The 60,948-nt window shown below is 41.4% G+C and overlaps 2 protein-coding genes across 2 annotated transcripts; one reads left to right on the top strand and one right to left on the bottom strand.

The window, feature by feature from the left end:
* Positions 1 to 4,386: 4,386 nt before the first annotated feature.
* On the top strand, positions 4,387 to 38,821 carry npc1 (Niemann-Pick disease, type C1). Its single transcript, XM_083781870.1, has 25 exons — positions 4,387 to 4,506; positions 7,910 to 8,035; positions 8,161 to 8,267; positions 8,893 to 9,062; positions 10,505 to 10,672; positions 11,737 to 11,986; positions 12,323 to 12,405; positions 13,490 to 13,854; positions 15,686 to 15,912; positions 20,711 to 20,811; positions 21,292 to 21,394; positions 22,200 to 22,389; positions 24,168 to 24,350; positions 25,342 to 25,456; positions 26,473 to 26,600; positions 27,610 to 27,744; positions 28,404 to 28,493; positions 29,295 to 29,485; positions 30,587 to 30,702; positions 31,313 to 31,442; positions 32,435 to 32,620; positions 35,174 to 35,405; positions 36,017 to 36,130; positions 36,722 to 36,884; positions 37,631 to 38,821. The coding sequence occupies exons 1-25, from the start codon at positions 4,429 to 4,431 to the stop codon at positions 37,711 to 37,713; spliced, it is 3,834 nt and encodes a 1,277-aa protein (XP_083637996.1). The 5' UTR covers positions 4,387 to 4,428; the 3' UTR covers positions 37,714 to 38,821.
* A 9,710-nt stretch (positions 38,822 to 48,531) lies between these two features.
* LOC310871263 (uncharacterized protein) lies at positions 48,532 to 51,170 on the bottom strand (the record flags this gene model as incomplete). The annotated part of the gene is made up of 4 exons (XM_083782751.1): positions 48,532 to 48,806; positions 49,679 to 49,704; positions 50,475 to 50,579; positions 50,783 to 51,170. 4 exons carry the CDS (start codon positions 51,168 to 51,170, stop codon positions 48,669 to 48,671), a joined length of 657 nt encoding a protein of 218 aa, XP_083638877.1. The 3' UTR covers positions 48,532 to 48,668.
* Positions 51,171 to 60,948: the final 9,778 nt, after the last annotated feature.

Here is a 60,948-nt window from a genome sequence, read left to right as displayed (position 1 = left end):
TGACACGGCAGTGTTACGGTGAAATTGGTGACCTGACGAAATATGTGATCACTGATCATCTTGTGGACTTCTTGTCTTTGACACATGGCCTAAATACCGCTAGGTTAGACTGCTATAAGTGCTAATAAACAAACAGCAAAGATTTACGTATGGAATGGACACTGACGTTATATGATGTGTTATATGACCTATTTCAGCAGGTCACCAATTTCACGGTAACATCGCCATGCTGGAATGACCGATTTTGGGTATTGTAATACAGCGTTTACATGACATCACGGTGTCAGATCACGTTCAAGACATTTAGCAACCGTTCTGTAACTTCTGTAGCTACTGTCATGTCGGCCACTGTTACTGTGATTTACATAATGAACCGAATACCCCATTAGTTATGTAAATGTCGCCCACATGACAGCACTCTATTGATAGTAAACTCATCTGTTCAATACACAGTAACACCCCCTGTTGTTGTGTATTGAATAGATTGAATAGAGTAGTTAACCTTTCGACTTTTGTGTCGAAGACTAAAGTTCAAAGCCTTCTGTCTTGAACTTGACCATAGGAAACCTGAGGTGGTTCAGGGGAGTCCCTGCTAATGTGTTTAGCCAGTAGACCACACTACGGTTTTGTATGGGAGCCTGTGGCCGTGGAGTGCAGTACTTTCATCCGACGCAGCATTGGTCCGAACGACAATTCCTACCTCCTCCCTCACCCTAACCCTAACCTTCCCCGGGGCAGACACCTAAACCTAACCGCAACCCTCTCCCGACCCGCAGCGCACCTCTGTCGGATGATACTATGCCTCCCGTGGCTGTGCTCCAACAACGGGCGTTTAAAAATGGAAGCCGGTTACTTTAGCTCTAAAGTGGACTTCTAACTTCCAACGGGCTCTGCCCTTTGTTATTTATTGTATTGTGGTTCTTATTTTGATGTTATCATTTGAACTTGTGTTAACGGCAGAGTAAATGTAGCTAGCTAAATTGTTTTGATTTTAAATTAGATCCGGTAACCCGGACTGTCTATCCATGTACAGTGTTACTACTACATATGCACGTTTGGATTTGAAAATAGACTGGACGTTAAACGTATTACGGGTCTGTAACGTGGAGAGTGACTTGTACAAATGTAACCAAATGGCTTGACCATTGGCTCCTTTCTGGCTAACACTTTTTTGTGTCCAGGACGACATCGTCCTCTCAGAGTTAAATTGACTGTAAAGTGACTTTACAGTGAGATTGTACTGTAGTATAAAATGGTGGTCCTTGGCTTGGCCTAATGACTGTAGGCTATATTAAAACCAACATGGTCTTCCAGAGGGACACCTGTTAGGTTGAAACGTGTCCATTGCTCTGTCCAGCTAAATGCAATATATGTGAAAAGGACATTAACTGCGGCCTGCTTTCTCTCTCTCTCTCTCTCTCTCTCTCTCTCTCTCTCTGTCTGTGTGTGTGTGTGTGTGTGTGTGTGTGTGTGTGTGTGTGTGTGTGTGTGTGTTAAATCAGATTAATCTTGGAGAACTAAATAAATAACAATATTCTCATCTGTTTAATTTCCAGGTTGATCTGAAGATGATTGGTGCCATCCTGCCACTCCCAGCTGCAGGACCCACACTGGAGGTAAGTGTTTCATGATTATATGAGGAATGAATGTCATTTCCTCATACATGTGTTTTACTATAATGTTAAATGGACATGCTACACACAAATGACATGCTATTGTTATTGTGCCTTTTTGTTTTAATAGAAAAAGTTCTATTGTAACAGTGTTATATAATTACACAAAATATGATACAAATAAGTGCTTCTACCTGACTTAATCCTCCATGGTTCATGTGTATAAGATGCATTAGAGGTCACAGCTGGTCACAGTCCTTGCATTAAGAACTAACGTGGAGACGTGTCTGTGATTATTCCTTGTCAGGTATGTTACGTAGTATTATGTGTTGTGTTACTGTAGCTCTTGCTTATGTATTTCCGCATGGAACGAGAGAGGAGTCCTTGCATTAAGAATTAACATGGAGACGTGTCTGTGACTATTCCATGTCAGAATAAAACGTGGTTTCCAAAGAGAGTTCTGGGTCCGTCTGTCCATTCAACACAACGCAGAGAGAGACAGACTACACCGGTTACACTATATTCTGATAAGCATCGCTTAGAGTGTTTGTTCAGTAACGTTAACCACGGTTGTATAAATAAATTGAACGAATTATCTGCAGCTAGGTTTTGAAGGAAACCTACCCCCGAAAGGTATTTCGTGAAATGTCTATTTAATACAACTGGGGTTTCCCCATCTCTCAAGCTCTTTGATTAAAAAAATATATATTTTTGGTAACCATATTTTGATTTTACTACCAGCTCTATATTAAGTAGTAGTTAATCTGAAATAAGTATTAAGATGGTTAACACTATTCTCTTCTGCCAGGTTGCAGTAAACGACGAGGGATACAGCACTCTATAGAGACAGTCTGTGGCACCTCCAGCTCCAAGAAGCCTGTGAAGAGAGTCACATTTAACCCTCAAGTTCAGGTACGAGTGTTTCATTAATAATACGTTAGTAATACGTTAGTTACAACTCCAAAATGTTCATTTTTCAGGAAATTAAATTTTATATTATATATTTTGAAAACAAAGCAATACTGCCTCATCAAAGTTGGTGTTGTGACTTTTATATATTATCTATTACTTGCATGAGAGGGGAGTTTGAGGGTCCAATGGAGTCAAGAGATTTTGTCCAAAGGGTTTTTACTACTTTTAATTGGTTAAATATTTTCAAAACGACACACAGACATAAAGGGTGTTCAATAGCACTGAAAGAAAATAAGAAAAATCAAAAATGGAGTTAGGTGGTTTCCTCCCGACAGCAACGATATATATGTATGTAAACAAATACAATGATAACAGCTTCTTAACAATTACAATATAAGATTTCAAATCTTTGTATGCTCCTAACTCATTTTCTTTTTTCTTTTCTACACAGGTGCAGGAGTTCGAACGGGAGACCCACGAGAGAATCAGACTCGTAATCATACCTGATTCTGAGTCTGATTCTCTCGAGTCACCCGTTCCTCCTAGGGTTAGAGTGGCGAGGAGGAAGCCGAGGAAATCTGTGGTGACCTTCAAGTGGGACAACGTTTTGGCCCAGGTGTATGGACATCAACTGGCCATGCCCTTGAACCCAGGCCTTGTTTAGGGTGGGTTCATCCACCCTAAAAGACTACTACTGGCTGGACAAGTCCATATCTGTTCAATGGACAAGAGGGCGCAGAACTCGCCCAGTGGTACGCAGGTCAGGATCCCGACTAGGTCTTCTCCAAAGTGGTCGTTGAACTTAGGAACAAGTATCCAGGTCACATTCTACCAGATGAAGACCTGCAGTGGGTGTTTGTGAATGCAGGAGGCTGGATGGGTTGCATTGATGTTATGCACACGGCTGCCATCTTGCCAGCAACTTCCCATAGACAGCTCATTCGTCAAAACAGAAAAGTCCTATTTAATTGTATAAAATAACGTCAAACTCACCAACATTGCAGCTGTGCGAAAAGCTTGAATTAACGTCTTACTATCTGCAAAGTGTTTTTCATAAAATAAATCCACCGTTGACATGTTATGAGCTAATTCCTGTCAAGAATTTCCTTGCAGATGATTCTTTTTTTAAGTGTCAGAGTTTGGAAGCACTCGTTATCAGTAAAGCAACCTCCTACTCCTGCCTCCTGCATTATGTGCAAATTCTAAACAGGTGGTACACATGGGCTGTTGAGTGATAGTCAACGAGCACTTCCAAACTCCAGCACTTAGGAAAAAATCATCTGCAAGGAATTTCTTGACAGGGAGTAGCTCATAACATGTCTACAGTGGATTTTTATGCTTTTTATTTACAGCTTATGTTCAAAAATTCTGAACTATCCCTTTAAAGAGTGAGGGCTTGATGCCCTGAGACTTGTAAATATGTTGATCTTTGTAAATACTTTATATTGATTTATTTTCATGTATTTAGCTGTTGCCTGTTATTATACTGTTTATACATTTGTGGATCGAGTTATTGTAAATACATTTGTGTGTGAAATAACCATTTAGCTTTTATTTTTTACCTGTGAAACGGATTATTTGAATACGCTAACAGCCTGAATAACTAATATAGAACTGAGCGACTTAAAAAAAGTGCATGGTTTGAGAAGGTGAACTTTAGTCAACCAACAACGTTTAAGCGGTACCGTGCATTGCAAAAACATTCTCCATCCACAACAGACTGTTGTGGATGTTCCACATCACAGCACCAGGTGGCGGCACCAATCGAGGGATTGGGGTTGTCTCCGCCCATAACAAAGCTACAAAGAAGAAGAAAGCAATAACAGGAAACGTGAAAGTTGATCAGCAGCAGAGCTTTTGGTCAGTTCACTCAGTTGGCTGTTGTGTGTTCAGTGTGGGAGGTATGGGGCTGTTAGCTGAGAAAAACAATCCCTTTCTGTGTCTCCTCTTCGTTCTCTTGGCAGTGGGACATTACCAGTGGGTAAGTTTGTTGACGTTCGTCTCTTTCTATACCGACATAAAAGACGACTGAGTCAGCCCTGTTGGCTGTTGCTTATTATTATCATGTGAGCCTGGCGTGTTTTGTTTGTGCGCGCGACTTATGCTAGTTTGTAAATGAGGGCTGTTGTGGCTGTTAATTTCGCTGCTGTACTCTATAATTATTAACTGTCTGGCCCCCGTGTTAGTGTAGGGAGATGGGAAAATAATGTGGTTTTATTATAGCTAGCTGAATGAACTGTTTTAGCACGCCGGCTACAACTTGAGATCCAGATCAATGCAGTATATCTGGGGAGAACACATTGTTCACAGTGTCTTGTCAAGATGCGATGCTGCTGGTTGGGATGACAACAACGCTGTGGAATGTGTTACTGTCTCCCCCCTTTGAAGTGACAGCCTATAGGCATCCAGTCCAACACAAGAGAACGTTAGCTAAAATGATACTCTGCACACTGGTCTGGCAATAATCCTCTGACATAATAATCCTCTGACACACACAACCCAACCTAGATAGGTAGCTATAAACAGTAACATCCAGGGCCAGGCATCCGAGGCATGAGAGTTTACTAGTCCATTATAATCTCTTGCGTTAGAAATGGATACATTTAACATTGATGATTCTACTGTGCTGCTATTTGTGATGACACATTATTTGTGGTTATTACATCAGGCACACAAAGACAGTGGTTAGGTTTGCCCCGTCCAAAATACAGAAAAGGTAACCGATCGAGGGTCCAGAAAAGGGATGGTTGAGGGTTTAGTGTCCCTAGAATGCCCTAGACTGGCTGTGATATTGCATACATTTCATGTATCAAATCAACCTTTATTTATATAGCACATTTCAGTAAATTACATCAAGCATTACAGACAATAAGAATATGTAACCATTTAAAATCAGATAATGGTGAGTTTTAAGAAGGGACTTAAAAATCTCAATGGATTGGGCAGCTCTTAATGTAGGGGGGAAGATTATGTGGAATAAAATGTTTGATTTGGTTAGATAATGTGATCCACCGTCACATACTTAAACATTGTCCTCACTTCACCTCTGTGTTTTAGTTTGCTGTCCTTTAGTAATTCATAGATAACTATGTCACTATGTACAGTAGGTTAGGCTACAGAGCAAATTCCGTTCTAAACAAAGCTGAAGCCTGAAACAGCACATTGGATATGTTGATAAGTTGCCAAACGTGTGATGCTGTTCCTGATAAGACTGTTGAAGGGTCAAAAACATAACAATACAGCAGGGCAGTAGAACGAGGTCTTGAAAACGGCTTTCTAGAATGCACTGAAATGCACATGGCCACTTGTCTCATTTTATTTGTTTAACATTCGTGTTTGTTTCACTGTTCAAATTGGGTTATTTAATTTTATAACCAGTTATAAAAATGGCTCCAATAAAATAAAAACGGATTATGGAACTGTGGCTTTAGTGATTTTATATACTAGGCCTATAAGCCCTTGCAATCATCATGGTTCAATAATACTAGTCTACACTACAGCTCTGCTTGTAGGGCTGAAGACATGGGGTTTGTAGATTGACTTTGGTTATCTCATGATAGTATACATTAAAGCATTATTTCAAGAGCACACTCTTGGATTTATTGAGACCTAACCTCATGGCATGAAGCTCTTAAGAGTTAGGATGGCAGAAAGGAAAAACTCCCTAAAACGGGGTGAAACCGTCAACAGAAACCGACTTTGGGTGGGGAGCCATCTGCCTTGACAAGTTTGGAGGGGTATGTGACTGTGTGTGGAGAGAGGGGGTCTTTGTCTGATGCAGTTGGGTACTGCAACGGCATGATTGAGGTACTATATAACTGTACTATATACATTATTAGTTTACAAACTTGTACCTCCACAATTATTCATGGCATTTTGATTTATTCCATGGTTCTCAAACTATTTAATTTCAAGGACAGTCAGACGCCCATAACTCTGAGTGAGAGTGTACAAATTAAATTTGGTTCCATTTGTTTGGAAGAGTTACAGAGCTGTAAGTGTCTATTTGGAACGCTCTCAAGGAACACACAGGCATTGGTACTCTGTATCGACTGATACTCAAGGGCATTTTGTATCGGGAACGAAAGACTGGTATCCGTACCCCTCTATTTTCTTTATCAGCCTGTGTCCAAAGGAACCTAGGGTTATTTTCCATTAGGATGTGTATAGGCAGCTCTGAGATTACATTCAGTCCTTCCAGTTTGGTGAAACGCCCAAAGTAGTCAGCTCCCAACCTGTGCATAATATGGTTTGGTGCACTTCAGTGCCTCTGAAAAAAACAAATTGTGGAAATATAGTGGCATTTGAATGGTGTCCTTGAACTTAGCTCGGACTAGGACAGAGGGTAAGCGGTAGCCTAAGTCATAAAACATTGTGCAAGCGAAGTGAAGTTCCCTAACGCACCCCTCTCTTTTTGCCCCTCTCAGAGGACTGGGAGCACGGAGCACGTGCAAGAGGGCTAAAGCTGAATAGTCAGCTAACCGAAGAGAAGAGCTGGTTAGACAGATTGCAGACAAGCTGCAAGATTTATTTTGCAGTCGCAAACTTCAGCCCATTAAGATGTTTTATTTTTGTTAGGATAACATACCCCCCCCTCCCTACAAATGATACACTACAGATAAAATAAAAAAAAATCAAGTATCAAAGCCAAATTAAATTATAGTGTATAGAGTAGTGTCCCCCCCCCCCCCCTCCACACACACACTTTTTTTTAGAAGCTTCAGTCAATAGAAGCTACTAAGCACATGATGCAGTCAGCCTGCGCTCAGCACAAATATTTGGATACAGCAGGTCTGTCGAGACTCGACAGGTCTGTCGAGATGATGAGGCCAGTTGTTGTTTGCAGAAGTAAGATTTTTAATTACAGGTTCTGTAAACAAAGGAAATGAAACATGACTAACCATGACTAACTTTGGTCACCTTTTAAACTGTTTAATACCAAAATTAGACTATCTTCACAATGCCTTGCACGTGGTGAGCTTGTAAAATAATCTAATTTCTGTGCACGACACAGCAACCATCAGAGTATAAACCAAGCTTTAACTTCAAAGTGAAACACAATAGTTAGCCTGAAACCCCAGATTAGAATGGTTTGATCCTTTGCTATGATAATGCATACTGTATTTTGGGCTCTCTTCAGGGCAGAAATTGTAAATGATGTAAAATGCAAATTGGGGTTATGCTCCATATCTTAACTAAGATAATTGTATTGTAATTGCATCTTGGTGGAACTCGCCACCCCATCAAAAAAAAAGTTGGAAATGGGGATTGGGGACTTTCTGCAGAGTTTAAACCATGAAGCTGTCATGATGGCCAAATCGGATTTAAGCCAAAAATCACACAAGAGAAATGATTGTCCAGTAATGTGTTGCCTTTTGTCTCAGGTTCAGGCCCAGCACTGTGTGTGGTACGGTGAGTGTGGAGACTCTCCCGTTGCAGGGAAGAAGTACAACTGCAATTACACCGGTCTGCCCATAGCGTTGCCTGCTGAAGGCAATGAACTTCTCGCGGTAAGTACACACACACACACACACACACACACGGTCAACACTGGAACCAACATTCTGCATCATATTCAAGTGGAACTGTACCTTCACGAAGCTCACTGAGGATGTGCTTGGTTTTTTTCACGTAGGAGCTGTGTCCTGGCTATGTCTATGGAAACCAAAGCTTGTGCTGTGACGTGGCTCAGCTCGGTACGCTCAAACGGAGCCTGCAGCTGCCTCTTCAGTTCCTGTCTCGGTATGATTATGGGCCTGTAATGTTAACCCATTCTGACTTGAGATCAGATTCTAAAAATGTCTTCTACACGCTGACAGTTTTCTGAAAAAGCCATGTTTCTATGTCAGTCGTCCTTAGTTTTTCAAATATTGCAGACCTACAAGCTCGTAGCGCGCCACAAGCTTGTAGATCTGCGCGGAGGCTGAAAATAGTCACTGCACGTAATCCACGGGCTGGGGCGGCAGGTGAGTCAGTAAGATTACAGCAGCAGTGACACACACAGAAATGTGTGTGGGGAGGAATCAATTTTGGGGGAGAAAAAGGGGTAAAAAGTCAAATAAATTAATAAAACAATGTTTAGTGCTGCACTGTACTGTTTAACTGCCCAATCTGCCCTGTATGCTTCATATCTTGAGAGGGTTTGATTTGAAAGCACCAACACACATGTTGACATTATTTCCGCGAACCCGATTCTTATGATTTAGTACACAAGTTGGCAAGTAGCGTTGTCCGGATTATTTTTTTTTTTTTTTGACTCGCCGTCTTCATTTTTCTATTTAAGATTCACGGTCACTCTTTAAAATCTCTTATAGTCCGGAGAGGTCATTTCCACAGTTTGATTGTCTTCCTCTGCTACTGTGTGCAGATGCCCTGCCTGTTTCTTCAACCTGATGAACCTGTTCTGTGAGCTGACCTGCAGCCCGCACCAGAGTGAGTTCATGAAGGCCACCCAGTTTGGCCCCGAACCCGAGCTGAACACGTCCGCTGTCGATGTGACGGAGGTGGAGTACTACATCGGACAGACATTTGCTAATGGTAAGTTCATACAGCGGCAGTCTGGTCACATAATGTCATTTTTTTTATTTATTAAACTACTACTACTTCACTGACAGGGTTCTCCCGGGGGTCTGTACTTGGTCCCCCCCCTCCCCTCTACACCAAATCTCTTCCCCCAAAATTGCAGATCAACATGCATATCGTCGCTGTCGGGCAGAAACCTCTTATCTTCTCATTATAACTTTTTGTAAATGTACGTCCTGCTCGATCATACTAAAGCATCAACGTAGCAGATCTACAAGCTCCAAATGCGCTGCGAATCGACGTGTTTTGAGCGTGTACATTTGAATCCTGAAAAGGACAGTTTTGGACCCGACAGAGACGACATACACGTTGCATTGCAAGTGGCGAATATTAATGTCTATTAGGACATAACACGTGACAGAATTGGGACCCTAGGGTTCATGGGAGTAAGTGCAATATTGCCAAATAGTAATGACAGTTGCTATGACATGGTCAGGAGTCTCAGGACACAAGGGAACAAGTTGTACTTGACTACTCGGCACATTTTTCTGTGCACGTCAGATGAATGGTGCTGAGTAGTAAACTGCATAACTTCCTTACTTCCACTCAGGCGCTGCCTCGTGCTACCCTGGGGGTGACTAATGGTCGCTATTGTCCATTTGTCCTATATTTAGCAAATGGAGCCTTGCTTTATATTGAATGAACTTGAACTGCACACATGACCTCCCCTTCATTTCCCAATCTCTTCTACCCTCGCTTATCAAGTCGTGCTTTTATACACCTACCGTGCAGAGGGGGGCTTGCTTTCTTTTATCCTGAGGTGAGGTGTTTAGAAAATAAAAATCAGCCCCATTAGTTCTTTATATGGACATAATAATTAATACTTCCGTAATTTCTCATTTTCTGGTTTTACCAAAAAGATACCCAGTTTTGCTAGAGAGGATATATTGCACATGAGCTTCCGGAAATACTACTTTAGTATGTGTCCAGGGTCTATTTTTTCCTCAATGAGCAGTTACAGCACCTCCAACCACTGCAGATGAATAAGTTATAGTGTATTAACCCATTCTGACCTGAGATCAGATTCTAAAAATGTCAGTCGTTCTTCGATTTTTCAAAAATAGCAGACCTACAAGCTCGTAGCGCGCCACTCGGTGGCGCGCTATGAGCTTGTAGATTTGCTATTTTTCAATAGCTAAAGCATAACATAGTGCTAACACCAAAATGGGTTCCCGTTCAGAATGGGTTAAACATATTGTAACAACTCTACAACACAAATTGGTTCAAATCACAATTTATTCATTCAAATAAGTTCTGGAATTCGGTGTTATCAGTCGTGCTTTGTTGTTGCACAACTAAACCCGGCAGCGGGAATGGGGGTTTTGTCCGGGGTGGGGCATTGTTGACGTTCCATGGTTCAAAGATAAGTCAAGTCTGATGTCTTTTCTATTTTGCAGCCATGTACAATGCTTGTAAGGACGTGGAGAATCCTTCCACCAACGTGCAGGCCCTGTCACTGCTGTGTGGTAAAGAGGCCAAGGACTGCAACGCCACCAACTGGATCCAGTTCATGTTTGACATCAATAACGGCCAGAGTCCTTTCTCCATAATCCCCAAATTCTCTGGTAAATCGCTTTTTAGTACTACAGCAGATTACTCTGTTGTCCTATATTATATCGTTGCTGTCGGGAGGGAAACCTCATAATCTTTTAGGTTATTGATATTTCTTTCTTCAATAAATCAGTGCTATTGAACACCGTCTGTGTGTTGTTTCGAAAAATATCGAACCAATGGAATTGGAAAGTAGTCTTTGAGAATGCAATCATCACCTTGACACGTTGGTGCCGTTTTGGCCTTGCAGTGTTGTAACTATTTGGGATACATACAAAGAATTGAATTAATTTAGAATAGCTGTTTCTGTTAGTACTCATTTACCGGACGTTTGCTGGAACTGCATTTCCCACAATGCCTTTGAACTATAGCGCCGGATATCCGGTGAATGAATGTGCTCTTCTTCAGTTTGTTGATACATGTGAGACGAGATACGAGCTAACTAGTAGACCGACCACCCGAGAGAAACCTCTTATGACCAGTGATAACTACGATTCATTCTTATACTGTATATTGCCCTTTTCTTGTATATAAACTGGAAACTTGAAACTTCATCCACAACATCCTGTCAAGTCTTTTCGATCTAAGACTTTTTAGGATTGATTTTAAAATTATTTTACTTGTGTATAAAGCTCTCAATGGTCTCGCACCTTCCTACCTACATGACTGCCTGCCTAAATATGTCCCAAACCGCCCCCTAAGATCTTCCACTGCTGGCCTGCTCGCTTTGCCTAAAAAAATGGCAACAAAAAAATATGTGGAAGCAGCTTTTTGCTTCTACGGGCCGTCGGCATGGAACAAGCTCGAAGGTACAGTGGACCTTCGTCAGGCAGCCTCTGTAGACATTTTTAAAGCACAGCTCAAGACCCACTTCTACAACATTGCTTTTAATTGATCTTTATTTTTTTTGTTATTCATGTCCTCACTGTATTGCATTACTGCTTGTTTTTTAATGTCGTTGCCTTGCTTTTCTTTTCTTTTTCTCCATTGCTCTGTAAAGCACTTTGAGCTGCATTTCATGTCATGAAAGGTGCTATACAAATAAAGTTTTATTATTATTAATAACTACATTCTGCAGATGCCCCGGTGTCCGGCTTCACGCCCATGAACAACGAGACGTTTGCCTGCACGGAGGGCCTGGACGACGGCTCGGGCCCGTGTTCCTGTCAGGACTGCGACGAGGCCTGCGGGCCCGAGCCTGTCCCCCCTCCTCTGCCTCCTCCCTGGACCATCCTCGGCGTCGACGCCATGTACGTGATCATGTGGATCTCCTATTTGGCTTTCCTCCTCCTCTTCGTCGCCGCTGTGCTGGGAGCCTACTGCTACAGGTAAAAAAGAACCGGCACATACCCAGTGTGTCTCTCTCATGTAGGCTGTCATCTATTTAACCCGTTTAGGCCTGACCTCAGAATTTAAAAAAAATCTCCTAAATCCTCCGGTTTTCTGAAATAAATATCTTCACGATTTTTCAAAAATAGCAGACCTACAAGCTCGTAGCGCGCCACTCGGTGGCGCGCTATGATCTTGTAGATCTGCTATTTTTCAATAGCTAAATTATAACAATGTTTAAAACACTTTAAAAAACTTGGACAATATTATGTTGACGTTTTGTATTTCTTTAGCTGTTTATGTTAAAACAATTTCTATATTTTTCTTGCCTACAGGAAAAGGACAATCACGTCTGAATATGGCCCCATACTGGACAGCAACAACCCACTGTCTCTGAACAATGACGACCCTGACCGAGGTACAGTACTGTACTGTGTGCTTGATGAAGTATCAGCTAATGGGGGATGGATGGACGGAACTAAATAAACTCAAGTAATCACAAAGCAAACCTTAGGGGCCTGAAGTGAACACACCAAGTTGTTGTCAGGCAATCGGGCCATCAAAGCCTCCTGACAGACATCCTTTTATTTGTAATCTTGACTTGGATAATAACGAGTTGGCACATGATGAGCTGGGTCAAGCAATCTGGGAACCCATCGGCCAAAAAAAGAAAAAACAGCACCCTCTGCTGTTTTGTAGCGCAGCACAGAATCTGTTCTTGAGAGATTAGGTCAAACGTGACTAGACTGGAACTGACCTATGCTTTCTATGGCCGGGAGAAACTAGACGCAGCTGCAGGACATGAGACTAATTAATTTGAGCGACAGAGAGGTGTGTGTGTGTGTGTGTGTGTGTGTGTGTGTGTGTGTGTACTGTACGTGTGTCAATTTAACAAGGCTGCAGACGATCCGCAGAGAGAGAGAAATGTTAGTGCTACTGTATGCCGAAATTGAAGTGGACAGTGGACACGAGCCTAGACTTTTTTTTCCTTCTTCCTGGAAATAAAAATGTCAGTTTCCAAGGCTAAAAGTGACAAACCAGAGAAAACGAAAGAAAGACATATAAGGCCTACTCATCTATTGGCAGTGGGTAGGGAATAAGGATTCAGTTGCCTAGTCTTCGCCAGGTTTTCCCCATGTTCAAAAACACTCCCAACACAGTTGGACCAAGGCAGCTTGGTCTGTTCAGACCCATTCTAGGCCAAATACGTTTTGACTTCTTTTAACAAATTGCCATCCAGGCCAAAGACGTCTTTAACGTCTTTTTAACATAATAATTTTCTTTTTCTTTGTAAAAATCTTACAACTCTCTTTAAAAAAAAAATAGAACAAATCTATGTTCGCCTGTGCTGAACTATCGCTACTGCCATTTAGCTATGTATGACTTTTAAAAGGCAAAGAAATGAGATATGATTTCAGTCTGCCTTTCACTTCGCACCCCCTTTCCGATCCGAACGTAATAATCCCCTGGTGTTTCTCCCCCCCTTATCATCCGCTGTATAGACGTGACGTGCTGCGAGACCCTCGGCGAGCGCTTCGAGAACGCCCTGCGGCTGGGCTTCACCGCCTGGGGCTCCTACTGCGTGCGGCAGCCCCTGGTGGTCGTCCTGTCCACGCTGGTGCTGGTGGCGGCCGCGTCCTCGGGCCTGGCCTACATGCGCATCATCACGGACCCCGTGGAGCTCTGGTCGGCGCCCGACAGCCGCGCGCGCCAAGAGAAGGACTTCTTCGACGACCGCTTCGCGCCCTTCTTCCGCACGGAGCAGCTCATCGTCACCACGCCGCTCAACGGCACGTTCACCTTCGAGCCCCAGCAGGGCGCCGACGTGCCCTTCGGAGCCATCTTGGGCAAGGACGTCCTGCACCAGGTGAGCCACCCATTCTGACCTGAGATCAGATTCTAAAAAATGTCTATTACATACTGACAGTTTCATTATTAACCCATTCTGACCTGAGATCTGCTATTTCTATTTCTATTTCTATTTCTGCTAAGTCTTAAATGTGGTGCAAATCTTTGAATGTATATTCTTTCAGAGCGAACGTAATAACTCAAATCTGTTCAGATGGGGGTCGGTGGCCAAATGCATATAATTTTTGGTTACCTTGACATGAAATATTGAGCACCACTGATATAGAAACATAGGTATTTCAGAAAACTGTCAGGATTTAGAAGACATTTATAAAAGCCTCGGACGAAACCAACATGGATCGTGACAAGACATGACAAACACAATATTTTGGGCCGAACAAATAATCACAAAGAAGAAAAACGTCTTGTACCACCAAGTGGCGCGCTACGAGCTTGTGGGTCTGCTATTTTTTTTTTTATCGTGTCGCAAATTTGGAAACATAGGTATTTCAGAAAACTGTCATGATTTAGACATTTTTAAAATTTCGACGTCGGGCCTAAATGGGTTAAATAAATACTTTTTGAAATGTCTACTCTATGGGGGAAAAAAATGCATGGGGAAATTCTCTTCTGGGTCCCTCGTCGTTCTGAAAGGGGGGGGGGCAGGTCTTCGACGCTCTATACGCAAAATGACGCATCTCTCTGTTGCTCATTGGGGGTTTCTTCCTACTGGACTCCAAGATATAGTAGATCTAAATACCGCAATAACAATGTATAAGGCACACAATCACCTGCTCCCGAGCTGTATCCAAGAGCTGTTCTGGCCTAGAGAGAGCCGCTACAACCTAAGAGGCACTGCCATATTCAAACCAACAAATGCTAGAATAAACATCAAAGAGAGGTGCCTATTGGTCAGAGGGGTCAAGCTGTGGAATGGATTGGATGACAAACTAAAAAACTGTAGTACAATAAATAAATTAAAAAAATTGTATAGATCAAAAATAGTAGATACATATAGAACATGGGTTTTCAACAGGTGGTCCGTGGACCACTGGTGGTCCGTGGAGGTATTGAATGTGGTCCCTGACCATGCATTTAGTAATGTAGGATTTGTTGATTTGCTTTAAATGTTCTTTCCGTTGAGAAAATAAACCGTGTTTCTAGAAAACTAGTTGAGAAACCGTGAAGTGAATGACCTGGTGACCTATGATGAGTCCATCCATGTAGTCATTTACTGACAAGTTGGAGTTCAAGAAATTCAACAGAAAAAAAGAGTTAGAATCTCAAGAAGGGGGAAGTGCACCGGATTGTCTGGTTGAGTCATTATTATTAGGACATTTTACTAGTAGTAGTCAACAGTTGAGAAACAGTGGGATGTATACACATGGGATGCATAGCAACTTAAGTGTTAACTTACAAAAGCACTAATCTTAGCCCATATCCCCACCCAACACAATAGTGGTCCCCAGGTTGATTCTAAGTCAGGGTGGTGGTCCCTGGTTCGCAATCAGTTGAAAACCCCTGATATAGAACATTGATATGATGTTTTGTTTTCTCGTTTTGTGTTTTGTTGTTTTTGTTCTTTTTTGTCTTGTTCCTATTAACTATTGTCCTGTCTGTCTTTGTTTTTGTTTTATGTTATGTTTGTTTGTTTTTGTTTTGTTTTCTTGTTTTTTCCCCCTTCTGTTTGCTTTGTTGTATTATTTTTACCTATGAAAGCCATTTATTTAGGGTAGGCACTATAAGCTTAGGCTTCAGCCTACACCTTTTTGGTCAATGTTTCTTTTGCAAAAAGAAACATTATATTGATTTGTTATAATGACCAAAATAAATAAACTCTACTCTACTAGGTGCTGGACTTGCAGCTGGACATCGAGGCTCTCGTGGCCGAGTACGACGGGGTCAACGTGACCCTTTCGGACATCTGTCTGGCTCCTCTGGCGCCGTACAACGACAACTGCACCATCCTCAGCGTCCTCAACTACTTCCAGAACAGCCACGCACAGCTGGACCACATCAACGGGGACGAGTTCATGACCTACGCCGACCTGCACACTCACTTCCTCTACTGTGTCAGGTGTGTGTGTGTGTGTGTGTGTGTGTGTGTGTGTGTGTGTGTGTCTTAACCCATTCTGACCTGAGATCAGATTCTAAAAATGTCTGTTTGAAAACAGTTTTCTGAAAAAGCTATGTTTCTGTGTCAGTGGTTCTTCGATTTTTCAAAAATAGCAGACCTATGAGCTTGTAGATCTGCTATTTTTAAATGGCTAAAGCATAACGTAATGCCTAACGCCAAAAGGGGTGTCAGATTTGTGAGTCTGTGAGAGGTTTAGAGCAGTGTTGATTTTGTCGACTAAAACTATGACCTTTTCTTTCTTTTTTCGTCGACTACCTTTTCTCACTGACTAAAACCAAATGGAAACAAATTGAAATCTAAGCTATGATGACTAAATCTATGACCAAATATATAATTTGACAATGTTGTCAACAAATAAAAAATGAGACCAAAATGTTGGGAAGGGACTAATGGACAAGAGATCCAGTATAAGTCATTTTACACTTGGTTGCATGCTGAAAATAACAGATCTACAACGTGTCGCGACACGTTGTGAGCTTGTAGATCGGCTATTTTCAGCAAGTGTAAAATCAGCCATTATGACAGCATCAAGGCCCGCCAAAATACATTTTAGCCAACTAAAATAAACGGTCTAGTTTTAGTCGACTAAATCTACAAACACTAAAACATTCCAGGTGACTAAAATGTGACTAAAACTAAATAAACTATTCAAAAGACTAGGACTAAAATAAAAAAATTGCCGTCAAAATCAACACCGGGTTAGAGGACAATACTGGTGGTGTTACGACTCACAGAGTCTAGGACGGTTATTTAAGAAGGCAAGGTGGTAAAACTGCCAAAGTTGTTTTATTTCTCTTCGTGGCATACAAATTATAGGAAGCAAAATCTATTTACACAAGTATTTTCATTATTCAATGTGAATTATATCTCTTTTACAAACATAAATGACACACGGAGCAACAAAGGGAAATAATCAAAAGCCTACTAAAACTAACCTCTGGAGTTTTAGACACGCTAACCTAACCATCAAAATAAAGAGACAACAGTGCCCTACTATTGCCTACTCTACTCTAATCTAGCAAAGTGTACAAAAAGCAGGCTTCCGTGGCCAGGTGCTCAGAACATAGAAGTGACACTCAGAAACTCATCACGCACAGCAACTCTTGCTATACGGGTGGTTGCGTCATAATATTACTCCGTGCATTTTCTCTCTGCACGGAGGGCGCGCTGCCTCTAGTCTGCTCCACTCTGGAGTGACTGTTGGACAGCGGCCCGGAGTGAAGACTTCAGGACGCCTTTATGCCGTCAGGTGGGCGCAGGTACAGAAGCTGGTTGGAGGAGCTAGATGCGGAGTGGCCGACCAACAGCGGAGCGGCGGCAATGCTCCCCACCAATGGCTGCGCTGACGGACCTACAGGGATGGGTTAGGCAAAGGGGGCGCGCACCGCGCACACCACGCAGACGCATACATATACATCTATATAGGCCTGCGGCCGTAACACCCCCACCCCCAAAATCAAACACAGTTTGAAAAATATTTTCGTTCTGGGCACAACCCTCCCAAACGCATAAATTACAGGGTACACCAGAATTAACTTGGTTTACATTTCTTTAACTTGAACAACATTCAGAGTTAGCCGCAACTATACTCTAGTGAGGAACTATCAAGACACCCCCTGCACTCTAGTGAAGTTCTACATAATATTTACCATTCAAACATAACCAAATCGCATTTAGGGTAAGTTATCGGAACAAATCTCATAGGGAGATAATACAACCTGCAAACTGTGCATACTAACGAATCACTTCATGAAAAATAACAAACCACCTCACGAAACTATCCAGTCGTTCCCACGGCAGGTTCCCACGCAAGCGCTGCCGTCTGCCAGAACAGAACCAACTGAACATACAAGGTCAGGGACCTATAAGAGTATGCTTGCATTTTTATCTTACACGAATGCATATCTTAAAGTTAGATGACACAAAATAACCCATGTGATTGAACATAGAGATAGAACATCTCTATCTCCACTCTATCGGAGCTGCTTGCTATAACTCCACTGAAGAGCTTTGACTTTAGCTTTGAATATGAACCACATCGAACTTGCAAGTTCAACAAGAGCGAGGCTAGACTATCCAGCCCTCTTAACATAACGAACACACATTTCATAGTGGTACCTGAACACATTAGATACTAATCACCAACACAGGGGACATTCTAAACCACTCGATTGGATACACAATCACTGGACAGTCAAATACATGACAACTGGATTAACGAAACAAAACACCCACGCATGGAGCTTTGCATTAGCCATACCTTCAAACAAATCCACATTTTGGTCGACAGATTTCTTGACAGAACGAAATCTAAGTCTGTAATCTTTCACTCAAAAAACCACAGGCTATACCAAAAATGCACTTTACTTAAGTTACTATTTACTGAATCATACCGCAGACTTAAAGCCTGTATATCCCCAGACTACAAAGAGTAGCCATGACCACACGGCCTCGAATTATGCACCACACAACCTCTTTCAGTGCGCAACAGAAAGGATACTCTAAGAATTGATTGCACACACAATCACTGAATTGTGTACTTTGTGTCCCACCCAGGGGCAACAAATATACAAATATACCATCACTGACTTGACTGAATATACAATCACTGAACTCGATTGCACACACTTTGTCCACTTGAGCGCAGAGGAAATCAAGCAAAATAACAACCCACCTCAGACTCGATCCCCAAAGTTAGCATTAAAGCAAGCCTGCTAAAATACATCAAAAATGACTGGAGTAGTAGCTGAAACACCCGCCGACATACCCGACTCTGATGCGGTGTGAGCTCCTCGTTGAGCGTCCATTTCCATTCGTTTCGCACGGCAGTGTTGCCTCAGTCTCCAGTCTCTCTACCTGGAGCTAGTGCTCACGCTCAGCTTATCACGGACTTCTGCGTCCTCCTTGAGCCTTGGATCCATCTGGATCGGGTAGTGGATCACCACCCCCATGTACCTCTATACCTGTGGCTGGATCGGCGCCTCGGCACCCTCCTCACTCTGAGCCTCGACTCGAGCGCCACCATTCGTCTCGCCTTTGGACATACTCACCACATCGCCATGCAGATAACACCAGCAGGATTTTCTCAACTATACCAACCCAGACAAATGAGCGTCTCTAGCATTTCCTTACCTACCTGCCGCCTCAGGAACCGGAATCCTTAATGGCAAGCCATTTCACTTTAAATCCTCTTTGCACAAGCACAAATTAAGCCAACGTTTCCACAACTGTATGCCACTTGAATAAAAAGGGAACAATATAACCAGGTCCAATCAAGTTTCACGAGCCCCCAATTGTTACGACTCACCGAGTCTAGGACGGTTATTTAAGAAGGCAAGGTGGTAAAACTGCCAAAGTTGTTTTATTTCTCTTCGTGGCATACAAATTATAGGAAGCAAAATCTATTTACACAAGTATTTTCATTATTCAATGTGAATTATATCTCTTTTACAAACATAAATGACACACGGAGCAACAAAGGGAAATAATCAAAAGCCTACTAAAACTAACCTCTGGAGTTTTAGACACGCTAACCTAACCATCAAAATAAAGAGACAACAGTGCCCTACTATTGCCTACTCTACTCTAATCTAGCAAAGTGTACAAAAAGCAGGCTTCCGTGGCCAGGTGCTCAGAACATAGAAGTGACACTCAGAAACTCATCACGCACAGCAACTCTTGCTATACGGGTGGTTGCGTCATAATATTACTCCGTGCATTTTCTCTCTGCACGGAGGGCGCGCTGCCTCTAGTCTGCTCCACTCTGGAGTGACTGTTGGACAGCGGCCCGGAGTGAAGACTTCAGGACGCCTTTATGCCGTCAGGTGGGCGCAGGTACAGAAGCTGGTTGGAGGAGCTAGATGCGGAGTGGCCGACCAACAGCGGAGCGGCGGCAATGCTCCCCACCAATGGCTGCGCTGACGGACCTACAGGGATGGGTTAGGCAAAGGGGGCGCGCACCGCGCACACCACGCAGACGCATACATATACATCTATATAGGCCTGCGGCCGTAACAGGTGGTCTCGCATGCTCAGCACATTGACATCACTTTCTTTTCAAAATCTTTTTATTTTCGTTTTATAACCGTATGGGTGTCAGGTCACAGATTCATAGAAAAATAAAACATTAGATTTTAGTATCAGTGACTGGGGTAAACAAACGTACTGTATGAATCACAGAGATCGTGGGCAGACATAATGAGAAGACTGTTATTGTTCAAGACAAAAGAAAAACGAAAAACATTTTCTCCCCAATTTAGTATAGCCAATTCCCAATTCCCCAGCCTCTCTACAAGTACTCCATCTCTGCTAACCCCCACAATCAGTCATTGGGAGGGTGAAGACACATTGACATTACTGCTTACGGACATCTATTTGAAACCTGCGTGAGATGGGTAATAAAACATACTAAAGACAATTTTTGCTAAGTGATATCCGACTCAGGAAATGGGTCTGAATTTAAGGGTGGACATCAACATCTGTATTTGACTAAACGCAAGAAATGGAGCCAATCATTCATGCTTCCTCATTTCCGTTGGCTCCTCCTCTGTTGTCACATACAGAGATATTATATTCATATTATATTTCCGTTGGCTCCTCCTCTGTTGTCACATACAGAGATATGGAGAGAGAACATGTAGCGATGGAGAAGGATCACTGCACTGGTGACTGATTGGTACGGTAATGATTCTATTCTGGACCATACCTTCATGGCCTCCTTGTCTCTTCTTCCTTTCAGTTCTCCAGCATCCCTCGATGACATGACTGTCCTCCACGACCCATGTATGGGCACCTTTGGAGGCCCCGTGTTCCCCTGGCTGGCTTTGGGGGGTTACGACGGTGAGTCGCACCAGTCACAACACAAATTGGATAAGGAAATGTTAACCGAAGATGTGCTACGGAACGCACTCTCGAAACTCCAATAGTTTTTTTGTAATCTTTATTCCAAGTTTAAATGTTTTACTGTTCACACAAGAAGTCATTCTGTTTTCGGTGACGCCACAGACATACGCAGCCGAAAACGGTACTTGCGCACTCTGCTCGCGCGAGTAAATATTGGCATTTCTAGTGCTTTTATGGGATTCTTCATGGTTTGTATATGCAGTACATTGGCCGAAATAACCCATTCAAAGGGGCTATGCCCATGGCCCGAAAATATCATGATACTGTACACCACGTGGTCTCAGTGAAAACGCTGTGTCAAGTTTGGGTCACATATATCCCTCTTCGAATACCTTTAGTTTCCATTATGGCTTCTCTTGTTCGGTGTTTATTACATGGGCTGACTGTGTCGTCACTTCTCTCGTTCCTCCTCCTCAGGCACTCACTACAACAACGCCACGGCTCTGGTGATCACGTTCCCCGTCAACAACTACAAAGACGACGAAGTCAAGCTGGGCAAAGCTCGGGCGTGGGAGAAAGAGTGAGTTGTCACAATCGGGGCTCATCGCCATGTGGTGGACATTTTTGTCAATGTTTTTTTTGTATGCCACGGACATACAACATGAGCGGACAATAATATTACCAGAAACACATAAAGAGTGGTTGGCCTACTTGGGACCATAACAGTTCTGTAACTCTGAGAGTGTACAAATGGAACCAAAATGGGTCAATTTGGTTCCATTTGTACACTCTCGGAGTTAAGAGGTCCTTTACAAATAAAACGTTTGAGAACCACTTGTACTAGTTGGACTCATAATTGTGCCATAGTGTCTGAAGTAAATCGGTGTCATACAGTACATCTTCTGAGTCTTGACATTATCTCAGATTCAAAACAGGTGGTTACGCAGGGCTGTTGAGTGATGTCTAACGAGCACTTCCAAACTCAAGCACTTAGAAATCATCACCTGCAAGTAATTCCTAGACAGAAAGTAGCTCATATACTGGCAATTTCGACTAAAATGTTAGGAAGGGACTAGTGGACAAGAGATCCAGTATAATTCATTTTACAATTAGTTGCATGCTGAAAATAGCCGATCTACAAGCTCACAACGCGTAGCGGGCTATGCCAGTCATTACGACGGCATCAAGGCCCGCTGAAATACATTTTGTTCGACTAAATCAATTGTAGATTTAGTCACCTAAAAGAGACTAATGACTAAAACTAAAATAAAAAAATGTGCTGCCAAAAACAACACTGTAATCATTCTTTTCACATGAATGTTTTTTTTACCGTGTGGATGATGTGTGTGTGTGTGTGTGTGTGTGTGTGTGTGTGTGCATTTCAGATTCATCCGTTACATGAAGAGCTACAACAACCCCAACCTGACGATAGCGTTCAACTCCGAGCGGAGCATCATGGATGAGATCGACAGGGAGAGTGCCAGCGACATCAGCACCATCGTGGTCAGCTACGTCATCATGTTCGTCTACATCTCCCTGGCCCTCGGCCACATCCACAGCCTCCGGCGACTGATGGTGAGACTATAGTCTCCACGTGCCAGTTGTGTTGTTCAGTGTGTCGTCGCGTTGACGTCCCATGATCCTAACCAGTGTGTCATATAGTGTTACCATCCATCATAACCAGCAGTGTTGTTTTCGTCGACTAAAACTAAGACGAAAAATTTCGTCGACTACCTTTTTCCACTGACTAAAACTAAATAAAAACGAATCTATGATGACTAAAACTAAGACTAAATATACTGACAATTTCGTCGACAAATAAAAACTAGACTAAAATGTTAGGAAGGGACCAGTGGACGAGATCCAGTTTTATGCTGGGTTGCATGCTGAAAATAGCAGCTCTACAATCTCGCAGATTGTAGATCTGCTATTTTCAGCATGCAACCAAAGTGTAAAATATGTCATTACAACGACATCAAGGCCTGTCAAAACACATTTTAGACGACTAAATCAACTGTAGATTTAGTCGACTAAAATCGTATGACATTTAGTCGACTAAAACTAGACTAACACTAATACATTCCAGGTGACTAAAATGTGACTAAAACTAAGTGAAAACTATTCAAGAGACAACGACTAAAACTAAAATAGAAATTTGCTGCCAAAAACAACACTGCTAACCACTACCAGTGTGTCATATAGTGTTACCATCCATCCTAACCAGTCAGTGTGTCATAGAGCGTCTCAGTCCCGCCCCATTTCAGAAGTACCGGGGTCCGGAGTCCCCCAGGGGTCTATGCTAGGCCCCCTCCTTTTACCCCCTCTACACTGAGGGCCCTTACCCCTTATCCTTAAACTTTTTTGCCTTTTTCTTTTCTTTTTTTTTACTATTTTGTTGAAATTTGAAAAACATTTTTGAATTGTTTAAAATAGACAATCTACAAGCTCACAACCTGTGTCGATGTAGATCGGCTGGTTGAACTATTAAAAAAAAATGTTTTTCAAAATGGTAAAACTAAATAAGTTTAGGGATAAGGGGTTTAGCATGGACGACAACAGAGCCCTAAATCTCTCCGATGAAGATCGATCTACAAACATGATACTTAGAATAGGGACGCTAGGCCTGGGGTCCGCGTGTTTGAATCACATTTGAAGGTTGATTAATTGAAACGCCACTATTTAGTCACCTACGAACACAACACATAAATGTTCAGCGATGTGGAGTGAAACAGTGTTGTTTTCGTCGACTAAAACTAAGACGAAAAATGTTCGTGGACTACCTCTTTCCACTGAAGAAAACTAAATGGAAACTAAATGAAAACTATGCTATGGTGACTAAAACTAAGACTAAATATACTGACAATTTCATCAACAAATAAAAACTAGACTAAAATGTTAGGAAGGGACTAGTGGACAACAGATCCAGTATAAGTCATTTTACACTTGGTTGCATGCTGAAAATAGCAGATCCACAAGCTCACAACGCGTCGCGCTGCGACGCGTTGTGAGCTTGTAGATCGGCTATTTTCAGCAAGTGTAAAATAAATCATTATGACGGCAACAAGGCCCGCCAAAATACATTTTAGTCGACTAAATCACCTGTAGATTTAGTCGACTAAAATCTTATGACATTTAGTCGACTAACACTAATACATTCCAGGTGACTAAAATGTGACTAAAACTAAGTGAAAACTATTCAAGAGACTATGACTAAAACTAAAATTTAAATTTGCTGCCAAAAACAACACTGGAGTGAAACCAGCCTGACACGCCTGGCGAGTGGCGAGTTCTTGGAACTGGTAGTTTTAGTGGCAGACGACTGATTCATTGGGCCTTTGTGCCCAATCCTATAGGTGGACTCTAAGATCTCCCTGGGGATAGCGGGCATCCTGATCGTGCTGAGCTCCGTGGCCTGCTCCCTGGGCATCTTCAGCTACGCCGGCGTCCCCCTCACCCTCATCGTCATCGAGGTCATCCCCTTCCTGGTGCTGGCCGTGGGCGTGGACAACATTTTCATCATAGTGCAGACATACCAGGCAAGGTTCCAAAATGCACCAAAAACCCTTTTTGTGGTGTTATGTGAACGTGACAATTTATAGGGCAAAATCAAATGTGACCGTTTCGGACCAAGCCTAAGTTATTGATTTTTTATTTTTTTAAATGTATTATTTTATTTTTTCATGTCATGCGAAAGCAGGGAATCGTAGCTTCAAAGCAGGGAATCATTAGCCTGGCTAATAAGCCAGACTGAATCAGCCGGCGGATTATGGTCTGGAGAGGCTCAATTGTTCTACATTTCCTACACCAGAGAACTGGTGTGGCCAATGGGGACACGGTATATGCAATATGGGCGGGCTTTGGTACAGTGACGTTCAATGCTTGAGACCTTTGACTGACTGTAGCTCTGACCAATTGCGTCGGGAAACAAGATCCATACACAGCATCTCCAGACTCAAATACCACACGACAGTGTGATTTGAGTCTGGCTTATTAGCCAGGCTAGGGAATCATAGCTTCAAATTGACAGTTTGACCCACCAGTTTGACCCACCAGTTTGGGAGATATGACTTTTAGAGCAAATTTCTAACATTACACCTAGCTTCATGTTTATTTATTTATTTCATATTTGCATGTCGATCTCGGCTCTGATATTCATTTCAGACATGCTGTAGTATGTGAAGAGTCTGCCTGTGCTATTAACTCATTTTGGATTTTAACCCATTTTGGACGGGAAACCCTTTGGTGTTAGCATTATGTTATGCTTTAGCTATTGGAAAATAGCAGATCTACAAGCTCATAGCGCGCTCTCGGTGGCGCGCTATGTGCTTGTAGGTCTGCTATTTTAGAAATATCGAAGAACGACTGACATAGAAGCATAGCTTTTTCAGAAAACTGTCAGGATTTATAAGACATTTATAGAATCGTTCCCAGGTTTTTCTCCTCTCCTGAACAGTTAGTCTTGCCATGACATGTCTGTATCTGTATCCGAAAGAGTCACAAATGTTGTGCTCTTGTGTGTGCGTGCAGAGGGACGAGCGAATGCACCAGGAGGAACTGCACGACCAGATCGGTCGTATCCTAGGAGATGTGGCCCCCAGCATGTTCCTGTCCTCGCTGTCTGAGACGGTGGCCTTCTTCCTCGGTAGTACTGTTAACACACTGTTGATTTTGACAGCAAATTTAGATAGTTATTTTGAAGAAAATTCCATTTCGTTTTTTTGTCAACGTTGTAATCACCTGAAATGTTTGTGTGTTAGTTTAGTTTTAGCCAAACTAAATTAAAAAGTATGTGGCTAGCGCACATCCAGTTCCTCTCTGGTGCTGGACTAAGGTAAAGTACAGTGAAGAGACGAGAGTCCGCACACATGTTTGCTCCAATGGTGTTTGCTTTTTATTCAAAACACCACAACGCTTCGGCCGTGAACGGCCTTCATCAGGTGAAGGTTTAGCCAAACTAAATATCATGAGATTTTAGTAGGCAACTAAATCTACAGTTGTTTTAGTCAACTTAAAGGTGTTTTGGCGGGTTCCTTGATGTTGTCGTAAATGACTGATTTTACACTTTGGTTACATGCTGAAAATAGCCGATCTACAAGCTAAACAACGTGTCGCAGTGCGGCATGTTGTGAGCTTGTAGATCGGCTATCTTCAGAATGCAACCTAGCATAAAACTGGATCTCTTATATCCACTAGTCCCCAGTCCCCACCCTAACATTTTATTTGTTGACGAAATTGTCAATATATAGTCATGGTTTCTATTTTGTTTTTATTAGTCGGTGAAAAAAGGGCAGTCGCCGAACATCTTTCGTCTTAGTTTTAGTCGGCGAAATCAACACTGCACTACACCCCCAGTTAACCCATTCTGACCTGAGATCAGATTCATACGAGGTTTCCGCCGGACACACACTGGTCTGATGAACCCATTCTGACCTGAGATCAGATTCTAAAAATGTCAGTCGTTCTTCGATTTTTCAAAAAATAGCAGACCTACAAGCTCGTATCGCGCCACTCGGTGGCGCGATATGAGCTTGTAGATCTGCTATTTTTAAATAGCTAAAGCATAACATGATGCCAACACCAAAATGGGTGCCCGGTCAGAATGGGTTAATAATGATGCTAACGAGTGCTAACGAGTACAGCTGGATGTCTGTTTGCCAGGAGCCCTGTCCGACATGCCGGCGGTGAGGACGTTCTCTCTGTTTGCCGGCCTGGCCGTCTTCATCGACTTCCTGATGCAGATCAGCTGCTTCGTCAGCCTGTTGGGCCTGGACGCCCGCAGGCAGGAGGTGAGAGAGAGGGGAACGTTGGTGGTGTTGAACCCATTCTGACCTGAGATCAGTTTCTAAAAAATGTCTTCTACATCCTGACAGTTTTCCATTCTGACCTGAGATCAGATTAAAAAAAATGTCTTCTACGTCAGTCGTTCTTCGATTTTTTTCAAAAAATAGCAGACCTACAAGCTCGTAGCGCGCCACTCGGTGGCGCGCTATGAGCTTGTAGATCTGCTATTTTTCAATAGCTAAAGCATAACATAGTGCTAACACCTAAATGGGTTAACTGGTGGTATCTATCAACCAGTGTTGCTTTTTAGTTATATAGTTTTTTTGTTATATAGTCTCTTTAGTTTAGTTTTTTTTTTTTTAGTTTTCATTTAGTTTCAGTCACATTTTAGTCACCCGTGATGTTTTACGTGTTGGTCTAGTTCTAGTCGACTAAATATCATACGATTTTTAGTCGACTAAATCTAGAGTTGGTTTTAGTCGACCAAAATGTATTTTGGCGGGCCTTGATGCTGTCGTAATGGCTGTTTGTACTACATTAATTTGATGTCTCCCCGCCCGGAAACCAAACTATTACTATTTTATTTATGGAATATTTTAGATTTTCTGTTGATTTTCTTCATGAAATTACTGTAAAAAAATGTTTTTACTTAATAATAATAATAATCTAAATCAAAATGTAGAAGAAAAAAAATACAGCGACCCAGAAAAATTGGTCCACGACCCAACTTTGGGCACCAGTGGACTACCAACTTCTAAGTGCTCAGATCGGGGGGAAAAAACAAGTTCTACTTAATCCAGCATTACATGCTATATGGAACCATTGTTTCCATGAAAACAAATAAGTCTTTGTGATTATATACAATTGTTCAATATAGCATAATTTTAAGGGCTGTAAGTAAGTGAGCTATAGATTTTTTCCCCCCAGCTCTATATAGAATATTGTTTGTTGAGAGTGTATTGTTGTGTCAACTTGTGTGTGTGTGTGTGTGTGTGTGTGTGTGTGTGTGTGTAGGGGAATCGTCTGGACATCATTTGCTGCGTGAAGCTTCCAGAAGGTCAGGAAGTGAAGACTGAGGGCTTCCTCTTCCGCTTCTTCAAGAAGATCTACGCCCCCTTTATCCTCAAGGAGTGGGTGAGACCCGTAGTGGTAAGTAATCCAATGATGCTCATGGGAGTTGTAGTTCTCAGTGAACTACAAGTCACCCACAGACACCAAGTGTCCATTTAGACAAGAGAAAACATCACGAGGAAAAACATTATTACAACATTATTATTAACAAAAATGATGGCCAGCTCTCCCACATGCCTTCTATGTCTTCTGGTCCGAGTACCAAATCGGACTCAGGTCTTTTTGTGGTTTGTGGTTTGACCTGAGGAGGACGATTCTACAAAATGTCTTCTAAAATCATGACCGTTGTTGTCTGAAAACCCTTGTTTCTATGTCAGTGGTGCTCAACCTTTTCTGGGGGTCAATTCTGAAAGAATATATATTCAAAGATTTGCGCCACTGCTATTTTTCAATAGCTAAAGTATAATGTTGTGCTTTAGCTATTGAAAAATAGCAGATCTACAAGCTCATAGCGTTCCACCAAGTGTCGCGCTACGAGCTTGTAGGTCTGCTATTTTTGAAAAAACGACTGACATAGAAACATAGGCTTTTTTCAGAAAACTGTCAGGATTTAGGAGACATTTATAGAATCGTTCTCAGGTCAAAATGGGTTAAAACACCAAAAGGTGGTTCCCGTCGAGAATGGGTTTGCTATGTCGATTTCACAGTTTCTATAACCTCTTCCTCCCTTTCTGCAGGTAGCGGTGTTCGTGGGCATGCTCTCCTTCAGCATCGCTGTGGTGAACAAAGTAGAGATCGGACTGGATCAGAAACTCTCCATGCCGGACGTAAGTCTCGTCTTGTCAAGATTGTGTCCTCGTACGTCGTGTACATGAGAAGTCTTGTCATGTGGATGTGGATGCTTTCAACATTGTGCCGCTGCAAACGGAGAACAATTAAATGCATTTAGAGTTAAAAATCTTTGAAGTTTGTAGAGTTCATTAAGCATCTTCCAAGTTGAAGAACCTGAATCAATACTGAGAACGCAAATTAGGTTTTAGCTCATTGTTAAAACAACATTTTGGTTATTAGCTCTTAATCGCAGAAGATCAATCTCTTTACTTTATTTATTACTTATTACTAGTAGTCAAAAGTTGCAGACAATCACGCAATATTTTTTTTGAATAACACGTACACACCCTTCTGAATTCCCATATTCCCCTATGCACCCTTTACTATAAGAATTTGAGTGTGAATTAAATACTGTACACATTACAGTATTCTTTTTCACAGTCCTATTCGTGCCGTTTGTCAAATGGGAGACTGCGATGTCAAACCGCTCTGTTCCTATACGCATATTTCAGATCTTATTTTCACATCTGCGGTGTTCCGTGCAATGAGAACTTTCTGTTCCTTTTGCCTTATTAGAACTCCCACTCCTTTCACTACTTATACATAACCTTCCTCTCTCTCTTCCTGTTGTGCTATGTTGTGCTTTAGCTATTGAAAAATAGCAGATCTACAAGCTCATAGCGCGCCACTCGGTGGCTTGTAGGTCTGCTATTTTTGAAAAATCGAAGAACGACTGACATAGAAACATGGCTTTTTCAGAAAACTTTTTCAAAATTCCTGTTCTTTTTTTTGCCCAGGACTCCTACGTGCTGCGGTACTTTGAGAACCTGACCACGTACCTGCACACGGGCCCTCCGGTGTACTTCGTGGTGGACGGAGGGCTCAACTACACCAGCCTGGAGGGTCAGAACAGCCTGTGTGGAGGAGTGGGCTGCAACAACGACTCCCTGGTCCAGCAGGTGTACTACTCCTCGCTCATCAGCAACTAGTAAGAAAACTAGTACCGACCGGTTTCTGTCCCAACGGACAATTTGTCCGTTTCTACAAATGTCTTCTACATCCTGACAGTTTTCTGAAAAAGCCATGTTTCTATGTCAGTCGTTCTTTCGATTTTTCAAAAATAGCAGACCTACAAGCTCGTAGCGCGCCACTAGTCTGTGGCGCGCTATGAGCTTGTAGATCTGCTATTTTTCAATAGCTAAAGCATAACATAATGCTAACACCAAAAGGGGTTCCACTAGTACCGACCGTTTCTGTCCCGACGGACAATTTGTCGCGAGACAACATAAGTTTGTGCCGCGCGAGATCAGTCTAGGATACTAAACGAGGAGAATCTGCAGATTGACTAGTTTCACTGTCTTAGCGTGACACCGTTGTACGACAAAATTTGTAAGTAGGGCGTAAGAGTCAGAATCGGTTTTATTGTCACGTCACAGTAAAAAGTGGGTGAAATTAGTTTTTGTGCATAGTTCCCATCGTGTTTTTCTTCCACGAAAGGGAAGAAGAGGGGGGTGGGTTAAGGAGATCAAGGCAGGAAAAGTAAAAGGTTTCAGATTATTTAGAAGCTTGTTTCACAAACGCCACACTCGTCTCTTAGTTCATTTACAAACGGCACAGCCGCAGGGTCTCTCTTAATCTACAATACCTAGTGAGGGGTTTTCAGGTATTTACAAGCTCGTTGCACAAAACGGCACAACCATAGGGGGGTTTCTCTCTTAGCGTATTTACAGGCTGTACAGCCGTACAACCAAGGGGTCTCTTTTTTTCCACCAAGAAATGTACACATGATACCTGAGATATTTACTGGTATACCAGTAAGACGCCCTGAGGGCGAGAAGCGACCTGGCCGCGCGCATGCAATGATCTCCATATATGGAGAGGGCCATATATGGTGGCGTGAAGTGTCACGAGGCGTGATCATATGTGGTTGCGTGATATAGCCTCTGTTGGAGGGGAGCAACACAGACGCCCCTTTTTACTAACACCTACTGTTATCCTTTCACAACGGTAGATGCAGGTTTTCATAGTAAATGCAACCTAGGAATAGTTTTTATTTTGTAAACATATTTGTTGTGTGTTTTGCTCGCAGCACTACCATCGCCTACTCGCCCTCCTCGTGGCTGGATGACTACTTTGACTGGGTGAAGCCCCAGTCGTCCTGCTGTCGATACTTCAACTCCACAGGGACCTTCTGCAACGCCTCGGGTAATCCATTAACCCATTCTGACATGAGATCAGATTCTAAAAATGTCAGTTTGAAAATGACAGTTTTCTGAAAAAGCTATGTTTCTATGTAAGTCGTTCTTCGATTTTTCAAAAATAGCAGACCTACAAGCTCGTAGCTCGTACGAGCTTGTAGATCTGCCTGAGAGTTTTCTGAAAAACGTTATCAGTGGTTCTCAAACTTTTTCATGTCGAGGACCCCCAAAATTAATATATATATTTGGCCGCCGACCCACATCTGAATATCTTTCAAAAAATAAAAGTATAAAATAATGGTTAAAAGTGTCATTCTCTGACGACTCCATGGATACCCGGTATGTCACCCACGTATGTGTGTTTTTAAAAAAAACAAGAGGAAGTTGTTTTGAGCAATAAAATAGCCGAGTAGCACATGATGACATTTGTGCTCTTTAGTTGAAATTTGATTCCTATTATTAAACTTTCCTTTTGTGATTTTTCTTTTTTTTTCTTTTTTGTGGAAGGAAGTAGTAGTGATTGTTACTGTATATTTAGCATGTCACGTGAAGTGTTCGCCCCACTAGTCTTATTGCTATTGGTCTGGTCTGAACATGCTGCATGTGTGTTTTCCCAGTGGTGGATCCGTCGTGTCTTCACTGTCGACCCATGACTGCCAGTGGAAAACAGAGGCCTGAGGGGGAGGACTTCTTGCGGTTCCTGCCCATGTTTCTGTCCGACAACCCCAACATCAACTGTGGGAAAGGGTAATTTAATTTGTGTTTTAAAATAATTGTGTAAGGGTGTAGTTAGTTAGTTCAATTATTAGTCTCTTGTTTTCTTCTTTTTGAGCGGTGCCTCTGCTCCGATACGCAGCTGTGTGTGTCCCTAATGTAAGTCTGTATGTCTAAGCACGGCCAGCTGCAACACGGGTAACTCTGTCATTTCTCAAACCGTTTCGGACGCGGGCCGGCTCGCAGGAACTCCGGCCTTGCCCACTTTCTTAAGGCTCATACATAGTCTAGATTTTCGGTGGTTAGGTGACCACCGAACTACAACATGACGTCACGAGCCGCGGTGAAGAGCAAACCACCGCCACCGCTCCAGCCCTTCTCTCTGTTTTTACTCACCACCGCTCAACGTTATTTCAGCTCCGGTGGTCAGCTCACCACCGGAGCGGTGGTCACCTCACCACCGAAAATCCACACTATGAATAGGCCTTTAGTCCAAAGTACAGTACAGAGCACAGTACAGTACAGTACAGTTACTGTACTGTACTGTACTGTACTGTACAGTAACTATAACAATAAATTGCACCGCTCACTTCACACGGGTGTGATTATAATTTTTTCTATCTAGTAGGGCTGCAATAGTTAACCACTAATGTTTGGCAGGTCTTAAACCAAGAGAGGGACATGACACTCATGACAGTATCACTTCTGATTCCCGTCGTACCATTACACTACACTGCTTCCTTCTCACTTCGCCTTTGTTTGACCACTTAACCCATTTTGGGGCTGGAACCCCTTTTGGTGTTATCATTATGCTATGCTTTAGCTATTGAAAAATAGCAGATCTACAAGCTCATAGCTTGTAGGTCTGCTATTTTTGAAAAGTCAAAGAACCACTGACATAGAAACATAGCTTTTTCAGAAAACTGTCAGGATGTAGAAGACATTTTTAGAATCTAATTTCAGGTTAGAATGGGTTAAAAAGAATGTCTTCTTGTGTGCTCCCTCCCCCCCCTCCCCCCCCCTAGTGGCCACGCTGCCTACAGCTCAGCGGTGCAGCTGGGTCCGAATGGCACGGGCGTGGGGGCCACCTACTTCATGACCTACCACACCATCCTGCAGAACTCCTCCGACTTCATCAACGCCCTGAAGATGGCCCGCGTTCTGGCGGACAACATAACGCAGGCCGTGGGCCACAGGGTCTTCCCTTACAGGTATAAACCTTGGGAGAAACTGTGCGCAGCTGCTGGACATGAGACTAATTAATTAGAGCGACAGAGAGAGAGAGAGGAGTCTGTGTGTGTACGGGTGTGCGTGTGTGCGTCAATTTAACAAAGGTGCAGACGATCAGAAATCAGCAGAGAGTGAGTGATGTTTGCGCTACTGTATGCCGAGTTGAAGTGGAATCAGACCCAGACTTTTTTTCTCTCCCTGGAAATAAAAACGTCTGGGTTTCCGAGGCTAACGTTAGAATGACCCCCAAGCGTGTATTTAAAAATCCCTTTAATTTCTATGGTATTATTATGACCGTTGAGTTTGTTTTGAACTCAAAGTTCAAGGGGACTATGCAACTGTGCCATAGATAACATCGTTCACAACAACGTTTTATAGCCCATATAGGCTAGCAAATGTTTGACCTCAAATGGGTCCATGCATTCACTTCATACTTCTAACCTAGATTTGAGAAAGTCTGCATAGTGCGATCAGTACAGCACAACACTAACTGATGAATGGGATACCACTTTATTTATCCCATGGGGGGAAAGCAGGGTGTTGGGAGCAAAGCGTAAATAAAAGTGTGCCATGAATATAAATGAACTTAATATATCAGGATGGAATGGGATAACGAGGCACTACATGACTACAGTATAGAGCACAGTCAGATGAGTACAGGCAAAGGTTCCAGATAAACATCCTTGTCAAGTAGATCTTGGTTTAGATTTGCTCTTTTTATAAGTGTAACCCTTTAGGTCGTCCTGCTAGTAAGTTTGCTTTAAAGGACCACTTCACCACTTTTCAACCTATCTTCATATAATAGGTCCTCACTAATAATCATGATTAAATGGCACGATTGTTTTCCTACTCAGTCTGTGTGTCATAGGAGGGTTATGGGCAGTTTAGAAACTGTCCTCCAGTGTCATCATTAGGCAGATCTTTTTTTAAACAATATTCTTTTACAAAAATGTTTAGATTTTCATTATCGTGAGAACGATGGCTTCCATTTTTGCATTGCAACTTTTCAGGACTCGAAAGCCTGCAGTTTGTATGATGTCACTGGAGGACGGTCTCTGAACTGCCCACAGCCCACACAGACCCAGTAGATCTTTTTTGTTTCTAATCATTTCTTTCATGATTATTAGTGAGGACCTATTATATGAAGATAGGTTGAAAAGTGGTGAAGTGGTCCTTTAAGCCATTTTCCCGCATCTGTCGCCTTAGCTTTTAACCATTATTTTAAACTTTAGCTGTTGGAAAAATAGCAGATCTACAAGCTCGAGCTTGTGGAATCACAGCAAACGTTTTAAACTCAAATCTTTGCTTCTCATGGGTCCCTGAAACAACATTTTCGGATGGGGGTTGGCGGCCAATTACATACAAGTTTTGGGGTTCTTGACATGAAATCTTGACATCAATTCGATCCCTCTGGGACATCGTTTGTACGACAGACAAACTCGGACATGTTCATGGCATGCTCTACGGGCAGCAGAAGTGAAAACGCATTTGGAAGGGTGCTCTTTAGAGGCCCTTCAACATGCTATTTCAATTTTGGGAATGATTGCTCCAACATTGGAGCCAATCCAAGCTAGCTTTGAGAAGGAAAGTAAATGGTGGTCACGTGACTGTTCACGTGATGATTTAGGCCATGTTATCTGCTGGTGTTGATCCACTGATCCACAGTGCCAAAACTATTGTATACTGACCATGGTATTACTGTGCTTAACTGACCCGCCAACTGGCCTGACCCCACAGAGAATCTAGGTTGTATTGTCAAGAGGAAGGTGTGAGACATGAGACTGAACAATACAAATTCATTTACGGCTGTTATAAAAGCAAACCTGGGCTTCCATAACACCTCAACAGTGCCACTGACTGATTACCTCCATGCCACGCCCCATTGATGAAATGATTTGTTCAAAAGTAGCCCAGACCAAGTATTAACTATATACTTTTCAGATGGTCGACATTTCTCGTTTAAAAAAAAACTAAAATATTCTAATTCATTGAGATAGGATCTTTTGATTTTCATAATCGTCAAGATGAAAACAACAAAAGGTTTTAAATACTTCACTTTATGCACAATGAATTGAGAATATATGAAAGTTTCACTTTTTGAATTATATTACAGAAGAAAATTAACTTTTACAAAATATTCTAATTCATTGAGATGGAGCTGTATATTATGACTCTATTGTAGACTCTCCACAATGTTAAAAAAACTTTGACAGGACAACTTGTTTAGTTTATTTCAACCAAGCATCATGTTTAGAGAAAGTAAAGATGAGTGTTCTTTTTTTCATTTGCTGCTTTCTTTCTTTTTTTAGTTGTTGCTATTTTTGACAGGGGACGACAGGGGCATTCGAACAAGTGGCTCCTAAGGTCTTTAAAAAAAAAAAAGCTAAATTGTATTTCCTGGTTTCCTGAGACCCAATGAAACGAGCTCTGTGAACCGTTCTATGCAACAAGTCTCTTCATTGGGCAGTGGGGGCACTCCTATGGCTTTCTAATCCATCCGTCTGCTCTTCCTCCTCTCCCCTCCAACAACACAGCGTGTTCTACGTCTTCTACGAGCAGTACCTGACCATCGTCTACGACACGGCCTTCAACCTGAGCATGTCGCTGGCGGCCGTCTTCGTGGTGACCGCGGTGCTGCTGGGCTTCGAGCTGTGGTCGGCCGTGATGGTCAGCGTCACCATCGCCATGATCCTGGTCAACATGTTCGGGGTGATGTGGCTGTGGGGCATCAGCCTCAACGCCGTGTCCCTGGTCAACCTCGTCATGGTAAAGGGCTCAATTTAGGTCCATTTTTTAACCCATTCTGACCTGAGATCAGATTCTAAAAATGTCTTCTACATCCTGAAAAAGCTATGTTTCTATGTCAGTGGTTCTTTGATTTTTCAAAAATAGCAGACCTATGAGCTTGTAGATCTGCTATTTTTCAATAGCTAAAGCATGACATGATGCTAACACCAAAAGGGGTTCCCGCCCGAAATAGGTTAAAGCTGCTACAAGCAACTTTTTTGTTTGCTACATTTTGTTTTTAATTATTAACTATTTCAAAAAAACATTCCCAAAGATAGAATTTTGTTTTTAATGAATGAAAATGCTAGCTGTTTTTTTTTTCAGTAATTTCATGAAGAAATCAACAGAAATGCTATGAAATTCCATAAATTGTAGTGAAAGTAGTGAAAATAGCCGATCTACAAGCTCACAAGTTACAACGCATCGCTTCGCACCGCGTTGTGAGCTTGTAGATCAGCTATTTCCACTACTTGTTCAACTTTTGGGTCAAACGTCTGGTCTACCAGTGAAACGTGCAGCATTTGAGGCAGCAGATCTGTTTTGTTGTTTTGGCTTTCCGCGTGACCTTTTGTGTGTTTTTCTTTTTGCAGAGCGTTGGTATCTCTGTGGAGTTCTGCAGTCACATCATGCGGGCGTTCTCCGTTAGCATGAAGAGCACCAGGGTGGAGCGAGCCGAGGAGGCACTGGCTCACATGGGCAGCTCGGTAAGTCTCACCGATAACACTCACTTAGGGGCCGATTCATACTCCTATTTTTACCGCTGTTTCGGCGCTGTAGTGCCAAAATGATTTCGGCTCGTCGGAAGTTTTCAGTAGCACCGAAGTTGCACGGCGGTGTCGTTGATCTACAAGCTCACCACCAGTGTACTGCCTGCTGTTACTATATAGGTTTTAGTCTCGCGTATAGCCAGACAACTATTCCACGTCCGAGCGAGGAAGCTGGCATTTCCGTTCGCCGAAATACATTTACATTTACATTACTTTTACATTACATGTTTTTTAATATCCATTTCTGCATCGTGTGCTTCGGTGATTTCGATTTGCGCGACTGTGAAGATGAAACGGAAGTAAGGAGGAGGCTTCCGCTTTATCGCTGGCTCATGACCAGAGCTTCCGTTGCTCCAGCCTGTATCACGGAAGCGTTCGAAAATTGCGAGAGGCAACAGTTTGGCAACGCGAGACTATAATTATTAGGTTTAATAAAAAACTTTTTAATTTGCATGCATGAAGGCAAGTGAGGAAGCCTTTTTGAGCCTCGTGTGATATCTCTGTGCACTGTGCCTTTTTTATTTCCAGGTTTTCAGCGGGATCACCTTGACCAAGTTCGGCGGCATCCTGATTCTGGCCCTGTCCAAGTCGCAGATCTTCCAGATCTTCTACTTCCGCATGTACCTGGCCATAGTGCTGCTGGGGGCCACGCACGGACTCATCTTCCTACCGGTGCTGCTCAGCTATATAGGTCAGAACCACCACAAGGCTTTAACAACTTATCCCATTCTGACCTGAGATCAGATTCATACGAGGTTTCCACTGGACACACACTGGTCTGATTAAGCCCATTTAGACCTGAGAACAGATTCTACAAATATTCAATAATTTCAATATTTCAAATATCTTCTAAATCATGACAGTGTTCTGAAAAACAGTGGTGCTCAATGTCAAGGACCCCAAAAATGGCCGCCGACCCCCATCTACAATCTATCTACAAGCTCGTAAAAAGCTTTGAGCTTGTATATGTGTTATTTTTCAACAGCTAAAGTTTAAAGTGGTTAAAAGCTATAAAGCGACACAGACGCAGATTTAGTCCTCGGGTCTAAATGGGTGAAACCCTATATACTTTTTCTATGCTATCGACCCCTTCCTTTTTTCCAGTCGAAAATAGCTGATCTTCTCGTAGATGAGCTATGTTTTCTTATTTTAATTGAATGTTTGACTGTTATGACATGACCAGAATAGGGACTCTTGGATTCAGCCGTTTAATATATGTGCTTGCACAGTACACCAAAAGAATTGGTGTATAAATTACCATAGACCTGTGTAACCCCACCCACCTGAGCATGAAGTAAGAGCAAATATTTTAGGAATGCACTTTCATCACTTGTCAAATAAAACTAAGCTAGTACTTCGGCACACGATTTCAAAATCTCTACAGGGTGCATTGAATTGAAATGTGATGACTGAAGGCTGTTGTGAATCACTCCGCAGGTCCTTCTGTGAACAAGGCCAAGGTGTCGGCGGCCAACAAGCGCTACGCGGGGACGGAACGGGAGCGCCTCCTCAACTACTAGCGGAGAGAGAGCCGCTTCAAAACGTCGGAACGATTGAACTAACAATGCACTGGCAAAGAGACCGCGTGGGAGTTGAGCTTTGAGCAGTTTCTGTGATTACTGACGCACTCATCATCGCCACTAACTACAACTATGCACGGATGTAACTCAGGAAACCACTTGGGGGAGTTAAGAGAACCAGAGGCCTTGTCTTAAGCTTAGAATTGTTGTACGGTGTATATCCCCCCCCCCCCCCCCCATCTGTAGCCACGCCACCAACCATCACCCTATTACAGTAGGTCTATGGTCAGTTCAGACCATTCCATCTTTGGCAGGAGTGTCACGTAAACTCGCCATGGAACTGGAATGAGATGGTGTGGAAGTAGGAGAGACGCTGCCCTCGACACTAGACTTTCAGTCAAACAACATATGCTAGTCGCAATTTTTCTTGCAGGATTCTTAAAAGGGTAACCGTTAACTGATGTTTTTTATATATATATATATATATATACTGTATATAATTTATGTATATGTAAACTGGACAAAATAGAATGTGTAAAGGACAATTATGTTCATGAAATGGTTTACTAATGTGGCACTTTTGTAGAACAATTTGACACGGTGGATCCATTTTTGAGAGTATCACTGTATATGCTAATTTAACTTGTACTAATGATGACAGTACTAATTACGATAACGATGGGTAATAATAATAATAATAATGGTTACTAATGGTGGATAACTTGCTGAAGTTACTGAAACTACCCTGTCACATTTTAGACCACGGTGGGCGGGTGAGTTTGCCACAGAACTCTAAATGGAGGGCTAACGTTCAAACATTCACCGCTACAAAATGAAACCGATTGTAGAATGTTAGCCGGGCTAACTGTGTAATCCTACAACTTGTAATACCTCTTTAGAAAGCTTTATTCAAGCTAAAAACATTTTGTCATTAAATGGCGTAAAGCCCAAACAACGGAGAAAGTGTTTCAGATATTCCTTGCAAAGGAATGTGCCGCGTCACGAGGCACAAAAAGAGCAACCGTCTTCCTCCGAGCAGAGCGTCAAGCTTCACAGTACATACACACGCATTCACTCGTCTGTCAGTGAACCGTAGACATGGAAAGGTACAGATGCTCTGGGGCCAATGCTCTCAAAGTAAGGGCAAGCGCCCGTGTTGGTGCCAAGGAACGTAATGAAAAGAAGGGACGTGAGTCACGTGACTGGACTCATGTCCATATATGTCCATGGCCGCCCTCCGTGCAAGTCGCTGAGTCGTCGCTCCAATGAATTGCAGCTGGCGAATGAGGCGTCGTACCTTTCCATGTCTACGGTGGCGACGCCCGGCCCTCGTGCCGCCTGAAATTGTGACTGTTGTGTTGGATAAGATCGTTTAGTTTTCACAATGGTGTGTTTTATAGATTTGAAAGGGGTGATATGTTTTGCTGGAGGAGGACGTAATACCAGTGTGTGTGTCTGTGTGCCAAGGAGCATTAGTGGCATTCCTTCATTATAGCTGCAGTCCGTAACTTCTTTTTAAATGGTTATAGGTATAACTTTCAAGAAAGCATGGAGGTGTCCCTACTCTAACATTGAGACCCTGGTGTTGAGGAGTAATGGCTGAAGCACATGAGTGCCATATCTCCCCCCTAGCCAAACGCCATGCATTTTTATATGAAACGGACAGATTGCAGCTTTAATTATACTTGAAGGACCGCTTTTCAACGTATCGTCACATACAGGTAATTGGTCCTCACTAATGTTCATGATACAAAATGCCACAAATGTTTTTGTTCCTACTCTCTGTGGGCATTTCTCAAACCTGTCCACCAGTGACATCGTTAGGCAGACTTTTTTTTAAACTATTAAAAAAAATAATATATATATATAGATATTTAGATTTGTATTATCGTGAGAACAACTTTTCAGGAATAGAAAGCCTGGCTTGGATTCCCCATCGACGATGTCACTGGTGGACGGGTTTCTGAACTGCCCCACAGCCCTCCTATGAGACCAATTATATGAAGGTAGGTTGAAAAGTGGTGAAGTGGTCCTTTAACATTGGTTGTCTCGTTTTGCATTTATTTTTTCTATTTTGCTTTATTTTTATTTTGTCATACCTCATTCAATGTTGAACCTGGTACTGGGCATTTGGAAATCTATACATAATGAATGACTTATGCTTGTTGACAATGCAGTGCATCGTTGCGGGTGAATCATAACATTTGTCCAGAAACACACACTTTTTACACAAAGGAGAGAAACAAGCTAGGAGGCCATGTTTCTTTAATTAGGTTTTAATGATGTGTATGATTTACCTAGCCTTGTACTAGGTGTTGTGGTTTTAAAGGTACACCACTTTAAATGTCATGTTTTTCTTATTTTCTTTTGGAATATAATATATCACCAATACTAATGCATCCATATTTGTTCTTTTTATATCAAGTACTCGCATGTGTTTGTAATTAAGTAAATGTTTAGCAGAACTTACTAAGGTATTGGCATCAAAATATAGGCTACTTATGGCCTACTTCAACTTGTGGCCAACTTTGTCACATTTGACTTGCCCAGTTATACTCGAATATGGCATGGTGAGTTTATAAGGCTCACAGTGATAAATAATTTTAGTTGCACAGTTCTAAGTGCAGAGTGCATAATCACCGTGGAAACCAAATGCATATTGTCGACTACGCCATACCTTTGGTAAAATGGAGAGGTCCCCTACAGGTATATACCCTCAAATTGTGTGTGTGTGTGTGTGTGTGTGTGTGTGTGTGCGCGCGCAAAGAGGCATGCCGGGCATATAAAAGCGGTACTGGGGGCCTTGACTGTGGAGCCAGGATGGGACTACACAGCCACCAGAAGACTCACAAATAGGAGAAGATGGTCATCATCAGACACGATGGACAACCACAAGCGTGTGTACAGTACCTTTTAAAATGTATATATTATTTAAAAGTTCATTTTCTTCCCAAATATAATTCAAAAAGTGAAACTTTCATATATTCTCAATTCATGGTGCATAAAGTGAACTATTTAAAACCTTTTTTTGTTTTAATCTTGATGATTATGGCATACAGCTCATTAAATCTAAATATTAGAATATATTACGAGACCACTAAAACAAAGATTTTTGAGCGGTGCAACCACTCCAAGGAACAGCAATGTCCGTGTTCACCTACCTATGTGGCCATGAGCACCAGTATGACTGAGTACCAGTAGGGGCGCTGTTGTGCCAGAAACAGAGAGATGGTATTAGTGCTGCACTGTTGCCTGCTAATGAGAGAGAGAGAGAGGGGGGGGAGAGGGGAGTTGCACCACTCGGTTCACACGGTTGACATTTCTCGTTTAAAAGAAATCACACCTATCTGTCGAGTATATTAATGTAGCAGGCAATACTTGGTCTGGGCTACTTTAGAACACATTATTTCATCAATGGGGCGTGGCATGGAGGTGATCAGCCTTTGTTCACTGTTGAGGTGTTATGGAAGCCCAGGTTTGCTTTGATAACAGCCGTAAGTTAAGTTGTATTGTTGAATCTACTGTCTGTGGGGTTTAGGTCAGGCTAGTTGGATGGTCAGTTAAGCACAGTAATACCATGGTCTGTACACCAGTTACTAGTTATGGCACAATGATGATGTAATAACATAACTTGTGTTATTACATCATTATCATTTAATTGACAAATAGATTATTTTATGACAAATGAATTACAAAAGAAAAGAAAAAACACCCAGAGTGACCGGCACCAAGTGAACAATAAAATGGGGGCATGGTTATAAGCACAACCCGTGTAGGAATTAGTATGTAGCGTCTCCTCATGCCGAACAAAAATTGTGAAAATTACATTTACTTCTATTGCCTACTGCGACACTCTACGATGCTGTACGTGACGTTGAGGTTCACATAACTTTCCACCGGTGGAAACTAAACAATGGTTAGTCTAACCACACCGGAGTGGAGCTTTTCATCAGATGAGGCTTGGTTGAATTTGAAAGGTGCAAACTGCATCAAGAGAAAGTATTTATAGACTCAGAGAGAGTTTGAGGTTGTTTTTTTCTTCCTATGCTGTATCTGTAAGATTGGTTTCAGTCACATAGCCAGATACTGCCATGTAACCATGCTCCACTCATTTATGTACTGTACTATTATGCATCAATTTCCTTTGTTCTCACTTTACTTTGTGTGGCTCATCAGGGCTGAGATTCTAACACCAGTACGGCAGAATCAGAGGCTGTAGAAAGTTTTGGCTTTTTGTGTATATTATCTAAAAAATCACACCCATCTGAACCGAGTGGTGAAACTCCCCCCCCCCCCCCCCCCCCCCCCCCCTTCTCTCTCTCTCTCTCTCTCTCTCTCTCATATTAGCAGGCAACAGTACACTGTCTCTCTCTGTTTCTGGCACAACAGTGCCCCTACTGGTACTCATACTGGTGCTCATTAACCAACACATACATAGGTGAACAACACACAGGCGGACACGGACATTGCTGTTCCTTGGAGTGGTTGCACCACTCAAAAAATAAGTTGTCCAAACAATACAGTGGTGCTTAAAGGAAAGGCCATTGGCCACCAAAATCGGTAGGATTCATCCTGCAATGTTCTGATTAAATGATGAGATATCTCGCATGCGGTAATTCATCATGGGCATCCTCCCTCACATGTAGGACCAAGAAGAGAACTAAAACATTTTAGCAACAGCTTTAGGTCTTGTCCGTGTGGTGGTTACATAAACACTGATCTCTCAAGACAGATTAAGAATGTTTTATTTGTGTGTGTGTGTGTGTGAGCATGGAGGTGTGTCTTTTTATTTATTGAATTGAATGTGTTCCCAGATTGCGTTGGCACAAGAAAGGCATCACATGGGCAAACGATATTGATCAGTTTTTATTGTATATATTGTATACAACATGAAACAGTTGAGAAAATAGAGTAAAATATATACTGTGATTTTTTTTAATTATAAGAAGGCAAAGGAGAGGTGGAGGATAATGAAAACATGACTACATACGGGAGTAGTTCAACCTGCGGTTTATCGTCAACAGGGTAAGCTGTGAAAGTGTTTGAGGAAATGAAGTGTTAAGCACCTCACTGGCAGGAAAGGAATACACATGGCTCTGTGTTAGTGAACAATGAGGGCCCAACTGCATGCACAAACTATTGTTATTCTGCAGCTAAAACAAGATGGCCGTAGATTCTCCACACCGCCGTCACTGCTGCTGAAGGTGCCTGACAGCAGAATAGGTTTCTCTAGAAGCTAAACTCACGGCTGCATAGACATCATCGCCATTCTGACGCTGTAAGGGGCGAAACAGAGATGTACACACAAATCACACTTGTGTGAAGTGAGCGACGCTCTTATAACCATATATCATCATACATCACATTCCGTACTCGGCCTATCAAAGTCATCGATTCCGTGATTGAGAACAAAAAGATATCTCATACAGACACACATGCACATAAAGCTGTGCTAGCACAACTTATAAGGAGCTTGTAACAAACAGACCGGCCGGCCTGGGCCGTAATAAACGCGTATTAACAGTTAATCAGTCCCTTAAAGTCCATATTAGATTAAGATAGACTATGGTTAAGCGTTGCCTCAGACTATACGTTTATTATGCGCTTATAATAAACTTGTTGACATTTACTAGACTGCTTAAGAACATTAATACAAGTCATCACGATACGTTGTGAGCTTGTACAGCAGGTCTGCTATTTTCATTTTTGGAAACCTTTGAAAAACTAGAGGTTCGACCTGGAGAATATGGCTTCCAATTTGTGATATGAAGGTAGGCAGAAAATAAATCAAATTACCTGAGAGGAAGATAGGTCTGTATTCCCTGTAAATTGAGATAATTAATGAATGATAATGAATAAACATATTCATTTTAGTTTTCACCACAAAAGCTGTGCAGGTTGTAATACTGATGGTGTGATAGCTGGACTATTACCGGTATATACATTACTATACAAATACAGTATGTATGTTTGATAATCATTGATTCATTCTACCCTCGACCAAAACAGCATGTAGTAAAGATACAGAATATGTACGTACTGTCAAATATTCATACTGTATTAACTGTACAAATATACACATTATGTAAATTATACAGAAAATATGTGGTCAAATTTGACTGAGGGACTGCCTTTGGATTTTTTTGAATTTTTGTTTTTTCATGTCATATGAAAGCAGGGAATCATAGCTTCAAATATATTAGTTGTTCAGTTTGACCCACCAGTTTTGGAGATATGGCTTGCAAGTATGTCTTGCAGAAAACAGCGAGTTGAGAAAACAGGCTTGAAAGGTTCACTTCTGTGGTCTCTAACATTACACCTAGCTACATGTTTAGCCCTCTAACACCCAGCGTTGCTTTTTAGCAACAAATTTATTTTATTTAATTACTAATTATTATTATTTTTTTCTGTTCTTTTTTCACCTAAACGTCATCAGTGATGTTCATTGCAATGCCATTGGTCATGATATTTGCATATAAATACCCCCCACAGAGGCTGAAATTCACACAAATTAAAAATGTCTGGACTCTGTGCAATTTTGAACATTTTTTAACCTAAGACTTTTGACCTTTACCCTAATAAAAGTAGGTAAAATAATTGTAATATATGTTTTTTTTGATCATTAGAATGTCTAGAACATGTTTTATTCATTATTGTGAAAGATATCCCCCAAATGTAAATTATTATATTATTATATAATTATTATATAATTATTATACATTTTTCATCAAACTTTATTTTTTTATTTTTTTTAACACATTTTTTTGTCTTAGTCCTAGTAGTACAAAGTAGTAGTAAGGTTGAAATCTATTTTTTGCAAGTAGAAATTAATGCGGGTGTTAGAGGGTTAAGCATTTATTTCATATTTACATGTTGATTTCAGCTCTGATATTTATTTCAGACATACTCTATAGTAGCCTATGTGAAGAGTCTGCCTGTGCTATTATCTAATTTTGGATAAGATATGAATAAATTCAGTTTTTCTCCTCTGGTGAAAAGCTGGAGGTTGCATGATGGCAGGCTCTCAGTCAAATCTGGTCACATATGATCAATTAAGTATCATCATGGCAATTATTTCATTCAAATCACAAATCACATTTAGTTTGTGGGTTGTGTCTGTTTCTTTCACCTCCCTCGTGCTGTGACTGACTGACAGAGTTTCTTGTTGTCCCAGTCTAATCTTCTTTGTCTTCTATGTTTTTTCTATTTCATCTTTCTTCTGGCTGTGTAATAATTAAGTGGAATGGGGGCGCACTACAAATACCGAACCTATGAAGTACCATAATGTATTTGTCTTCATCGAAGTAATATAATAATCAATCATTTAAGTCTTTACCTACTATTGTAAAATGCATGATGGATTGATACGTTGGATACATTTCAGTCATACATACAGTCTGTTGCTTTCCCCAGGTTGGCAGAGGGAGTGTAGTGCCCAGGATTACATTAGATAATTGACACTGGGTGAAAAAAATGGGTTGCAATTTTGTGGTATAAAAAAACCCATCTGCAACTAGCTCACAATGCATTGCAACGCATAGTGGGCTTGTAGATCTGTTTTTTTTTGTATATAGGGTTATGGTATAGGGTATAAGTGTTTAAGATAAGAGGTCGTAAAAGGTCACACTCTACAATTAACATGTGTTCATACCTTTTCTGCATGACTTGCAAAGAGCCCTGCATGCAAGTAGAAGTGTGGACAACCCAAGAAGTACATTTGAAATCACCAACACAGTGATGGTTGGATCTCCATGTACTGAAATGAAGGCAGAATAATTATTAGTTCACATTCACCACTTCAGATGAGAACAAGAAACATTGTTTTCACAGTAACACTCCGTGTGAAAGGCATGGTAATTTGGTAACCCATAGAAACATTAGCTTAGTGTAATTATATATTTTCCCTCCATCATCTAAATGCTATACCATGTATCATACATGTGCAATTTGGAATTACGTTTAATATCCAGCGTTGTTCCATTTCCAAAGTACATTTCCCCACAAAGAGTCACACCACAAATGTAAGCTCCATCATCTGCAACAGTGACATTCCTCTTGGTGAGCTCGTAGACACAGCTCTGTGTAGACTTCCCAGGTTCAGGAGCCTTCTTGCAGACTCCAGTCTTATCATGTGTGTAAACGACTCCAGGTTGAGATTCTCTGGGGCTTCTGAACCAGTAGACGCTGTGTTCTCCATCACAGATCTCAGTGTGGACGGTACAGTTCAGAGTCACAGAGTCTCCTACCTCGACCGACTCAGACACGGGCTGATGGATGACAGGTCGAACGTTGGACCTCGAACCTTTTACACTGAGAATTGCCCCGTCTGAAAATCTGCTAGGCATATAGTAACTGATGCCCAAACAGTAGTATGCACCGGAGTCTGAAGGAAGTAAAAATGAGATCTGCAAATGATTTGTGCCCTTTTGCAGTGAGAAGCGCAGATTGTCCTTGAATTCATCATACAGTAGATTTAATGTTTGCATTAGTCTATAGAAGGTAGACACAAGCTGTGGTTTCTGTCCCAGTGTTTGCTTGTACCAACTAATGGTTGTTGCATCTGTAACATTATAGAAGCAGTGCAAAGTTATATTGTCTCCAATGTTAGCTGATATAAATCCACTATCTTGATGGAGGGCTGAGGCTTGTTTCAAATGAACAGCTGTAAAAAAAAAAAAAGAGTTATGATACTAGTATACATGAAAAGGCATTATTCAGAGCTGTAGAATCAATGGCAATTCAGTTTGAAACACAAAATGGTAGCAAAAAAGGCCCAACTCACCCATTTCCCCAAAGAACAGAAATACGACGCACAGTGTGAACTTTGGAGTTGTCATCTTGTTCAAAAGCCTGCATAGAATGGAAAGAATTTCAATTATTTCAAATAATTAGAAAGTAGAAAAGAACGTCAGGTTACAACACTTTTTTTAATAGTTTTTCTTCTTTGTAATTATTTGTTTGGTCCAAAATATTGTGTGTGTTGTCATGATTTCTCACGACAAGGTCACGACTTAAAAGGTCTTTAAATAAATACGTTTTGAAATGCCTATGGAAGAAATGCATTGGTATTCATTTCCTGGGCCACTCGTTGTTCTGAAAGGGGGAGGGACTGCAACGCTCTATAGGCCCCTACAGTAAGACCTGTCATCCTGCATATCTTCACTTCAGCTACAGTGAAGGGTCTTCTTATGTAATTGCTTTTTTTTTTTTTTTTTTTTTTTATCTAAAATCAAAATATTAGAATATATTACGAGACCACTAAAACAATTTTTTTTTTTTAACGAGAAATGTCGACCATCTGTCAACTATACTAATGTATACAGTTAATACTTGGTCTGGGCTACTTTAGAACACATTATTTCATCAATGGGGCGTGGCATGGAGGTGATCAGCCTTTGTTCACTGTTGAGGTGTTATGGAAGCCCAGGTTTGCTTTGATAACAGCCGTAAGTTAATTTGTCTTGTTGAATCTACTGTCTGTGGGGTTTAGGTCAGGCCAGTTGGCTGGTCAGTTAAGCACAGTAATACCATGGTCTGTACACCAGTTACTAGTAGTTATGGCACAATAATGATGTAATAACATAACTTATGTTATTATATCATTATCATTGCATTGACAAATAGATTATTTTATGACAAATGAATTACAAAAGAAAAGAAAAGAAAAAACACCCAGAGTGACCGGCACCAAGTGAACAATAAAATGGGGGCATGGTTATAAGCACAACCCGTGTAGGAATTAGTATGTATAGCGTCGTCTCATGCCGAACAAAAATTGTGAAAATTACATTTACTTCTATTGCCTACTGCGTGACGTTGAGGTTGCAGTCAGACCAGTCTTCCTGTCCTCGCTTCACATAACTTTCCACCAGTGGAAACTAAACAACCGTTAGTCTAACCACACAGGAGTGGAGCTTTTCATCAGATGAGACTTGGTTGAAATTGAAAGGTGCAAACTGCATCAAGAGAAAGTATTTATAGACACAGAGTCTGAGGTTGTTGTTTTTTTGTTGTTGGTTTCAGTCACATAGCCAGATACTGACATGTAACCATGCTCCACTCATGTATATGTACTGTACTATACAGTATGCATCAATTTCCTTTGTTCTCACTTTACTTTGTGTGGCTCATCAGGGCTGAGATTCTGACACCAGTACGGCAGAATCAGAGGCTGTAGAACGTTTTGGCTTTTTGTGTATATTATATAAAAAAGATTAGTTGTCCAAACAATACAGTGGTGCTTAAGGAAAGGCCATTGGCCACCAAAATCAGTAGGATTCATCCTGCAATGTTCCGATTAAATGATGAGATATCTCGCACGCGGTAATTCAACATGGGCATCCTCCCTCACATGTACAGTAGGACCAAGAAGAGAACAAAAACATTTTCCATTTTCCAGGTTCCACCGCAGTGCCACCGTGAAGCTGATATATGCCGCAAGGCTAAACCAGCTGTTTTGATTGTTTGGTGTAGCCTATTGCAACAGCTTTAGATCTTGTCCGTGTGGTGGTTACATAAACACTGATCTCTCAAGACAGATTAAGAATGTTGTGTGTGTGTGTGTGTGTGTATTTTTTTTACTGAATGGGTTCCCAGATTGCGTTGGCACAAGAAAGGCAACACATGGGCAAACGATATTGATCAGTTTTTATTGTATATATTGTATACATGAAACAGTTGAGAAAATAATATAGATTTTTTTATTTTAAGAGAAGGCAAAGGAGAGGTGGAGGATAATGAAAACATGACTACATGCGGGAGTAGTTCAACCTGCGGTTTATCGTCAACAGGGTAAGCTGTGAAAGTGTTTGAGGAAATGAGGTGTTAAGCACCTCACTGGCAGGAAAGGATTACACATGGTTCTGCGTTAGTGAACAATGAGTGACCAACTGCATGCACAAACTATTGTTATTCTGCAGCTAAAACAAGATGGCCGTGGATTCTCCACACCGCCGTCACTCCTGCTGAAGGTACCTGACATCAGAATAGGTTACGGTGTCACTGTTGGCCTTCACTCTGTCCATCCTGGTGGAGGCACGGCCTCTAGAAGTGAAACTCACGGCTGCATAGTTGACATCATCTCCATTCTGACGCTGTAAGGGACGAAACAGAGATGTATACACAAATCACACTTGTGTGAAGTGAGCGGCGCTCTTATCACCATACATCACATTCCGTACTCAGCCTATCAAAGTCATCGATTCCGTGATCATACAAACACACATACACATAAAGCTATGCTAGCGCCGCTCAAAAAACTGTGTCGGAACAAGAACAATAACGGGTCCTCGGTATAGTCAATTCAGACAGATCAAACCACACAAGTAAAATAACTGTTAGTGTTAACCTATAAGTAAAATATGTTTTACCTACAATATCACATGTTGATATGATAATACGCCTGAATTCATTTATGAGGAGCTTGTAATAAACATTAATTCTTAATTTTATTTATCTTTTAATTAAGGCCCGGCCGGCATTGTAAAAAGTTTGAACATTTTTGGAAACTTTTGAAAAACTAGAGGTTCGACCTGGATAGGTAACCGGAGAACGCGCCGGTTTTCTAGCTCGCCGCGGTTTAGTGCGTTTTTGTTTTACGATCACCTTTATTCCTGCACCATAGTTGTTTAAAGTTTACACTAGAGAAAGTAGGAATGCTAAAGTTTAAACACCAAAGTACCGAAACAATGTAATTCATTAGTAAACAATATCCTGAAATGGTAGGCCTACTTATCATTGGTATTCAAATACTCGCCTTTTTATCATTATCTAGCTGACCATTTAATTGCACAAAATAATTTGATCACTTTGGAAATGAACTATAAGAGCTGTGGGTTTGACATACTATACAGACAGCATGTTAACATAACGATGAAGACATTGAACTTGACATATCGCAGCGGCGAGTTGGTAAACCGGCGAGTGAGTTGTGATATGAAGGTAGGCCCAAAATAAATCAAATTACCTGAGAGGAAGATAGGTCTGCATTCCCTGTAAATTGAGGTAAAGAATGTCAACATATTCATTTTAGTTTTCACCACAAAAGCTGCATGTGCAGGTTGTAATACTGATGCTGTGATAGCTATAGACTATTATATACATTAGGCCTACTATACAAATACAGTATGTATGTTTGACAATCATTGATTCATTCTACCTTAGACCAGAACAGCAGTAGTAAAGATACAGAATAGGTACTGTCAAATATTCATACTTTGTATACTGTACAAATATATACATTATGTAAATTATACAGAAAATATGATCAATTATGTATCATCATGGGAATTATTTCATTCAAATCACATTTAGTTTGTGGGTTGTGTCTGTTTCTTTCACCTCCCTCCTGCTGTAACTGACTGACAAGTGTTTCTTGTTGTCCCAGTCTAATCTTCTTTGTCTTCTATGTTTTTCTATTTCATCTTTCTTCTGGCGTAATACTGTAAGTAGATTGGGGGCGCACTACAAATACCGAACCTACGAAGTAGCTTCATTTATTTATTAGCAATTAGGTGTTTGCCTACTATTGTAAAATTAATGATTTGATTGATTCGTTGGATACATTCAGTCATAGATACAGTTTGTTGCTCTCACCCAGGTTGGCAGAGGGAGTGTAACGCCAAGGATTACAGTAGATAATTGACACTGGGTGAAAAATAAAGAATAAAAACAAAACACATCTGCAAGCTCACAAGTATGTAGTGTTTAAGAGAAGAGGTAAAAAAAGGTCACACTCTAAATTCATTAACAAGTGTTCATACCTTTTCTGCATGACTTGCAAAGAGCCCTGCATGCAAGTAGAAGTGTGGACAACCCAAGAAGTACATTTGAAATCACCAACACAGTGATGGTTGGATCTCCATGTACTGAAATGAAGGCAGAATAATTATTAGTTCACATTCACCACTTCAGATGAGAACAAGAAACATTGTTTTCACAGTAACACTCCGTGTGAAAGGCATGGTAATTTGGTAACCCATATAGAAACATTAGCTTAGTGTAATTACATCTTTTCCCTCCATCATCTAAATGCTATACCATGTACCATACATGTGCAATTTGGAATTACGTTTAATATCCAGCGTTGTTCCATTTCCAAAGTGCATTTCCCCACAAAGGGTCACACCACAAATGTATGCTCCATCATCTGCAACAGTGACGTTCCTCTTGGTGAGCTCGTAGACACAGCTCTGTGTAGACTTCCCAGGTTCAGGAGCCTTCTTGCAGACTCCAGTCTTATCATGCGTGTAAACGACTCCAGGTTGAGATTCTCTGGGGCTTCTGAACCAGTAGACGCTGTGTTCTCCATCACAGATCTCAGTGTGGACGGTACAGTTCAGAGTCACAGAGTCTCCCACCTCGACCGACTCAGACACAGGCTGATGGATGACGGGTCGAACGTTGGACCCCGAACCTTTTACACTGAGAATTGCACCGTCTGAAAATGTGCTAGGCATATAGTAACGGATGCCCAAACAGTAGTATGCACCGGAGTCTGAAGGAAGTAAAAATGAGATCTGCAAATGATTTGTGCCCTTTTCTGCAGTGTGCAGTGAGAAGTGCGGATTGTCCTTGAATTCATCATGTAGATTTGATGTTTGCATTAGCGTATGTAAGGTAGACACAAGCTGTGGTTTCTGTCCCAGTGTTTGCTTGTACCAACTAAGGATTGTTGCATCTGCAACATCCCCATCCCCATAGGAGCAGTGCAAAGTTTTATTGTCTCCAATGTTAGCTGATATAAATCCACTATCTTGATGGATGGCTGAGGCTTGTTTCAAATAAACAGCTGTAAAAAAAATAGAAAGTTATGATACTAGTATACATGAAAAGGCATTATTCAGAGCTGTATAATCAATGGCAATTCAGTTTGAAACACAAAATGGTAGCAAAAAAGGCCCAACTCACCCATTTCCCCAAAGAACAGAAATATGACGCACAGTGTGAACTTCTGAGTTGTCATCTTGTTCAAAAGTCTGCATAGAATGGAAAGAATTTCATATATACTCCTCTGTTCAGAGATCAGGGTGACTTTTGATTGGCCAGACAGATCTTGTTTGAATTTGGGTTAATGCCTTATTTGGCTAAAACGGACCACCTGTTTTGTTTCGTAGCATCCTGCGCTGCACGTAACGGATTCTGGATTCCGTTTAGCTTTTTTTTATACGCTTGCGTTGTTGCGCCCCTCTTCAACAGACCTGGAGGAGACCTGTGTAGATCCAGCCAACAACGCCTGCATTCCTCACTTCACATTTGCAAGGCCCTTAACACTATTTTTTATATGGAGAAGAAGTATTTAATAGAGAAAATCCACATGAACTTCAAATTCATGTGCTATTCTGTAGACCTATAGACTGTACAGTTTGTGTATTATGAACATTACCAATCTTTTACAACGCTATATTCCAGAGAACTAATCTACACTATAACAAAGGGTGACAACAAATGATCTCTTGTGGATGATTTAGCTGGATGGGCTATGTTATCAGACAAAAAGTGCTGTTCATGGAAACTATAAAGGTCTTCAATGGCCTAAGGCCTAGGGCCCAGCCCTAAGCTATCAGTGTGTGAAAGTATACATGATTCTGAAACCACAACGTCTGATGCAATGAAAGAGATACTTGGCAAGAAGATGAAGAAAGATGAAGTCCCCTGGATGAAACATTGGTTTATGTGATGGGAAAATAAAGATCTGCAATATTGTGGTCCTTCATATTTTATTGTTTTAAACTTCATGAATAGTTTCCACTATGCAGTATACTTATAGATAAATCAACCTCATAAATGTGAAAATTAATCTTTACTTCTGCAACACTGTATGATGCTGCAAGATGCTGTACGTGACCTTGAGGTTGCAGTCAGACCAGTCTTCCTGTCCTCGCCTACGTTTCCACCAGTGGGAACTACAACTGTTAGCCTAACCACACAGGAGTGGAGCTTTTCATCAGATGAGACTTGGTTGAACTTGAAAGGTGCAAACTGCATTAAGATCAAGAGAAAGTATTTATAGACACACAGAGAGAGAGTCTGAGGTTGTTTTGTTCTTGACCATGCTGTATCTGTTATGTTCTGACTGCATGAAAAGTCACATAGCCTATAGGCCTATACTGACACGTACAAATGAGCAATACGCTCAGAGTCTCCCCAGAGGAGGGGAGGAAGAGAGACACTCGATGGGACAGATACATCGGCAACAACAACGACAGTGACATACACGTAGAAAAAACACCTCAATTAATAATAATATTAAATAAAACTTTATTTGTATAGCACCTTTCATGACATGAAATGCAGCTCAAAGTGCTTTACAGAGCAATGGGAGAAAGAAAAAAAACAAACAGGCAAAGACATTAAAAAACAAGCAGTAATGCAATACAGTGAGGACATGAATAACAAAAAATAAAATATCAATTAAAGGCAATGTTGTAGAAGTGGGTCTTGAGCTGTGCTTTAAAAATGTCTACAGAGGCTGCCTGACGAAGGTACAGTGGGAGCTTGTTCCATGCCGTCGGCCCGTAGAAGCAAAAAGCTGCTTCCTCGTATTTTTTTGTTGCCATTTTTTTAGGCAAAGCGAGCAGGCCAGCAGTGGAAGACCTTAGGGGGCGGTTTGGGACATATGTAGGCAGGCAGTCATGTAGGTAGGAAGGTGCGAGACCATTGAGAGTGAGACCAATTACTCAAATACACCAGAGTAAGGCCAAGTGTGGAAAAGCTTATAGGACGGATGCATGCACACTGCACAGACAAACAGTCTGGTGAGACGTACAGTAGGCCTATACTGTAGAAGGACCCTAGGCAGGAAGCAAACGATATTCCTAGAGACCTCTGAGTGCCGCATGATTTGGGATCGCACTGAAATGGTTGGCAGACAGGGGAATTGCAGCCGTCGTAGGTGCCCTTTGAGAGCGGTTTTGAAGGAGACAAGGGATTTGCATGTCTTAATGACGGTTGGTAGGGCGTTCCATGTTGGTGGCATAGGAGCTAAATTAATTTAGTCCCTTGTTTGTGCCGAATCTGGGTTACACATGGTTTGTTGAACTCTCTCTGGTGTTGTGGGTGTGGACATTTACATGGGTATCTTGGTGGTGTACCGAATCTTGTGGACCAGACCCATTGCAAGATGCTGTACTCTGTCGTCAACCCTAAGCCATTCCATCCTGTCAAAGTGGGCAGGGGTGAGGTGGGTTCGGGGAGTGAGGCTCTTTTCAAATCAAAATCAAACTTTATTTATAGAGCACATTTATAAAGACCAAAGGTCAACCAAAGTGCTGTACAGGATCAGGTAAAAACAAAGAAAATGGAAACCAAGACAAAAATAACATGGTATAACCACACAAGCAAGAGAACAACAAACTACACAATTGCAGTACAATAGAGCAAAAACTAAAATTAAAATCAAGAATCAAAAGCCATGGAGAAAAAATGGGTTTTAAGAGAGGACTTGAAAGCTCCCAAGGAGCAAGCGGACCTGATCCGCAAGGGCAGACTGTTCCAGAGTTTGTGGCCGGCCACTGAGAAAGCTCGGTCACCTCTAGACTTGTATTTTGTTGAGGGCATAGTCAGAAGCAATTGGTCAGCTTTTAAGTACCTCCTCGGTTGTTACCATTGTCAGTTTAAAATCATCTTTACAAACACTATAGGTTTTTGTAGAAGGCTTTGATGTGCTCTACTCCCAGAGTGGGAGTGGGCTCTTCTGATCAAGCAATTGGTTGAAATAGGCTATCCAGCCTGAAATGGGTATGACAGCACAGTGAGCACACTGTAGTCATTAATAGAAGATTTGAGAACGGATTCATCACATTATAAATATCATCAGAGCAGCAGCTTTATTGGCTTAGGAGTTAGGAATGGAACAAAAATGGCAGGTATACGCTGCTGTATTTTAACACCAGTTATTATGGTGGTACTTGGAGAGCCAAATATTTTCTGAGGTGGTACTTCAGTAGGTTGGGAACCAATGTTGTTACTCGTGCAAGCAGATTGTGCTGCGATCGGCTGGGTATGTAGCCTACAGTGTGTGTGTGTGTGTGTGTGTGTGTGTGTGTGTGTGTGTGTGTGTGTGTGTGTGTGTGTGTGTGTGTGTGTGTGTGTGTGTGTGTGTGTGTGTGGGTGTGGGTGTAGTAGTGAAGTGTGTGTAGTGAAGAAGCGAAGCCCACGACCATTGGCCAAAGGGTCAATTGAAAATCTAAACTTTGAACAGGCATAGCTCATGCATAGCATCTGTATCGTAGTCGTCCACATTAACAGTTTTTGTATTGAGTTGTTCTTTACATTTGAAATGTACCCATTCGGCATACTGTTAATAAATACTTCAATCAATCATCACTGACTGACTGTAAAACTAAACCAGAAATCATGTTACTTTACAGTTTATGCAAGGTATTTTAGCGACCCCTGCTGCTTAATGTTGGCAGCTCCTCCTATATTATTAGTCAACCTTTGCACAAATCCGGAATGAATCAAACTGTGCAGTCAAGTCTTACATAGGCTATAGTCTAGTTTGTATCTTCTCTGTGATTTTATCCATATAGGTAAAGACAAAGACAGATTCAATTTGTACTACCGGCAGTATTTGTTTTATAGGCAAATTTCTCCACTGATCTAATAGTGGAGAAATAGATAGTCTGATGTTAAAGGGATAAACTGCAGTGGAATTAATCTGGGGTAGCTTCATTGCGTGATTAATTATCTCATTATGCAGAACTAAAGTTTTCAAATAATTGCAATGGAGTAAACGTACAATATTTTCCTCTGAAATGTAGTAGAGTATATTATGTCAAATTATTTAAAATTGGAAATACTCATTTTTTTGATAGTCAGTGTGCCATATCAACAAAATATAATTACGTTTACGATACATCAAATGTAATGTTTTTGACTGTCCATAGGCTATACATAACAACCTTTCTTGTATTATTGTCTTTTGTAATATTTTCTTTCACATCAGGTCAGGATGTAATGATCATTAGACTCAGAGAAATAATCCACCTATGTCCCACACTCTCTTCCCAGGTAAGAGTTGGTATAGATGTAATTTAACTGACTAAACTTTTTTTATATATTTAATTTTAAAAGAAAAGACCTCTCCCTCACGCTTATGCCAGTGTGCCAGTTACCACCTTCCCCTGTGCCAATGTTGGCAGTTGGCACCTATGCCTAAGGTAACAAGGTTGCCTAACCTGACTCCACCAGATGGGGCAGGCAGCAGTCAGGTTAAAGGTTGCCTACCCCTGGGTTAGAAGGGAGCTCTACCATTCTCCACGTAGCCCACAAGGTGGTGCCTGATTCCCTTCCTGTAGCTGTGAGTGGCTCTGCTTCTTCTGAATGTCTTGCACAGCAGGACTCGGGAGTGACCTAATTCTGTGAGATGAGCGATCATGCAGTATTTCTACCCTGCAGGTGCATGGAATTATAGTATATATGGATGGCTTGACTATTTGAAACACTGAACGAAACCTGACACATCATTTGTAATTATTCTAACTTGTGTGCATGCATGGGAATATTATTGTTTTTATTTTATTTCTACACTATCATTTCTGCCTGGCGATCGGATCACTGGATCCCAGACCCAGTTGAGAGCCTTGTGATGTCTGGCCTGGTGCTTTACAGCGTGTGTCCCAAGTTGGACATTTGTCCAGCGCTGTTGTCACACAAGCCTCAAGCTCATGACTTATTTAACCGTCTCTGTGAGAGCAGGGAGTCAGTGGGGACTATTCTTTGAATCCGGTTCAGAGATTAAAATATTAATTTCACTGGCAGCTAGGGCTGGTGAACTGTGTTTGCAGAGGGCCAAAAGAGTGAGTGCACTATTATACATCTACATTATACATACATTATACACCTATCTATTCTAGACCCTTATACAGTATACTGTAGTAGAGTAGGCCTATTCTTAATTTTAAAAAAACTGGGACCTACCTGGTTGATCCTTTCGCAGTTTCACTGTACACACCGTTTGTATACTTAGACATGCATGGCTTAATCTTTGAGACAAGCATAATATGCTGTTTGGCCCTGTAAACTACTTATTGTGCCAAATATAAGACGACTCTGATTATAAGACGTATTATGCAAGACAAACACATTGATTCATGTTTTTTGATGACATTTGATGACATACTATAGTATGGGTAGTAGGTCTTATTTAACCTATGCCCAGGTGTAAATGACCCTGGATTATTAATCCCTTGAATTAAATTAATATATTTAGATAGGCCTAACAGGATTTATAATATCATTCATGGTAGAAACATTGCATTAACAGCAACTATTCAACACTATAGCATTAGTTTTGCACGAAAACACTCCTTGGGCTAAAAACGGCATCACAAATGTGCCCAAATGTAATGAGGTCATCACATTTTGGCACATTCGGGCAAGTGGCTATGATCGAATCTCTCCCTAAGCTCTTCCACCACACACCTAGACCTACTCTCTGTAATGTCCAGTCCTGGGTTGTGTCCGAAACCACATACTAACGTACTGCCTAATACACAGTATACCGCATATGCTATTTTCAGCCTACTATAGTATCTAAGCAGTAGGGTTCATAAAATAGTGCCCACTATCACATACTAACATACTATTTTTAGTATGCCAATTTAAATAGGTTGAAAATAGCATTAAGTTTAGTATGTAATGTGGTCTCTGAAACCTCTGTGGTACAATGGAATGATAACGCGCTAAAGCAGATTATATAAATGTTCCTCGAGTGTAACCAATGCTTTCACACTGATTGCATTTCCGAGGCTATATAAAGACATTATTCAGGATTGTTTAATTCTGTTGAATTTGGCTTTAAAAGTTAATTGCGACTGTAGGTCGCAGATTACTATGTAAATCTGCAAAACCTGTCAGTCAGTCAGTCGAGGTCGTGTGCATGCATCTGCCTTGTTGACGGCTGACTGCTGGGCGAGCGCTGGTGCTCGCGCATGGAGGTCAGGTCAGCTCCATAAAGTATATGGAGATCTAAGGGTGGTAGCGGGGACATTCTCTTGAATGTACAGGGTTTGATGAGGGCCCACGTAGGGCCTTAATTCTCGGGCCTGTTGAGAACTCTAGTTTTGCCAGCTGCCGGGCGTGGCTGCACTAATAACTTTGGGGCGGGGCAGGCCCGTCAGTTTGAAAGGACAGGTGGGTTCTGAAATATATATCTGTAGTGAGTTGAGCTTTCCTAGACATGTGATGTGACTCCCCAATCACCCATATTCAGGACAGCTGTGACACCTGGCTGCTGACTGAATAAAGGGGAGCCACACCCAGCCATCAGAGTAGCTGGCTGGCTTGTTCTGGTTGCCTTGGTGGTGTGTTGGGTCTAGGTGCAACAAGAGACTCATTGATGGTATGCAGTATGCACGGTTTCATGTGTTTTGATAAATGTATGTTTTGAGCAAAATATGAATGTTCCTTAACTCTTGCAGGGCAGGCATTGACAGTGGGAATCCCAGATTCCCTGGGGTATAGGCTGCTTCTTCCCCCCACATGTCGTAGGCTTAAGGCCTTGTCTGCCATTAGCTGCTGATGGTTCAGTGGCATGGCGCCTCGAGTCATGGCCTCGTATGCCGACTGCATGCGGCGCCCTTCGGCTCCGTTTCGGTGTCATGCGGCGTTTATGGACCAGAGCATGACGTCATATGGCCTAGTGTGGCCCTCTTAATTTGAGGTAAAGAGCTGCCTATTGTATTTGTATGTTTTAAATTGTAATAAGTATTGGTTATTAATATTGTCCTTTTTGTTTTATTAGGAGGAGATCTTTACCTCTACTGTTTTTTTAGATTTTTGGTTATTTTTAGTGTGGTTGCCCGAATGGGCAACCAGACTCTTGTAACTGTGACACTTTATTATTTCACTGGAGTAGTCTTTATTTTGACGCTTTATACCTCCCACACTGTACGCTGTACGCACTTGAGCCATATGTCAAATTGACCGGAAAAATCGGGAATCGTGTGCTTGTATTTTGTTAAGAGAAATGTTGTATAGTTTAATTGATATGAATTTATTAGTGAATTAAATTTCCCCATTGACATGAATGGGAAAAGGCAAAAATTCACATTCAAGTATTTGTTCCTCGGAGACTGTAATCACTATAGTTACAAACCTTTTAGGGATAATTCCACATTATCCCTAAAATTATTTAACCTTAAAATTTTATCGGTCGGCCTCATGGTGGCGCTATAACAGCCCACTTTACCTTTTGGCTTATAACTCTTGAACCATAGGTCGTAAAATAAAAAATATTTTTTCCCTGGATTCCTTGGGTCATGACGCATCTCCCCATATAGGCCACGCCCATTTCCGCCATGATAGATTTTCCGCCATTTTGAATTTTGTCCAAAACACACTTTTTGCTTTTCCTCCTACAGATTTTGTCCAAATCTCACAGAAATCGGCACACGTGATCTCTGGACCCATCCAATTAAAACTGAACTGCAGAATTTTGAAAGTGCGTATCGTTCGGCCGTAATCGTCTTCCGAAGTTAGTAGGAGGGGCCTATATCACAAAAAATGCCATAAATCACGAACGGAATGTCCAATCCATCCCACATTTCAATCACATGTCAAAGCAATTCCATTTTCATCCATAGGGGGCGCCGCAAATGCGAGAAATGTAACCGTTTGTCGCAAAAACATGAATTTCGGGGGTTAAATCCCCTCCGAATTACTTACGCATGATCTAAGGCGTGACTTGAAATTGTAATTGGCTGGCAATACTAGTGGGAGGGGCATATGTAAGCCACTGCGGCAACCACACTCTGCAATTTTTTTAAATTTGTGATGCCTTTGACAGATGTTTGTAGAAGTCGTTCAGTTGTTACATCATTTTGTAATTAACCTCTTAAGTCCTACATAATATATACACTTAGTCGCACAACAATGTTCAATTGTAAAAATGGCTGATCTACAAACTCACAACACAGCATTGTGAGGCTGTTTTTGAACATTTGTAAAGGATAATTTCACATGTTTCAAGTGATTAAAGGATGGATGGCTTTGCTGGCATTTAATGTGAATCACCACCAGCCCAGGTGAAATGTATGCATAGTTCTTGTGAGGCTGGAATCTATTTTACAGTATGGCTCTAGATGCGGAACATAGAAATGTTATGTCAGATTTTCACATTCAGAACCGTGTTAATCAGACCAGTGTGTGTCCATGTGGAAACCTCGTATGAATCTGATCTCAGGTCAGAATGGGTTAATCAGACCAGTGTGTGTCCATGTGGAAACCTCGTATGAATCTGATCTCAGGTCAGAATGGGTTAAATACTACTGAAGTTTCACTTGTAAGTTTGGGTAAGAAACTGTTTTTTTTTTTTTTGCAGAGACTTTTTGTCTAATCACGTGGTCTGGTTCTTTATTTTCTTTACTTTATACGATAAAGCGTCCAGTACAGGAGTTATGTACAATTTGTCAATTTGCAGGTATTTAGAACAAAATTATAGACTCAAAATCTATACATGCTGCAAGTGCTCCGTCTTCCAATAAATAAGGTTTATCAAGTAGAAATACATGTTTGGTTATGGTGACATACATTTTGTGCGTTGTACATTTACATGACATTGGCAGTTATAAATAAAATTGATATAAATTAACATGTTTTGAGTACTGAGTTATTTCACCGAGCTGGTCAGTTCAGGTGAAGAAGTTTAAATGGTTTAATGTTTGAAATTATGTTAATTAATTTATTATTAGCCAAATTTGTTTGATACATATCAAGTAGTGTCTAATGGGGGTCTAATGGGGGCTCAACAAATGTGGATTTGGGAACAACTGCAGACTGCAGTACAGTATTACGTTATTAACAGATCCCTGATTGATTTAAAACGAATCCACAAATCACCAACAACACAGCAATAAGGCATTAAAACGTTTCCTTTGGAAAGTCAAAGTGACGTGCAAAATAAAAAATAAAATCTGCCAATTTATACACACTATGTTACACGTATACCGACGGTAGGATACCGTGTCTTTTAGGGGCGTTTCTGTGGTCAAGATAGGGCTTTTTTTTGGTACTGTAGCCTACCTGTCAGTTCTGCTGCTGGAGTCGGGTCTTCATGTAGGCTATAGCCTATGTGGTCTTCAATGTATAGCCTATGTGGCGTGAACACTAAATCCAGGCTAAAATCGCGAGATAGTCAGCAAGTCATTAATTACAGAAGTATTTCACACACCTTTGATTCGCTGTAATAAAGGAACTAAAAGGTGATCATGAAGCAGAGGGAAACACAAAAGT

The sequence above is a fragment of the Protomyctophum parallelum genome (assembly GCF_964188405.1).
Source record: "Protomyctophum parallelum genome assembly, chromosome: 14".
In the NCBI taxonomy this organism is placed as follows: domain Eukaryota; kingdom Metazoa; phylum Chordata; class Actinopteri; order Myctophiformes; family Myctophidae; genus Protomyctophum; species Protomyctophum parallelum.
Note: the sequence above shows the minus strand (reverse complement) of the source record. Positions and strands in the feature narration are given on the sequence as shown.

Coding starts and splice junctions, on each gene's coding strand:
- npc1 (XM_083781870.1), top strand. CDS start 4,429: ATGGGGCTGTTAGCTGAGAAAAACAATCCCTTTCTGTGTCTCCTCTTC. Junction 13,855..15,685: donor GCAAGGACGTCCTGCACCAG/GTGAGCCACCCA, acceptor CTACTCTACTAG/GTGCTGGACTTGCAGCTGGA. Junction 35,406..36,016: donor CCCTGGTCAACCTCGTCATG/GTAAAGGGCTCA, acceptor TTCTTTTTGCAG/AGCGTTGGTATCTCTGTGGA.